Source organism: Prunus dulcis, chromosome 1 (assembly GCF_902201215.1).
Source record: "Prunus dulcis chromosome 1, ALMONDv2, whole genome shotgun sequence".
Taxonomy (NCBI): Eukaryota; Viridiplantae; Streptophyta; class Magnoliopsida; order Rosales; family Rosaceae; genus Prunus; species Prunus dulcis.
The window spans coordinates 10,216,581-10,284,041 of record NC_047650.1 but is presented as its reverse complement, the minus strand read 5'-3'; the positions used below and the strand labels follow the sequence as shown (position 1 = coordinate 10,284,041).

General features: G+C 37.9%; 12 protein-coding genes across 17 annotated transcripts; 6 read left to right on the top strand and 6 right to left on the bottom strand.

The window, feature by feature from the left end:
* Positions 1-10,924: 10,924 nt before the first annotated feature.
* LOC117612451 (uncharacterized protein At2g29880-like) lies at positions 10,925-11,697 on the bottom strand. Its single transcript, XM_034341168.1, has 2 exons — positions 11,338-11,697; positions 10,925-11,242 (listed from the first exon to the last, which is right to left on the bottom strand). The coding sequence occupies exons 1-2, from the start codon at positions 11,695-11,697 to the stop codon at positions 10,925-10,927; spliced, it is 678 nt and encodes a 225-aa protein (XP_034197059.1).
* Positions 11,698-13,293: 1,596 nt separating this feature from the next.
* On the top strand, positions 13,294-15,019 carry LOC117613437 (multiple organellar RNA editing factor 3, mitochondrial). The gene is made up of 4 exons (XM_034342043.1): positions 13,294-13,793; positions 13,871-13,968; positions 14,444-14,509; positions 14,618-15,019. Exons 1-4 carry the CDS (start codon positions 13,426-13,428, stop codon positions 14,878-14,880), a joined length of 795 nt encoding a protein of 264 aa, XP_034197934.1. The 5' UTR covers positions 13,294-13,425; the 3' UTR covers positions 14,881-15,019.
* A 1,016-nt stretch (positions 15,020-16,035) lies between these two features.
* On the top strand, positions 16,036-19,036 carry LOC117622500 (ATP-dependent RNA helicase glh-4). Its single transcript, XM_034353193.1, has 2 exons — positions 16,036-17,689; positions 18,437-19,036. Exons 1-2 carry the CDS (start codon positions 16,376-16,378, stop codon positions 18,608-18,610), a joined length of 1,488 nt encoding a protein of 495 aa, XP_034209084.1. The 5' UTR covers positions 16,036-16,375; the 3' UTR covers positions 18,611-19,036.
* Positions 19,037-21,327: 2,291 nt separating this feature from the next.
* Positions 21,328-23,439, top strand: LOC117622509 (ethylene-responsive transcription factor RAP2-3). The gene is made up of 2 exons (XM_034353205.1): positions 21,328-21,667; positions 22,467-23,439. The coding sequence occupies exons 1-2, from the start codon at positions 21,448-21,450 to the stop codon at positions 23,105-23,107; spliced, it is 861 nt and encodes a 286-aa protein (XP_034209096.1). The 5' UTR covers positions 21,328-21,447; the 3' UTR covers positions 23,108-23,439.
* Positions 23,440-27,482: 4,043 nt separating this feature from the next.
* Positions 27,483-28,452, bottom strand: LOC117626117. The gene has a single exon (XM_034357770.1). The coding sequence runs from the start codon at positions 28,272-28,274 to the stop codon at positions 27,666-27,668; it is 609 nt and encodes a 202-aa protein (XP_034213661.1). The 5' UTR covers positions 28,275-28,452; the 3' UTR covers positions 27,483-27,665.
* A 772-nt stretch (positions 28,453-29,224) lies between these two features.
* On the top strand, positions 29,225-31,493 carry LOC117626105 (60S ribosomal protein L19-2). Its single transcript, XM_034357762.1, has 5 exons — positions 29,225-29,440; positions 30,228-30,350; positions 30,518-30,831; positions 31,085-31,131; positions 31,212-31,493. Exons 1-5 carry the CDS (start codon positions 29,329-29,331, stop codon positions 31,237-31,239), a joined length of 624 nt encoding a protein of 207 aa, XP_034213653.1. The 5' UTR covers positions 29,225-29,328; the 3' UTR covers positions 31,240-31,493.
* An 862-nt stretch (positions 31,494-32,355) lies between these two features.
* On the top strand, positions 32,356-41,107 carry LOC117634834 (phospholipase D zeta 1). 6 transcript variants are annotated; one of them, XM_034369090.1, is made up of 20 exons: positions 32,357-32,896; positions 33,373-33,474; positions 33,612-33,727; positions 33,833-33,974; positions 34,281-34,451; positions 34,785-34,958; positions 35,479-35,721; positions 35,818-35,934; positions 36,087-36,226; positions 36,329-36,478; positions 36,711-36,867; positions 36,947-37,468; positions 37,838-37,948; positions 38,544-38,690; positions 38,807-39,004; positions 39,134-39,235; positions 39,998-40,129; positions 40,267-40,332; positions 40,479-40,540; positions 40,634-41,107. In XM_034369090.1, the coding sequence occupies exons 1-20, from the start codon at positions 32,672-32,674 to the stop codon at positions 40,881-40,883; spliced, it is 3,327 nt and encodes a 1,108-aa protein (XP_034224981.1). In that variant the 5' UTR covers positions 32,357-32,671; the 3' UTR covers positions 40,884-41,107. The 6 variants fall into 6 exon arrangements, with proteins under 6 accessions (XP_034224988.1, XP_034224996.1, XP_034225013.1 ...); XM_034369097.1 differs by lacking the exon at positions 37,838-37,948 and having other exon boundaries at positions 32,356-32,896; XM_034369105.1 differs by lacking the exon at positions 38,544-38,690 and having other exon boundaries at positions 32,356-32,896.
* Positions 41,108-42,209: 1,102 nt separating this feature from the next.
* LOC117613851 lies at positions 42,210-45,136 on the bottom strand. Its single transcript, XM_034342449.1, has 8 exons — positions 44,719-45,136; positions 44,487-44,617; positions 44,230-44,307; positions 44,057-44,101; positions 43,915-43,959; positions 43,758-43,809; positions 43,423-43,519; positions 42,210-42,537 (listed from the first exon to the last, which is right to left on the bottom strand). Exons 1-8 carry the CDS (start codon positions 45,038-45,040, stop codon positions 42,372-42,374), a joined length of 936 nt encoding a protein of 311 aa, XP_034198340.1. The 5' UTR covers positions 45,041-45,136; the 3' UTR covers positions 42,210-42,371.
* A 334-nt stretch (positions 45,137-45,470) lies between these two features.
* LOC117614590 (probable protein phosphatase 2C 34) lies at positions 45,471-47,651 on the bottom strand. Its single transcript, XM_034343456.1, has 6 exons — positions 47,451-47,651; positions 47,046-47,298; positions 46,636-46,944; positions 46,263-46,380; positions 45,941-46,164; positions 45,471-45,819 (listed from the first exon to the last, which is right to left on the bottom strand). The coding sequence occupies exons 2-6, from the start codon at positions 47,289-47,291 to the stop codon at positions 45,610-45,612; spliced, it is 1,107 nt and encodes a 368-aa protein (XP_034199347.1). The 5' UTR covers positions 47,292-47,298; positions 47,451-47,651; the 3' UTR covers positions 45,471-45,609.
* An 890-nt stretch (positions 47,652-48,541) lies between these two features.
* LOC117614453 lies at positions 48,542-52,437 on the bottom strand. The gene is made up of 7 exons (XM_034343269.1): positions 51,883-52,437; positions 51,569-51,766; positions 50,642-50,914; positions 50,297-50,399; positions 49,955-50,073; positions 49,652-49,828; positions 48,542-49,326 (listed from the first exon to the last, which is right to left on the bottom strand). Exons 1-7 carry the CDS (start codon positions 52,180-52,182, stop codon positions 48,592-48,594), a joined length of 1,905 nt encoding a protein of 634 aa, XP_034199160.1. The 5' UTR covers positions 52,183-52,437; the 3' UTR covers positions 48,542-48,591.
* Positions 52,438-56,917: 4,480 nt separating this feature from the next.
* On the top strand, positions 56,918-58,773 carry LOC117615295. The gene is made up of 4 exons (XM_034344355.1): positions 56,918-57,236; positions 57,363-57,414; positions 57,503-57,570; positions 58,163-58,773. Exons 1-4 carry the CDS (start codon positions 57,090-57,092, stop codon positions 58,709-58,711), a joined length of 816 nt encoding a protein of 271 aa, XP_034200246.1. The 5' UTR covers positions 56,918-57,089; the 3' UTR covers positions 58,712-58,773.
* A 218-nt stretch (positions 58,774-58,991) lies between these two features.
* On the bottom strand, positions 58,992-63,536 carry LOC117636416 (pumilio homolog 24). The gene is made up of 17 exons (XM_034370904.1): positions 63,182-63,536; positions 62,991-63,044; positions 62,526-62,587; positions 62,340-62,421; positions 62,124-62,247; positions 61,917-62,000; positions 61,671-61,785; positions 61,353-61,503; positions 61,116-61,229; positions 60,937-61,008; positions 60,728-60,778; positions 60,551-60,601; positions 60,325-60,432; positions 60,040-60,231; positions 59,839-59,913; positions 59,469-59,728; positions 58,992-59,362 (listed from the first exon to the last, which is right to left on the bottom strand). The coding sequence occupies exons 1-17, from the start codon at positions 63,416-63,418 to the stop codon at positions 59,224-59,226; spliced, it is 1,971 nt and encodes a 656-aa protein (XP_034226795.1). The 5' UTR covers positions 63,419-63,536; the 3' UTR covers positions 58,992-59,223.
* Positions 63,537-67,461: the final 3,925 nt, after the last annotated feature.

The window sequence follows — 67,461 nt, the reverse complement described above, 5'->3', positions numbered from 1 at the left end:
TCATCAAATACTAGCAATCAGACAACGAAAGTACGTAGCCGCGGTGGGAAGATAACATCTAATTACTACACACATGCCTTTATTATATGCACAACTCACGACAAAATTAATTAATTAGTTGCACATACATGATAATACTAACCAATTCGATCACCAAGCTGAACACTTGCCAAGTCTTCGGCCTTAAGAATCAGAACTTCAACTTCACCGATGGCCCAAAAACTAGACGGAGAGGTGGGCAATTCGGCAGAAACGCCGGTAGATTTAGATCGCACCCAACGTTGTATAAGCTCATCTCCACTGTGATTTGGACGTTCTCCTTCTCTAAGGTAATGTTTCGAGCTCTCCTTTGTTACTGACACAACTCCGCTGATGATGAAGAACATCATTTCCATTTGTTTATCCTTCATAATAATGTACTCATCTTTATACGTTTTTTCAGTAAGATGCTTGCATACTTCTTTCAACACTTCCTCATTCATAGTCTTAAGGATTTCCACCTAGGATATTATTGGAGACCATATTTATTTAAGGCAAAGGAGAAATTAGAATAATGATTAAAATATATAGGATATATATATATAGGTCAGGTTCTCTNATGAACCTTAAATTTTTGCTCAAAATTGAGGACATGTGAGAAAGAATACAAGAAATAAGTCTCTAGGTTGTCCAAAAAAAAACACAACATAGCTTCCAAAAAGCACAAGGAGAAGAGAGTGGACTATGAAATGGACTAGTCACGCATGTCTAAATTTGAGGTGGCATCAAAAGACCAACAACCTCATAGACACAGCTAAGAACAAAAGAGAGCAAATAAATCGAGATAAGGCTTAGGAAGGCAACATTGATGTATGAAAATGATAAAAACAACCAGCAAGAATGTTGCCAAAACACATGCATCTCAAAGAAACTCCCCCAACAAAATAAATTAGCCAACAATCCAAAACTCATATAGCACAACAGACTCGTAAGGATTTCAAGATTATATTAGGCTAAATCATTGAATGTGGGAACACAACTTATTAAGATAGGGTCATAGACCAAGTGGCATCATCCAAACACGACCACACATAAACACAGTACCAGTGTTGAAACATAAGGTGTAAATGAGACAAGGAGAAGACAAGTGAACCTTTGTGTTTTTTGTCATAACCAATGGTCTTGGTTCTTAGAGAGTGAAAATTAATTTCACCAAAAGTCACAAGATCCCTATTAAGCAGACGACTAGTCAACCACAATCAGCATGAGCATATGTTGACTAGTGAACTCAAGCAATATCATAACAAGCAGCAATTTTAGTATCGACCCTGAAGAAGACATGATTTTGAATTTAAAAACACAAACATGAACTAGCAAATATATCAAGTGATCAACGATGTATTAGCTACTATAGCCTAGTCCAAGTCTTCAAGCACAGTAAGTAAGAGAGAGAGAGAAGATAACCACATGTGCAAACAAAACAATTGCAACTAACTCTGATAGATAGAATATGAATTAGATTTCATGCTCAGAGATAAGGCAAGATGGATAGAGGAGGTTCAGAGCCAAAAGAAAAACACAAGAGATGAAGAAATATCACTCTTGGAGAGACAAGTATATAATGAACCTTCAAGACAAACTCAAAGCATAGACTCAACCTATTTGATTTTCATCACTCAATCTGGCCATTTATTATGTTTGTTATTTGCACATCCCAGACTTAAGTGCATGAGTGGCCCAATTTTGCTGCTCTTGCTCTAGATTCTTCAATCATATCACCTTATACCTTCCTAGAGTCGTGACTACATTGGTCACACTTCCCTTTTTCTTTTTTTTCTTTTTTTTTTCTTAAAATTTATAAACAAATTGCCTAAGAGAGTGAGATAAGATAGGAGATTATAACAATGATTGTCCACAATGGATCACAACACTTGTCTCACCAAGAGGACATAAAAACACCAAAAAATTTCATCTAATGGCTCCAAACTAGAAGGGGGGAATTATGCACAAATCAGGCAAAGCATAAAATGATTCAAACTTCACACCATCAGAGATCAGAAGAAATAGATGTTTTTGACATTTGCACACCAAGTAAACAAAAATTTATATTTGACTAGTCAACTAAAACGAAGATGACTAGTCAACAGTTCTGCAATGTGCTGAAGATAAGGAACAAACAAGCTAATCAATCAATTGAGCAAAGGCCAATGGACTACCTAAGTGTGACATGTTTCTGAAAGTCCAAGGCCTTGGTGAGTATATCTGCTAGCTGTTTCTTAGAGGGAACAAATTCCAAAGATAGAATTTTGTCTTCCACAAGATCTCTAATAAAATGGTGCCTAATGTATATATGCTTAGTCCTAGAGTGTTGAACAGGATTTTAGAAATATCTATACCACTCATGTTGTCACAATAGATTAGAAAGCATGATTGAGCAAAACCATAGTCTTCCAACATTTGTCTCATCCAAAGGAGTTGAGTGCAGCAACTCCCAGCTGCAACATACTCTGCTTCAGCAATGGATAAAGAGATAGATTTTTGTTTTTTGCTATGCCAAGCAACAAGGTTGTTGCTTACATAAAAGACCCTCCCGGAAGTGCTTTTCCTACCGTCACTACAACCTGCCCAATCAGCATCACTATACCCAACAAGATTGACACAAGTGTCATAAGTATACAACAACCCAAACTCAAAAGTTCTACTCACATATTTTATGATTCTTTTGACAACAAACAAATGAGACTCTCTGGGATCACTTTGGAACCTAGCACAAAACTCCTACATTATAGGAAATGTCAGGTCTACTTGCAGTCAAGTAGAGAAGGCTTCCTATCTTGCTTCTATAGAGAGTTTTAAACAGGGACAGATGAGCTGAGATTCTGAGGTTGATTATGACAAGTTGACAGGTCAACTGGAGCAGAATTGTCAAGAGTTGACTGGTCAACCAATTTGCTAAAGGTTGACAGGTCAACCACTAGATCCAGACCTGGAGATTCTCCCTCAAGAATAGAAGATAAAAGACCATCCTCATCTAATGTCATCTCAGTAGAGGCAGCAAAGACATCAATATTGACATGATGGTTCCGGTCCTATAATTATATACTCATTGGCTCGGCTTGAAGTGGAATACCCAAGAAAAATTCCTTTGTCACTTTTAGAGTCAAACTTAGCAAGGTGTTCCCAATCTCTTAAGATAAAACATGTGCTACCAAAGACTCTAAAATAAGACACATTGGGTTTCTTACCTTTCCAAAGCACATAGGGAGTTTGTTTGGCACCATACCTCAAAAACTCCCTGTTTGAGATGTAAACCAAAAAAATGTTTAGCAAAATTTTTGCTATTGAGCATCACCCTAGCCATCTCAACAAGAACTCTTTTTTTTTTTTTTTCTCCACAACACCATTTTGCTGAGGTGTAATAGGTGCAAAGAACTCATGCTTAATTCTCATCACCTCACAAAATTTCAGAAGCTGAGAATTCTCAAACTCATAACCATGATTTGTTCTAATTCTAACAAGAGGCAGATGACTAGTCATCTTAACTTTTTGAAAAAGATGGTAGACAGATTTAAACCTTTGAAAGGTTTTTGATTTTTCAAGCAAGAGAGAGACCTAAATAAACCCAAAGAAGTCATCTACAATGGATAGGATGTATTCCTTGCCACCAAGGGAAAATGTTTGGACAAGACCAACAAGATAAATGTGAACAAGTTCAAAAGAACATGAAATTTTGTTGATCACCCAAGATTCAAAGCACTGTGAGAGAGATGATTGAAAGATATGCATGCAATGACCACATTTAAAAATAATAAAACAAAAGAACAAGGTGCAAATGCATGACAATGTATCTAGACTCCATGAAGCACACACAAATAAGAGAATGGTCTAGATACATAAAATAAAGAAACTAGTCACCAACATGAGGAAGAACATGGTCTTCCTTCTTGATCCAAACTTGCTTCACTTTTGAGACTTTATGAGGCAAAGAGATCACCTTAGGAATTTTGAAAACTTTATAAAGAAGATCATTCACTTGAGTTTGAAGTGAGTCATCATTTACTTTCTTGAAATGAACAAAAGGCTTTTGCTCAAAATTCCTAAAATCAAAAAACTTTGGTCTAATGTGTCCTAATGTGCCACAATGATGGCATATAGGAATGAACCTTTTTGGTTGTAGGAAACCAAATTTTGCAAGTGAAGAATGTTTATCTCTTGTACAAACCACAGACATTACAGTCGCATACCCCTTAAAAGATGACACATGAGTCTTAAACTCACTTTCTTTGGAAACTTGAGACTCAATCCTAAGGATATGACACCTAGGTCGAATGTGTCCTTTCACACCACAATGGTGGCAGGTAGGCACAAATTTGGATTGTGGAAGAGACAGCTTTTCCTTAGAAACAATATTCATGGAATCAAAACCCAAGTTGAGACCATGAACAAATTTTGGAGCTTCTTGAGTTGACACATCTTTGACAAAGATTGTCTCAAATGATGAAGGTGTAGAAAACTCATTTATATATCCTAAACCTCTTTTATCACCGAACAATTTTCCAAAATTGAGCATTTTATCAATCTTTCCAGCACCAATGGTTAAACCTTGAATCTTTTCTTTTTCCAACTTAAGTTCATGATCCAATCTTATATTGTCAAATTGTAAAGCATCAAAAGATTCAGATTGTTTAACCATATTGTTTTCAAGTGATTTTATCATCTCAAACAAGTTTTGAACCTCAATGTCTTTCTCAAATAACATGCATTGCAAATCAGAATTTTCAACCACAAACTTATCATGCACGACTACATTTTCATGCTCAACTAATGACTTTTCAAACTCAAATAAAATCAGTCTATGAAGAAACAAGGATTTGTCATTTTCAAGTACATTCAACTTCTTAATCAAATCAGAATTTTATTTTTCAAGAGTGCTAACTTTATGATACAATTCATACATGTCAACTTCATTCTCATACAAGCTATCACTCAACTTCTTTTTGGCCATTTTGAGAGTTTCATTCAGTTCATCAAGTTCCTTGACCTTTTCTTCCATCATGAGATTACGTTCTTTGAAATTACAGGTTTCATTGAAAAGCATATCATACTTTTCACATAGTTTCATGTATGACTGGTCATCTTGTTCCTTGTATGACTGGTCATCTTGTTCTCTATATGACTGGTCATCTTGCATATCATCTCTAGACACAGATTCTTCCTTAACTACATGAACTCTAGCAAGGCTAGAGTTATGAACAGAACCAACAAGGGCAAAATTATTTGCCTCTTCATAAGATGAAGTGATATAGTTATTGGAATCATCACTACCATTATCACTCCATTGTGCACTAATTGACTCTTCTCTCCCATTAAACTTTATCTTGTGGTTATTTGCACATTCCACATCAATGTGACCAGCACCACCACATAGATAGCACTTTACAAGACCTTTCAAACTTTTGTCCTCCCTAAAGCCATAAGAGTCCAAAACATTCATCTCCTTAAAAACATTGTCTTGAGACACATATTTAGACGAACTAGGGAGATTCCGACAATTCCTAGTGACTTTGGTTTTATCTTTGACAACCCTTCTATAATTCTTAACAAACAAGGCAAGCTCATCATGAATGCAGGGAGCAATTTGATCCATTTTTATGTTTGCACACCTAATACCAACTAGCACCCAAAGGATCTCTCTATTTATGTTAAGAGCTGGTGCTCTGATACCAATTGAAATTGGTACTTAGGTGACGAGGGGTAAATTTAAAAGATATTCAATCAAAAACGCAACAACCTTCACACACTCTAGACCTTGACCAAATACTCTTATGACTAGTCAACTGTTAGATATGAATTATACCAAACAATAACATACACAGAGCATACCAAGATGTACCTGCAGGCCTAGAGAATTACTAGTGACAACCTAGGCACTCAGAAGGACCCATCAATCTAGGCATCCCCTGTGCAAACAACAACTATGGTGAAAGTGTGAAGACAATCATAATCAAGTAAACACCAAACAGCAGATACTAATGACTAGTCAACTATAAGGACACAAATCCAGAATTTATACAATGACTAGTCAACCACAATTCATATGATGACTAGTCAACCACCAAGAACACAAACCCAGAAATTCATACGATGACTAGTCAACCACCAAGAACACAAACCCAGAAATTCATACGATGACTAGTCAACCACCAAGAACAAAAACCCAGAAAAATTACAGAGATGCAATCAGAAATTGTTCACCCAGAAACCCACCATTGGGAAAAACTGGGGGTCATCAACCGACCAGGCAATCCACTAAGTAAAAAAAGATTCTTACAAAGGAACACAAGCAAGCTCAAGCAAAACCTAGATCTATTTAGGAAGATGAGCAATACCTCCTTTGTGCAATCTTCTTCTCCAACTTAGCAAAGCTTGAAGCTCAGTTCTTCATGGCAATGGCAGCTCCTTCTCCAGCTCTTTCATCCCATGGCACTAGCTTGCAAGCTCTAACTCATACAAAAATGAAATTTGGATTCATGGAGAAAATGACCAATTTCTTCAAGAAACCATACTCTTGAAGAAATCAATCTTGAATCTGACCTAGATGAATATGATAGAGTGTTTGATCTAGCAAGATGAAGTTTTCATATTTCAAATGCATTTTTCAAAAAGAAACAATTTGGAAAACTCAAAGATGAAAAATATGAAGGTTACTCTTGAGGAAGAAGAAGCAAAAGTTTGCTATGAAACTTTCCAAAACTTCTCCCCCAAAAGTGACGGCTGCCCAAAGAAGAATTCTTTGGTATTTACACACAAAAGTTTCCTAGGTCAGAATCCCATGTGGCAGCAGAGAGAGAGAAAAAGGAATAGGACAAAAAAGTTGGTTATCAAGCTGGAGAGCAAGGATGACTAGTCATCCAAGAAACAGATGACTAGTCATCATTTTATGAAAACAGTTTAATGCAATGTTATGCAATGCACAATTTACCTTTGTCAATTTGCATGAACCTCCATATGAAAGATGTTGGTTAAGAACACCTAGAGAAGCTATTCTCAATCTAAACTTGAGCTTGACAAATTACAATAGAAATCCTATTACAAAGTTGTCAAGGGAAGCCAAAAGAAAAACCCAAAATGCATACATTAACACTTAGTGCCATATAGAATTCCATTTTGCGTATTATCTCAAAAACAAAAGCAACATGGTGGTTAAGGCGTTGGATGAGTGAAATTGCAAGGGTTTGAATTTCCTTTGCGTGTGTGCTTTATTTTTTGATTTATTTTTCCTTTTTTGCATTACATTGATATTTTTGATATTTTCGATATTATAACGATATTATAGCGATATTTTGACAAAATATTGCTGAAGTGTGAGCGAAATTATGGACATCGATATTTTCTGATATTATTGATATTTATACAATATGTGTATGGATACGTTCCGAAATATCGTGATCTGAAAAAACAATAATATCCTCGATATTTCGTCGATATTATCGATATTTTGGACTATTGTCTCGATAAATTCCTGAAACACACTACGTGTATCATTAAAGGGAAACCACCAACAAGAAGCTCCATTTGTACGATTAAACCAGCGCCCACACCCACCAAGTCACACCAAACAGCAACGCGATCCACCCCACTCCTGACCATACAACCCGAGCAATAATCCCATCCCAGCAAAATCACAAAGAATAAACAAAAATACAGAACCACACATGGTGGCCCAACCCTTGCAATACAATCTGGAGAATCACCCAACCTTTGCAATATTCTGGTATAACTATTAACCCACAAAAAATTGGAAGAATAATGATTATTAGGGGTGGGCACGGTTCAGTTTGGACTGGTTTTTGCTTCAAATTAGAACCAATCCGGTACTATTCATCCGATTTGGTTCGGTTCGATTTTAATAAAAAAAATTTCAAAAACTGTCCAGTTCTGTTTGAATCTGTTCCGGTTTCGGTTCGGTTTTGAACCATATTATATAAATTATTATTTTAAATTATTTTTTAATACAATTCTCAAATGAAATATTATTATTTTACTTGAAAATTAACAAATTATTCAATTTTATATAAAATATAAATATTAAAGTTAGAAAAGAGAGATATTTTGAAATTGAACTTGGATAAATATTAGTTTTTTTTTTTAGTGAAATTAAAAATATAGCATTAAATATAAATATATATTGAATTTATTTTTTTTAATTTGACTGGTTCGGTTCGGCCCGGTCCGATTTTTGAAGACATGGAACTAGATCCGAAACCGGTTCGATTCGATTTTTGACCGGTTGTTGACTTTTTAATCAACTCAGTTTTTTTCGGGTTTGGTTCGGTACGGTTCGGCTCGAATTTTCGGTTCGCCTGTTTGAGTACCCACCCCTAATAATTACCATGATTGGCCATTGGTTTGCTAATTACTAAGCAAACCTAGGCGTCGAGGGGGATGCCACTCTTGATCAAAATCTTGGCGACGTGGTAGTGGAGGCGAGTGAGGATTGAATCAACGTTGAGTGCTGAGCTTGCCGACGGAGAGATTGGGGGTTTGGCATTTCTGGGATAGCGAAACGGTGTCACAAAGGGTCTGAGAGACGGAGATGAGATGGAGGGAGAGAGGGTGGGAGACCGAGGTTGGGAAGTAGGAGTCGGCGAGATGGGGTGGGGAATAGGGGGTGCTTGGCATGGAGGAGGCTAGGTTTTTTAAAGGTTTTTTTCTTCTAATTTTATATATATATATATATATATATATATTTTGGATTGGTTAGTAAGTAGGTCCCACAGTTGACACATCATCAGTTAACGTCTAACCAAACGATCAATTTAATAGCTTAGGAGGGTGTATTCTATTAGGATTCTAGAGCGTTCAAAAAGATTTTGTTTAAGTACCAGCTTTCATAGAACTTGATGGAACTTTATAATTAATATAGAACTTGATAGACTTTCAGAAGACTTCTGTATAATTTTTTTAATAAACTTTCTTAAGCTTTCATACAACTTGATAGGCTTTTATTCCAGACTTATGTAGACAGTATATTTCATTTTATCCCCATCCTTGTCATTTAAAGAAAGAAACTTGAATTTTTTCAATCAAATTTGTTTTTGTTACCCAAAGCAAAAACCAAAAGTACTTGTTTGCAATGGAAGAACATATGCACAGTTCAAAATGAAAAGAATAATCCAAGAATGCTGTGTCAATGCACAGTACTTTTTGTATGCACAGTACCTATTTGACCATGAATGATGTGTCAAATATGCACAGTACTTTTCGTATGCACAGTACCTATTTGCGCAGTACTTTCAATGTTGTCAACGTATATAGTAACATTGATGTATATAAAAAAGATGAAATAAAAAACCAAATTCATAACATATTTTCCTTTAACAATATGAAATAAAATTATGTTTAACGAAAAGCAAATTCATACATTCTATACCTTTCTCGGAAATGCTCTGGATCGTCATTGAATACATGATGTATATAATACATCCCTTCATAGTAATTGGTCGCCGAGTTAATGGACGTTCAATTTCTTCACTATGCATCATAATCTCATTCAATGCATGAGCTACTGCTTGAATCGCCATTAATAAATTCCAAATTGTTTCATAAATTTCTTCATCCTCCTCAATTTCTTGCCTCTCAATTTCTTCTACCTCCATTATTTATATATATATATATATATATATATATATTGATACCGCCTAAACAAAATGATAAAAAAAAATTACAAACATAATTAATAATTAAGTCACAACCAGAATTAATAAACAAATTACAAACATAATTAATAATAAAGTCACAAACATAATTAATAAACATATTACAAACAGTGTTTGTACCATATCTGACCCCCTCCCCCCCACTCACGACATGACACGTGGAATGTAAACAAAGCTGAGACCAGCTCAGTGACCCATGCCGAAGGGTCAATCGGCATATTCTACCGAGTCATACGTGGTCGTCAAGTCGGTAAGTGTCATCGATCGACACACCCACACCAACCTTCAGCATATGATGCCGAGCACCGAGTCAGCACATCCGGTCGGTTCTGACAGATAACCTCGAAACTACCTCTAGAACCTGCCAGGGCATGTGTCAACCGCCGAAGACACTCCCACGAGTCCCACATCGAAATTAAGTACTAAGAGCATCACAAATGCTCTCTATAAATAGAGCCCCTTGGCCCAGCCAAGAGGTAAGACTGTTTACTTGACTTGTGCTTTCGCTGTGTCAAAAGAACTGCTCTTAGTCACTAACTTTGGCATCGAAGGGTCTTTGGCCGGCGCCACACTGATGTCCCAGACCTCACCTGCCGTTTCTTTCTCCGGGCCGAATCCAGCACTACGCCTTAAGGAAGGGCGCTACGGACCGAAGGCTCCTCAGGTCCAAACTCCCCACTCCACCTGTAAGTTAGCTCTACTTCTATCTGTTTAGTTTTAGCACAAACAAACATAATTCATAAAAGCAAAACAAGTTGATGAATTCATCATCAACTATTTAATAACCAATATAGTATTTAAACATAAACAACAATGTTTGATAAACAAAACAAATAGTCCAAATATCATCCTAAAAACGATACCAAAAACCAGACATTCCAAACAAACTAGTCGTTCTCAAAAACTCTCAAAAAACCCACTCATTCCAAATTGTAGGATATCCAATTTGAGCGTTCCTCATGAGACATTTTCAAAAATGCATCCTTTTTTGTGTTAGTATTCAACAAAGAGAGCGCTTTGTAACGAGCACGTTCATCCAAATTTGGGGTCTCCTTAATGGCATCCCACATATAACTTTGCTGCTCTCTTTCTTTTTCCCTTTTTGCCAATAGGTTATGGACTCCCCGGAAGTCAGTGGCAATTGAATCAATGCTAAGGCTAATTCTTCTAATGGCTTGCTGGGTGGTCTCATTTGAGATAGCATTCCCTTCCAAATATGTTCTATTTCATTTTCTCTGGCTTGAGCTTTCTGAGGGACCTTCACAATTAGTGGCATGAAAGAGGAAGGATGAAGAAGAATGTCCGAGTGATGGATCTTGGTGTGGTGGTTCATTATGATTTGGTATAAAAGCCTGACTTTCATCATCAAAGACAAAGTCCTCTATTCCAACATGTCTATCTTCCGCCCTAAAAGTTCTTGCATCAATATCATCACCCAATCCTAATGAGTTTCTTCCAATAGCAGTTGCATTCCCAATTACAATTTGCAGATCCTCATAGTCCTCACAAGTTTTTGTTTGAATACTTGTGTCTTTTGGGTGGGACTATAACAAAAACAATAATTAAAAAATAATTATTTAACAGATTATGTATTCAAGTTACCAAACGGAATTATTTAAAGAAAATTTAATAACCTAACCTTAAAGCAGTCTTTCCAAACTTCTTTAGGAGTAGTGAATTTCTTTGTGGTTGGATCCCACCCAAACCCAGAGCTGTGACGGAGAAGCTGTGAATATTTTTGGTATTCTCTTTTAAAGTACTTCAGCCGACTCTGGTATTGAGAATAGGTTTTGTGACACCTAAGTTTTTCATTAATCTTGGAGAGTATTTTGATTTCTACAGTTGCCTTGCTTAGCATTCCTTTAGCATCACGCCATCCACTGCTTGCAGCATCAACCATGAGTTGCAACAACATTCTACTCCCTTCCACAGTCCAAGCATTATAATCTTGTTTGCTCTTCCCTTTTCCATTTACTTGTTGTGTATTTTTAGACTCCATTTGAGTGTAGCTATGAATTTTATCATGTCAATCACAAAATACAGCATTAAAAATATACAAAAAATGTACGTCATCAACCATAGATTAAACATGACACATCTTGTGTTGAATGGAAAAAGGACGCAGTAGGAATTTACAGATTTGGCGTCCGAACTTTGATTAGGGTGTATGATACCTTTCTGAAAATAGAACAACGCCACGAGTCAAACTAATTGCTTTGCTATGACATATGGTGGATTTTGGGATTTTGAGGTCGTTTAGGCTTCCAAAACAGCATTTAAAAGTTGAAATTTTTGGATTTTCGTTTTTTTAATGTTCATTTATATTTGTCTCAGTTTTTTGTTCGATTATAGAAAGGTTGTCAATTATTTCAAATCTCTATCTAGTCGTATGTAGATATTTCAAAAGAAAAAATAGTAAACAAGCATAAACCCTAGTAAACAAGCATAAACCCTAGTAACAAGCATAAACCTAATAACAAGAAAAACACGGTGAAGAAAAAATCATGGAAAAAGAAAACCCAACAAGGTATTGATCAAAGAAAAAATAGGGAGCATACCTCCACAGATGGATGAAGGAAGCTATTCGTCTTTGCAGAGAGAAAAGCTAGGGCAACAGAAAAACGTCTGATGAAATACTTGGGAGGGAGGTTGGATTTATTTTGGTCTTTGTTATTTATAACTCTTCCTAATTGAATACACCCATATTTGAATGGGCTTTTTAAAAGTTCATATAAGTCCGAATTGAATACACCCAGTGTCACATCCCGGGATCGGCTCCTCCGTAGTACGATATTGTCCGCTTTGGGCCCCCCTCTCTGCCCTCACGGTTTTGTTTTTGGGAACTCACGAGCAACTTCCCAGTGGGTCACCCATCCTGGGATTGCTCTAGCCCTAACTCACTTAACTTTCGGAGTTCCCATGAAGTTTGTATAAATCCAAATTGAATACACCCAGATTTTTAAAATCTTTTTAAACGCTTTATAATCCTAATTGAATACACCCCCCTTAAATTTGTCAGATTTGAAAAAATTGGGACGTAAATTAATGAAATTGAAACCTTATGATCTATATTGAGAATAACCCCAAACCATCAGAGGTCTTTTGTCGTTAGCCCTTAAGGCTCCGTTTGGTTTATGGGAAAGGAGGCTTGGGAAATGGGAATTCAACTGTTTTCCCTTGTTTGGTAGGTCCATGCATGGAAAATGGTTGTCTGGCACATGAGAAAGTATGGGGGAAAGTGAAGCCCTCCTCTTAATTTGAGTGTTTTCCCTCATAATGGGAAAGTTTGGGAAAATGAGTCAACATTCAATGCATAATTTTCATGACTATTTTGTCCTTATGAATAATTTATAATTACAACGTATCATTAAATGCGTCTTTTTTATTTGATTTAATATGTGTATAATTGGAAATTTATACAAACTTTTGTTTTTCATTCTTACTCAAAACAAACATGGGAAATGAAACAAAGTGAAATCTCCCGGTTACTTTTCCGACATTACTAAACTTGAGAAAGGAATCTTTCATTCCCATTCATTGGAAAATGATTTCCTTTTAAATCTATTCCGTGAACCAAACAGGACCTAAGGGTTTGAGGTGCAAAAGCTTAACGAAACGACGCCGTTTTCCCTTGAAGAACTTTAGAAATGAGAATCAGTGTCACTCACGAAATCATCTGAGTGTCGACAGTTTCACAAGGTCAAGAGAGCGACAGAGAAATTGCGAAATGGCATACGCGGCCGCCCGGCGCACATTAGCCTCAGCCCTCAGCCGAACCCTCGCTTCAACTCATACCTGCTCAAAATCCATCTCTTCTCGCTCTCGCTTCGCTGTGGCTCTTCTCAACAAACAGCAAACCCAGCTCCTACCCGACCTGGTGAACATCACGTACCGGTCCAAGCATTCAGGGCAGGGTTACTCGCCCCTGAACGACGCGACTCCAAACTGGAGTAACCGGCCGCCCAAGGAGACCATCCTCCTCGATGGCTGCGACTACGAGCACTGGCTCATTGTCATGGAGTACGACGACCCCAAGCCCACCGAGGAGGAGATGATCAATTCCTACGTCAAAACCCTAGCCACCGTTCTCGGAAGGTACCAACTTGACCCATTTCCTTAATTCGGGTTTTTCCCCTTTTTTTCTGTTGGATTTTGATGGCTTTGGGTTTTAGTGAGGAGGAGGCGAAGAAGAAGATATACTCTGTTTCTACCACGACATATACTGGATTTGGTGCTTTGATTTCTGAAGAGCTTTCTCTGAAGGTCAAAGGTAATCGTTTCTGGGTTCTGGATTTTGGGGTTTAAGGTTTGGATTTTCAAGCTTGGCTTGCTATGAATTTTAGGTATTTCTTGTGTTAAGTGACTAAGGGTCAAGGTTTAAGGAGCATTTTTCTTCTTATGAAGTCCGGTTATTTCGTCCGAAAAGGCTTTTTTTTATTTTTTTTATTTTATGGATTATGGTTGTTTGTTTGAATTTCATTGAGAGTATGGGTTTAAGAGTTAAAGTATAGTTCTCTTTATGAATTATGGCTTTCTGATTGAATCACAATTAGATACTAAGGGTTTAGGATTTAAGAGGTTGAAGAGTTGCTTTTGACATGTATTGGCTTCAACTCTGTAACTTTCGGTTGAATATGATGGTTTTCCCGCTTGTTTTTTGTTTGATGGTTTTCCAGCTCCTGTTGGTTCCAATTTTTGCGTTGATATACAATTTGATGTGTTATTCTATTGTTCCTCCTAAATAGGGTTGCCTGGTGTTCTCTGGGTTTTGCCGGATTCATATCTCGATGTTCCCAACAAAGATTATGGAGGTGGGTAGAGTGCGAAACTTAAACTCATTTATAAATTATCAATTTTTACCTTGCTAATTGTTATTGTATTTGTTTTGTTTAATTTATCTTTCTCTGCACCACTTCTAGGCGATCTATATATCGATGGGAAAGTCATCCCAAGACCACAGTATAGGTACAATGAAAGGCAACAGCAAACTAGAAACAGGCCTCGCCCACGATATGATAGGCGCCGGGAGACAATGCAGGTTGAAAGGAGAGAGCCAATGCAAGGACAGAGCTTGGGCCAGGACAGGAGAGAGCCTGTGCAGCAAACAACACAAAGTTCCACTCAAGGTGGAGGGACAGGTTCCACCAGGAACCAAGGAGAGTTTAATAGGGGCAATGTTTAAGGATTCAAAATATAGTTGCAAATTCTCAGAACTCCCTATAATATTTCTTATGATGAATGACAACTTGGCATTTTCTATGTTTCACGACAAACTTATGGAGTAAGAAATGTGAATATCTGTGTTGTTCCATTTTGGGATTTCTTTCTTTGAACACTATCTGGTATTTGGCTCATGTTTATTTATGTTGAGTTTATGCACTCAAGATCAGCGAGTATTAGAATGAATTTTTACTCTACAATTATCTATTGAGTCTATCTGGTATTTGGCTCATGTTTGTTTAAGTCAATCTGTATGTTGCCTTCTTTACATACATTTTAGATATTGAAATACATATGTTCGTCGTATTCTCTTGTCCAGCGGGCTTTGGGACTTTGTCATGGAAAAGGTACTTCAGCTGTATGAAACGGAGATAGCACTGTTTTGCTATCCTTGGCCAATCACGGTATGCCAAGTGGAAAAATAATCACGCGTGGCATGCTGTGATTGGCCGAGGAAGCAAAATAGTGATATCCCCGTTTGATATAAGTGCTTCTCCAACATGAGGCGTGATGGATCGTAGGTGTTGAAGAAAAGGCATCTTCTTCCTCATGCTGTGTACGGAATTTCCAAACTGGTGGGTTGTTTGAGTATGAGATGAGAAGTTTCCATCTCATGTCAGTTGAAAGAAGTGGAAGTATGTGCATTTTGTTCCTTGCGGTTGGTAGATGTGAGAAACTACTGCTTCTTTCATTACCTAGTAGGTGAAATTTCAGTGCAGTGAAAGATCCCAATTTCCGTGCAAAGATGTATATGTAAATGATGCTAGGTTTTGCTCCTGTGTAGGACTTCGAAATATGGCACAAAATGATGTGTTCGTGGGTTATGAGCTTCAAATCAAAGTTTCGATGTCTAGCTTTAGCTCGAAAACAAGGCTAATCAATCAGGGACAAGACTTGCCCCAAACTTGTTCAATCCTCACTCAAATGCCAATGTGCAACTAAGACAAGATTAACCGCATACGTTTACATATTTTGATCCACAACAAAACATTGGAACAATAACCTCTGCAATTTTGAAAATTAAATCACATATAATGTTTGATATTGCATATAATAACCCACCAAAAACGTTGTAGCAAATAGAAGGTGGTTCAATTGGTTAGCTAGATTCAAAAAACAGCCATGTAAGTTGCAAATTGGTAGGAAAACAAAATAACCTTCCTCATTTCAGGCTTCAGCAGTTAAAGCTCACCCAAAATAGAAAGGTGACAAATTGGCACCAAAAAGAAAATGAAAACAATATTCTAGTTCTTCCTCACCCCGCTCCACTGTATTATTTTGTCGCTAGCTTCCGAGTCAATTTGGCACAAAACAAACCCCTCTGTCTCTCTCGCTCTCTCTGCCTCTGCCTCTGGAATCTACAGATCTCAAAAACCTCTGCTTCTCTCAGGTACGCATCGGATCTCATTTCCTTTGATCCAAAAATTACAAAAAGTAAAGAACTTTAATCGCAAACCATGAATTCCAACTTCGACTTCGATCTGGGTCTCGGATCGAGCCGACCCAAATCGCTCAACGACCAGAAGAACAAAACCTCTTCCTTTTCCTCCACCGCGACGGGGCAATCCAGACCCGCCTGGCAACCCCAGACCAACAAAACCACCTCCTGGACTCACCAGCCCGCTCCGGCCCAGACGGTCCGACCCGGATTAACCAACGGCCCAACTTCCATGGTCGGCGATATCTTCGGCAAGAGTTGGGGATCCGCAGCTCCTTCGGTTTCTAGCACCCCGATTGCGGTCGTCAATAAAAACCCAAATTTGTTCGGAGATTTGGTCAGCTCTGCAATGGGTGGTAAGATCAATAGTAATAGCAACGTTCCTTTAAAGAACGCAACCCCAGCTTCGAATAAGAGCTCGTTTTCCATGGGAAACGTGGCCGATTCGTTGCCCAAAACCACCCCTGCCACTGGTAATGGTTCGGTGAAAAGTGGTGGTGCAAATTATGGTGCTTCTGGGAATTTTGGGAGTTTTTCTACTGGGTTTAATACTAGTAATACGATTAACAATAGTGTTAATGGTAATAGTAATAAGAGTCCAAACATCGGAGGTCCTTCGCTGCGAAATATGGGCAGTTCCGGTGTTGGTGGAATTGGCAGTGGATTGAGCTCTAAGAAAGACCCATTTGGTTCTTTGGTTGATCTCGCATCAAAACCATCGGCTACTATAAATTCATCGAGTAAAAGTAACAATAAAAGTAGTGTTCCCGGTGATGATGCTTTTGGAGATTTTCAGAATGCTCCAAAGCCAAGCACCACCACTGCTACATTTGCGTCTAGTGGCTTCTCCTCGAATGATAACAGTTTTGTGGGGTCAAACTCGGGTTCTGGCTTTGGGGATTTTGGGATTTCACCGAACCCGAACCCTGTTCAGTCTACTAGTAGTGATCCCTTCGACACTTTATTTGTCCCATCATCGGGTTCAGCTGGAGGTGCTGCAACAGCAAATAATGGAGTTGGAGTGCAGCAATCCTCTGACATTGATGACTGGGGGACAGAGTTTGGAGGAGGACATGATGTGGGTGGTTCGACAACTGAGCTTGAGGGTCTTCCACCTCCTCCTGCTGGGGTGTCAGCTTCAGCAGCAAAGAACAAAGGAATGGATAATTACAAGCAAGGGCAGTATCCTGATGCTATTAAGTGGCTTTCTTGGGCTGTAGTTCTTCTTGAGAAATCAGCTGATAGCTCTGCTGTTGCAGAGGTCTTGTCAAGCAGGGCTTCATGTTACAAAGAAGTAGGAGAGTATAAAAAAGCCGTGGCAGACTGCACAAAGGTATCTTGATTGCTTTTCTTTTTAATCTGTTTAGATATCTTAAAATTTTCCTTTACATTCTACAATTTATGCACATTTCAAGTTTTCAATTTATGCGATTAAAAAATTTCGTTGTTAATGCCGTTGGCCTAAAGTTGTAAGAGCTGCACATCTGTATAAGCTACTTGAATAATCTGTCTATTTTTAATTAGCAATTAGATCCAACAGAGGTAGGGCAAGGAAATGTTTGCAGAAAAGGAATATTTGTTAAATACTTGCTCATAGCCTTATCTCAATTTTGCATGTGGTGGGATATGGTGAAGAGCAGATCCTAGTTGAACTCCTCTTGAAAGTCAAAAGAAAAGGGAGAATTAGCACAACAAGTTTACGTAATAGTCATCCCTACTTAGAGACCAACTAAAAGTCAGACTTGCTATTTTGGCCTTGTTGGTGCCACCCTCCCACCCTGTTCTTCACCTGTTTCTTTCAGATTAAAATACCATTTTCCTTTTCTCTAGCCTTTTTTTTATTGAACATGGTAGATTGATGTAGTAAAAGAAATGTTTTCAAACGGTCCCAATCAGTTCAGCAGTGCATGTAGATGTATGGCTCATTGGCTCTGCTAGACACAGTGCACAAATTCATTTTTTACAATTACTTTTTCCGCTTATCAAGGCTGTTGATCAGTTTAAACTTGATGAGATTATGTTTTCCTTCTCCTTTATTTCTCCCTAGAAGAGAGTTCATAGATATGTTCATCCTCTGCAGGTTCTAGAACAAGATGATGCAAACATATCTGTTCTCGTACAGCGTGCGCTCTTGTATGAAAGTATGGAAAAGTACAGACTTGGGGCAGAGGATCTGAGGACAGTTCTGAAGTTTGATCCTAGTAACAGGGTTGCAAGAAGCACCATTCACCGCTTGACACAAATGGCAGACTAGAGGATTTTTGAAATTTGATAATACTAGTTCATTCATTTGGGTTGATTGATGCCCTCTCCCCCCCCCTTGTTACCATGATAGATTTCTGGGGAATTATAATATTTTACTTGATACTTGTCCTTCCCGATAGTTTCACGTGTATGCTGGTGTATTCCGTTTCTTCTGTTGCTTGTGACTGGAATTTGGAAATGGTTCTTTGTTACTTACTTGAGAGTGGTGTTGGAATTGAAAGATTGAATTGCAATGTACCTTGTCTTCCAAATGTGAGGGAGGCACTCGTGCTATTATTTGTTTGTTGATCTGGTGAATCCTGTTATCATTTGGTTTTTTTCTTTTCTTTTCTTTTTCTTTTCTTTCTCAGAATCATGGGCATGCTTGGCACTCTAAATCAAGCGTCCAAATAGACGTCAGCATAGATTCTGCTTCTGTTGAGTGGTACTTTAATTTGTTGCAGAACCATGTTGCAATCTTTTTTCTCTTTTTGGTCAAAATTGTTGCAATCTTATTTATGGGATAATGCGTAATTTTAGTTGTACTTTCCTGAGAGTAGAAAAGTCGGTAGGTACTCAGAAGCGGATGAATAATGCCGTTTTGCAACTTGCATGCATATATACATATAAATATGTGCAACTAGTTCCTTAGATTGATCAAAATCATGAGGATTGAAGAAGCTTGATTGAACTGACTTGTACGATTGTCGTCACATACATGAATTTGAATATATATATATATATATATATATATATATATATATATAAAGCCATGCTCATGGTTTAGTGTTTAGCCTGCATATGTACAAGGGAATTGTTTAAAAAATAAAAGAAAATAATGTGAAAAGATTGCAGCCCTGATTTGAAGATCAACCACCACCACACCCAGTTGGGAAGAAAGAAAAAGGACCATTCTTTCAAATCCTTTTGTCTTGTTTGATGCAGTTATGTTATGATCATGATTTTCCCAATTTCAAAGCCACTCTGAGCATAAACAAAGAGACATTTAAGTTTCTACCGGTAGCCAAACGTCATAAAGAAATGGTATAAATATCATTCAATTGAAACGTCAGACTAAGGACTTCATCTACCCCTCTCTACCCCTCTTGGTTAAAAAAAATATCTTCTCTTCTGGGTTGTCTTCAATTGATTGGCCTCATTAAATTGTGTACCAGCAAGTATATGCAATAAAATAATTGATGATAATGGAAGCCTAAAAGAGGGTGACATGTGAGTGAGGTTTTTTTTTTTTTTTTTTTATAGGGTTTTTGTTGTTGTTAGGGAATACTATTTGCTTCTTTAATGGTACAGAGATACTCTTCCTTCTTGCGAATAACAGTTTAATACATATGCAAAAATAATTCACCAAAAATACACACACAAAAAAGCAAGGAGTATTACACTATTATCAACATGAATGTAGAAACTCCTACTTACCTGATAAGGAGAGAAGTATTTTTCTTGTTAGGGAGGGGTAAAGAAACAGAAAGCGTTACTTTGCAACTTAGCTGCTTCCTAAAAGCCTGCCATGTTATGCCCTTCTGGCTTTGGATGACGAAATTCTATCCTCCATGAATAATATCTTCTGCTGTGCCACAGATATAAATTGCCAGCTTAACCTTGGGCCTGGTGGTCCATGCTTTGCCTTTCCTAGGCAATTAAGCCCATCCCTATTCCCTTGGGCTCCAGCTCCACATTATTGGCTTACCCCACTCTTTTGTAACGCATTATATCATATCAAGGAGGCAATAATGAGTAAAAGACCCGCTAGTGTAGTGGTTTGGAGTATTTACTCCATCAGGTAAGGTCCTGTATTCAAATTCTAGCATCCGTGTTGTGTGTGTGAGTTTAATATGCTATCGCTCCTTTCAATAGGAAATGTTTCCACAAAAAAAAAAAAAAAGAGGCTATAATGAAAGGTTATAATGAGTAAGAATTTTATAGTGAAGAAGCAGAAGCGGAAACATTACCCTACTATCAATATTGTGGGTCGTACACATGATATGATAGATAACGCTAGATACACTTCTCCAGAAACTTCTTGCACTCCTTTAAAAGGGTGCCTAAAGACAACAAGATAGCACAAACAAATAGGACTCCACCATTAGACAACCATCTTTTGCCAAAAGTCTAAAAAAGCTTCTTCTTTCTTTTACGAGTTGAAAATCTTTAAAAACTTGTGGACTTCATGTAGCCAAAACACAAATACAAACACACATACAAGCAACCCCAAAAATTCCTAACTCCAAGATTGTAATTAGCACAAACCTTAGGGTCATTTACCAACAGTGTCACTCCAAAAGACAAAAGCGCAAGCGCGAGGCCTTCAGCTCAACCGTTAAATTTTGGAACCAACTCTGACGCTCGCGTTACACTTCTTCACAGACCGAGCTAAACTAAAGTAACAGTTCTTTTACCGTCGTGTGTGACTGTCGAACTTAAAATCCACCACGTCATCAATCTCTCAGTCCAACTTGCTCCCCAGCGGACCCTCACCCCAAATCGTACGGTCACCATCAATTCACCCCTAACCTTTATCCTGTAGACCCACGCATCTCCCCAGTCCCTCTTTTGATTCCTTCACTTTTTCCTACCGGGCCTTTGCCCTTTTTGCATCAAACATTTCTGCACCGTCCGATCACAGGCCCCACCCAAAAAAAGAAGGCCCACTAAAAAAGCCTTACTGTGGTTTTGTCTTCACGTGAAAAAGTTTGCTTGTAACCGACGGTTGTCTATAAATGGAGAGCCGAAGAGCGACCACTCTTTTTGTGTGTGTGTTGTTTATGTCATGCGAAGCCTCTTTTTTGTGTTGAAGTTACTCCTCCTGCAAGTGGCAATATCAACAACATGTGTGGTGGTGCTATCATTTCCGACTTCATCTCCGCCAAGCGCGGCCGGACGCTGACGGCGGAGGACCTCTGGTCCGAGTTCGACACCATCTCTGACCTCCTTGGCTTAGACCACTCCTCCTCCTCCAACAACAACAACAAGAAGAACAAGGACCAGTTTGAGCATCAGCAGAACAACAAGAGCATCGTTCAGAAGCCCAAAATACCTCTCTCTAAAGGTATCTATAGGCATTTTCCTTCTTGGTCTTATCTAAAAAGGCTCTGCTTGCATTTTTTTTAAATAAAAAAAATCTTGAAATTAGTCTGCTGGTTGCTGAGTTGTTGGTTTTCGTTTTCTATGCTTCTGCATGATGTTTTTATTTATTTATCTGGGAGCTCTTTGGATTTAGATTTTCACAAGATTTTCTCTAGTGAGTTTTTTTTTTTTTTTTTTTTCTCTTTTAAAAATAAAACTTGGGCTCTTTGTTTTTGTTTTATTTATTTTTCTTCTCTTCTTCCGTTGAACTTGAAGCTGGTAGTTGCACTTGTAATAATTAGGAAAGGTAAGTTATTGATTTTGACCGAAGTCAGATTTTGCAATTAATTACTTACATACAAGTAAGGTGTTTGATAAAGAATTAAAGAGCATCAATTACTAAATTGTAGGAAGAATTACAACAACAAAATTCTAGCTAGTTAGTTGTGTTTATTAAACATAAAATAAAACCTGTGCTGGTTTCTTCTTCCGTATGCGGTTGAGAGAGTAGGCTAGTTAGGTAGTCTAACGTCAAAACGCCCGTTTGGTATAGTGATACTCGCCTAATCTTTACGACTTAGCCTGATTTTTGATACTTGTATCTTTCATAATTATCAATAAAATCCCATCGCCTTTGTGTAAATATATATATATATATATATATATGTGCCAAGAATAAGATCATAAAAGTTATATTATATTCCATATATGATATGATATATCATGTTCTCTACAAGAATAATTTTGTGATCATGGAAACCGTGATTGCTGTGATGCAATAGGAGCAGGGACAAGCGAGAAGCCCAAGAAGACGAGCCCAGGTGCAGGTGCAGGTGCACAGAAGGAGGAGGAGGTGGGCAAGGCTAGTGATAAGACTAAGAGAGTGAGGAAAAACGTGTACAGAGGAATAAGGCAGAGGCCGTGGGGCAAATGGGCAGCAGAGATTCGTGATCCGCAGAAAGGCGTCCGGGTGTGGCTAGGCACTTACAACACAGCTGAGGAAGCCGCCAGAGCCTACGACGACGCCGCCAGGCGCATCCGAGGCGGCAAAGCCAAGCTCAACTTTCCGGAATTACCGCCTTCTTCAGTTCCAGCTCCTGCAACACCGCCTTTGAAGAAGCGGTGCGTTGTTGGTCCAGCCGAGTCGACTCAGTCGAGTTTGGAGAGCAGTGGAAATTATTGTAACTATGATCCGTTTGAGGGTGGCGAGATTTATGGAAAGAAGGAGGTGGGTGGTGAGTATGAGCTGAAGGAGCAGATATCGAGCTTGGAATCGTTCCTGGGTCTGGATGAGGAGGAGCCGAGTGAGGTGAATGGAAGGGGTGGTGGTGAGTCGAACAACTCGTTGGACCTGTGGATGCTAGGTGACCTGGTGACACATCATCATCAGCAGCAGCAGCAGCAGGGTCAGCGGCTGTATTAAAGGAACAAAGCTGTAGTGGCTAAGCTCTCTCCATATAATTATAATATTATATGTGTAGGGGTTTACATTGCGTGTGGAAGAGACTCTGTGTGTTTGAGTCTTTGACTGTGACTGTGACTGCGACTGCGTGTGTTTGTTTGTTTGAGAGCGAGAGAGCGAGAGAGCGAGCGTATGTAATGTATTATGTATGTGAGCTGCTTTGGTATTTATGTATTTTTAATATATATATATATATATAGCAAGTAACTACTTTGGTAAATTATTTGTGAGAGTTGAGTTTATATTATGAATAAGAATAAAGAAGCGTATGTGTTTGCATGCGTATCACATCATCGTTCTTGTTGCCGGGCGTCTGCGTTTGTTTGGCAAATTAAGCTTTGGTTGTGCTCCCATCCCATGTCGGTTCATGCATCTGAATCTGATGCCTGCCTGCCTCCTGCCTAGGTATAATTATAATAATTTGCAGTTTCTTATTATTATTATTATTATTCTATGCCAGAACAATTATAGGATATGCATGAGTGAAATAAATATATATAATGTATGGCATCAGAATTAAGATGGGGGGGTATGTATCTAAATTTTTGTCTTATTTGTTGGACCTAGCTAAGTTGGAATATATATATATATATATGCATAAACAATAGTATTGAGATGATCAATTATGGTAATCCTTTGATCATATCGAAGGAGTTTCGTACTTTGTCAACAATTTATAATGAAAATGAAACCGACCTAGGAGATGCTTAAAGCTAATTAATAAAACTGTCTCCACACATCACATAGCTTAGGGAAGAGGAAAACAGGAGGGAAAACTAGACTAGGATTTCAACAGAAAATCAAATATTTTAATATTTTACTCATGTTTACCTCTTTATATTTTTCCAATATAAATTATCAAGATTCGCGTGCGCACACAGTGTCGTACCATATAATGGATAGCTGTGCTCAAAAATGGGATGTATTATCTGTTTTTTTAAATTTTTTTTAAAAAAAATATGAAAAAGTATGAATTTATCATATTATTCTTATAATAATTTTAATTCTTAATGTTTACATTAATAAATGACATTTTTAAATATTTTTAATGTTTTATTTTTTTTTATCTTTTATTATATATATATATATATATAAAAGAAAAGAAGGAATGGTGACAGTCTTTTGTCACTTCATGCGACTCTCTCTCTCTCTCTCTCTCTCTCTCTCTCTCTGACTCTCAGATAGGAAGGGGCTCATGCATGCCGCTAATGTATGAAAAATGTTTGGAAAGTGGCCCCTGCCCTGCTCGGTCTGCCGTTGATGGTGTTCTATCTCAAACATTTGTAACGTATCTTCTTCTTTCCATTCTGATTCTTAGGACCTCATGCCAAACAGAAAATATGAAAGTAAATTTAGGGTTTAGCTACAAAAAAAATTCACTTTTGAAAAAAGTCAAAGCTTTTTCAAAAAAGATAGAAAAACCTCACAACTTTCAAATCAAATACATGCAAATATAGATGATTTTTTAAAAAATCTAAAAATAAATAAGGGCAATTTTGTCAAAATTTCTCTCTCATTTGAGTTTTTCAAATGAAAAAAGTAAAGTATCAGGAATTTAAAAAATATGAGGAAGAAAGAATTGAAATCAGATCAACTACTTGTCCTAGTTTATCCAATTCTTAATTTTGAGGATATAGTTTACAAATTTTAAGATGACACGTATTTTTCGGTTCCCTGTGTTAATAAAAGTGGTGAAGTCATGAATTGAAATAATTATCTTTCTTCTGTGTGTGTTTCTGTCCCTTAGGCAGTAGACGCGTTTGTCTACCATTTTGATTTCACAGATTTAAAGACAAATTTGTTGGTTGGTTTATAACGAATAACGTTTACCCGGAGTGGGGGAGTGGGAGAGAATTAGCAGTATCCCCATCGTTCCCAATTTTGAAACAGGATGAAGAAGCTATTGGCTGCACTTCCATTCCATGCCTGTTGCAATCAGATCAGAGTAACCAAGTTGGACACGCGATCCACTAAAGTTGAAACACAAACTCAAGAAAATACTCAGTTCCTTCTCTCTAGAATCTCCAGCCCCCAGAACAAAGTTAAAAGTAAAAAATAAAAACACAAACGGTAGGTGAGAAAAAGGAAATGTCAATTAGTCAATGATTCCTCTTTCCCAAGCATCAAGGCAATTACCTTTTTCTTCCCCTTCATCTTTTAGATTCAATGAAGGGTTAAAAATGAACAAGGATCATTGAGCAAATTTACTAGCAAACCATGTACAGTAGCATCATATTTACCCATCATGGAGAGAGGGGTAGAAAAACATAAGGTCACATGTAAGAAAAACGTTGTGTCAACCGTAAAGAAAACTTAAGCTGACAATTGCTTCCACATAAAGAAAACTTAGAAAAAGGGCCAATTAGTCTCACTGATACTATCAAATTTGATTGCGAATATAAGAATTTGGTACGACTCACGGCATGTACAAGGAAGGAATGCATAAAAAATATTGCAAGGTCAATTCATGTAAGCAGGTTGGTGAGCACTTGGACAAAACATCTGAATTATGTGAACACCGAAGAAAAGATGCATGAACCAAAGAAAACCGCACGTCATTCAAATCTATGTGGGGGCCTTAAGCTAGGAGTCTAGGACAGTTGAAAAACATATTATATGTACCTTAACCACCATACTTCTTCCTTAGTCTTCGGCTAATCAAATACAATCATTATAAGAACTGTTGTCCTGCAAACTAAAATGCTGCAAAACAAATATTTTATGTTTATGTTTATGTCAGCTGACTCAGCCTCACCTTCTATAAAAAAAAAAAAAAAAAATCATCATTCAGTTCACTACCAAAAGATTTAGATAACACCAATGAAATTAAAATCGTCACTAGAGTTCAAGTTGTCTGTTAATTAATAATGAGTTGAATCAATTAGGGCCCTAATGATGTCACTTCAGAAAACATTATATCTGTATATGCATCCTTATCCATATAGAACCAAATTGCAAAATTGAAATGAGAATAAATCTTCACAAGTCTCTTAACAGAAACAGCAGATAAATAATTCATGATATAGCTGAGCCACCAAACACATCACACTCTATGAATAAATGGATGCTCAAAAAGTATAAGCAACAGTTGCAGAAGATAGCATTGCAGCAGCAGGTAGTGATATACAAAATGATCACAACAAACTTCCTATGCAGCAATATAAAAATAAAACACAACAAAGTGTCTTTTGTGGATACATGTCTTTTGTGGATACATTCAGTGTATGCATTTCTGAATTATCAAATATTTAGTGCATCCATTTTGTAATGCTTTTTATTTGGACTGGCCTTCTAAAAATATTTTTAAAGAAAGTTTTCTTTTCTTAAACAAAAAGATCAAATCAGCCAGACATTTCCTTGAGGAAAGCTCCAATGACAAAGCCAACCATCACTAGAACAAGAAAAGGGACCAAACAACGAAATAAAGACGAGAAACTAATGGGGCATCAACTTGCCTCCCCTTAACCCCTCCCCGATTGGCTTTAAGTATCCACCAACACATAGTGAAATCAATGACAACAGCTTCTTCTACCATGCCGTACCAATGATTGAAACCAACAACCAACACTTAAGATCTTGCTTCCAAAGTTCATGATAGAACCAAACTACTCATTAGATTTCTTTATTTACTTCCATACCGTACAGATTGACTCAAATAAGTTCTAAGCCCAATTCAGCTCTTATTACATGGATTTTTCTTCACCGCACAATCCTACCCTCTACCTTTTCACTAAAAGAAACTTGTATAAGATTCTGTGATGCTATTCTTTTCCAAATTTCCATCAGTCTCAAACCCAGCAACCACACAAAGAAATGATCATTCTAATTATCGGTACCCACATCTTAAATCAGATTAGAAGGGCAATTCACTTCAATACTACACAGTACACACTGTTCAAATTCATATGAAACCAGCTATTTAAACCAATCCATTAAAAAATATAGCCGCCTCATAGTGCGTATGAGACTTAAGATACCAATAGTACAAAATTACTTTTGTCAAAACTTCCATATTCAACTTTGAGAAAACAGGTCCCAGTGGTGGACTATCATATACAAAAGCATCACCAATACTAGACCTAACTTTTCCATAAACAAAGTAACTTCTTATATCTCCACCTTTCGATCAGGGTCTACACATCAGTTTTTTTATCCTAAAAAGTCACACTTAGAAATCCTTACATTCAATGTTTTCCTGGCAAATCTGCCGAAATTATCATCCCGATCCTTGTACATTATATAACTCAGTGTTCTTCCTCCTATTTTGTACAAAGAACTTCATTTTGTAACCCTAAAAATTGGCATTAGCTCATACTTGCACAACCATATATAGATGTAATTCAAAGCAAAATGCATTATTAACATAATCAAACCATCTATTTTTAAAAATTATGCCAATATATATACAAAATATATACAAATTTGAGCATCAAATGTAAACCCAACCAACACATAAATTAAAACCAGATTTGTATCCCCTTTTTGATACGTTAAGCATTGAGAACGAAACGGTACCGCATCAGCAGACCGAAGTCAATCTCATCGGCACCTTCGCTCTCTCCGCATCGCCCAACCCATCCGCCACGATACGAATAACCCTCTTGAAGGCGAAGTGCACGCAATTCGAAAGCGCAATCCAACACATCACCTCGTACACGAAATCAAACGCAGGATCCGACGGCGAAGAAGACGACGACTCATCCCAATTATGCCCTCCAAATCTATCGAAATTCCAACCCCCACCACCACCTCCGCTTCCGCCCCAGCCTCCGTTGAAAAACGGACCGTCTCCGCCGAAAAACCCACCGTCCTCTTCTCCGCCGTCGTTCAAATCGTCGCCGCTCGACGATCTCCGTCTGGTGCGACGCTTTTTGCGAAGGAGGGTTCGGGTGGCGGTTTTGTGAGAATTGGGCCTGACACGCGGCGGAGCGACAGCGTCGACGGGAAAAATAACGGCGGAGATCTGGGGGACTCCATTGGACGGCGAGGATTGATCTGGATGAGAGTCGGTGATTGAGATTTGGTTGTTGGAGGTGAGGTCATGGTGACGAATTAGGAACTTGGCGAACCCTAGGCCCTGTGCGGTGGTGGCGACTGTAACGGTGTCGTATAGGAGAGAGACGTCCATCACCGCTGGGTTCAATTTTCCGAGTAGAGTGAATTTGACTAATTTGGCTGGGGATTTGGAGTCTAAAGGGGTGTGATTTTTGGTTGGGAAATTTTCCGGGAAAGTGCGGGAAAATAAGGAGGGTGAAAGGGAAAAGATGAAAATTGTCAAATTTGAGGAATACCAGACGGAATTGGAGACAGCTGTGTATAGGCCACGTGTTATTCGTCGGGCGGTGGCTACTGTACTATATTGACGTGTCGAAGTCAAATAGAATCGGCCTCCAAGTTGGATTGGGCTTCAACATCTTCTACTGCACCCGTATGAGGACTCGACAAAAGCCCGAACATATTGGACAGGTTCTGAGGTTGCTCGTATTGTACAAGAATTCTATAATGAGAGCTTATATGACTCTTAAGTGAGGTCGTATCTCTTAATTATTGGATCAAATTGATTAGTTATCGAATCAAATTGATTAGTTATCGAATCAAATTAGTTAGTCATATCCAACAGTTAAGAGATAGGACCTCACCTAAAAGTCGTAGATAAGACCCTCACTATAACATGACTCCGTATCGTATTGTACTTAACGGTGTTGCCAACAAAGATGTTAGATGTAAGATTTTCGTAAGTCCAGTCATGTCTTGAACATGATCATGCGAAAGGCCCTTAAGGGGATTAGGAAGTGCCGTAGAGTTGGCAAGTTCTCTTTTTTGGAGAATATGAATTTGTAGTCTCTTACAAGTTTGGGTATGAATTTGAAACGACACTCAAAGTTCGGGGATTTTATGTAGTTGGATCCAAAAATCTAAAAGTGGGCTAGGACTTGGCGAATTGGTGGCCACTATCTTGGGATTCAGGGAACCTATTCCGCGTAATAATATTGGGCTTTACGCAACCTTGTAATGCGTCGAGCTTAGTCCACATTTCTCAACTCGTCAAGTCGTAAGCTACTCACAAACTAATTCAGCCACTGAAAAAACCCTAACCTTATATACCCATCCCCGACCTCAATAGGAGCCTCCAAGTTGTCTCTTTCCCGTAAAACCCTAGGTGGTGCTCCAGAAGAGCAGCAATGGTGTCGCTCAAGCTCCAGAAGCGGCTTTCCGCTAGCGTCCTCAAGTGTGGCCGAGGGAAGGTCTGGCTCGACCCCAATGAGGTCAACGAAATCTCCATGGCCAACTCCAGTACGTAACTCTCTGTCATTTTCAGGGTTTTATCCAGTTCGTTTCAAATCAAGTTCTTTGTCTTTTGGGTTTGGATCTGAATCAGTTGGAATTTTAGAAATATTATGTGGACCAGTGTGGAATATAAGATTTGGATTGGGTTTTATGTTTAATTGAATTTCTGTGAGAGCATTTCTGTCATAATCATGGCGTTTAGTTCATGTCGATGGTCATTTTCGCTATAGGATGTGTTATTAGTAAAGACCAATTGTCTATCAATCATCATAAACGATTCAAGTATATACTGTACATTGTCGTTTTTAGAGATGGCCGCTTCAAATTTGATATACGCTTACGTGTCATTTGCTGTACAAGTATGTGTGCAGTTGGCCTGCTCTCAATTCAGATTCTTAATATTGTCAGTCAGTTAACTTTTAGCTTAAACTGTTCAGCTGGTTTCTGTGGTTGGGACTTCTATTGTTTTCTCTTTTCTTTGGGTTTATCAAGATGTATTTTAGTGGCACCATAATGTTTGTTACATTTTGCTTTTATGTTCCAAAAACACCGCATTTTACCTTCTCTATGTTGGAAGGTTGAATCGTAAAGGGAGTCATGAGATCACTGGATAATTTTGAGTCTTGGCTGCAATGGTTCTGCTATATTAGCAATTACCCTTTCCCCGCATAGTTTATACGATGCAAACTGTGCTTTATCTTTTTTGTGTTTTTTCCCTCCATTTCAGACTAGTTTATCTTTCTCCTGGGTTTTATTTTGACTTTGATGTATAAATAATAATATCCAATTTCAGGGCAAAACATTAGGAAACTGGTAAAGGATGGTTTCATCATCAGGAAACCAACAAAGATCCACTCGCGTTCTCGTGCTCGGAGAATGAAGGAGGCTAAGAGGAAGGGTCGTCACTCTGGACATGGTATGTGTTTCATGTTGAAATGATGCACGTCTTGTTTCATTTCTTTTTGGCATTTTACTGTTATCGTTCCTTCCATGAACTGTCTTAGTTCATTTGGGTTTCTTTTGTGAATCCTACTACTTAAAGGACATAGTAAAGATTTCAATGTGTTTACTAATTTTTTCCAGGTAAGCGTAAGGGTACCAGGGAGGCAAGGCTGCCCACCAAAATCCTCTGGATGAGGAGAATGCGAGTTTTGAGGCGCTTACTCCGTAAGTACCGTGAGTCCAAGAAAATTGACAAGCACATGTACCATGACATGTACATGAAGGTGAAAGGTAATGTCTTTAAGAACAAGCGTGTGCTGATGGAGAGTATTCACAAATCAAAGGCCGAGAAGGCAAGAGAAAAGACTCTTTCTGACCAGTTTGAAGCCAAGCGTGCTAAAAACAAGGCTAGCAGAGAGAGAAAGTTGGCTCGGCGTGAGGAAAGATTGGCACAAGTAAGTTTAGACATTAATAAAATCTCTTCAAATGTCTTTTTTTTTTCTTACGCGTCTCTCATGTTTGGGTGTTAATTAGGCGGAAAGAAAGAATATAAATTCAACAGAGTTTGGTTGTTTTGGTTTGGAACATTGTAACACAGTGTAGATGGATAGGAATATTATCTGCTAGTTATTTCCAAGTTTTATTTGTTATGCATGTTGTAACACAGCTTTTGGCCTTTAATTTTGTGGTGGTGTCTGGATGTTGCAGGGACCTGGAGAGAGAGCTGCACCAACACCTGCACCCCAACAGGCTGAGTAAGTTTACTTGAAATTTTGTTGTGTACATTTACTGTTTGGACAAAAGGCTCATGAAAGTTTCCTGTTCGATTCTGTAGGGGAGGCGCGAAGAAAGCAAAGAAGTGAGACTTTTGATAGACCTTTCCTTTGAGCACTGAAGAACAACATCTCTAGACATTAATGCTCTTAAGTTTAATTCTATATAGAAGTTATATTCTGTGTTATTTATATTTAATGTGTTATTTTTTGTTTTTTGTGGCAAATTTTGCAATCTAAAACCATTGAACTTAGTGAGTTGCAGCAGTACCATTTTCTTAAACGTTGAATGATGTGTTTATGACATTGGTGAATATATCAGTCAATGCAGTTGAAATGTTAAAGATTATAACAACTAGATCAGACCATGCCCATACCCGTACATGGATGAAAGTAGAGCTTTAACATGATGGTCCCTTTGTTGTGAGAATCCATTTTGGAGCTTCTGGGCACGAGCGAATCGAAATCTTCTTTTCTTTTTGGAAAGGCTTATGGAAATGCCTTTTTCTTTTGCAGCTCTGTAAAAATGCATGTTGCTCTCTCATTCCAGAATATTATGTTCTGTTAATCGTTAGATTGAGAATCTTCTTCCCAACCAAGAGTGAACGGGTCTTTTTCGTGCCTACGTTAGTTCCTCGGTTACTGAGAAAGGAAACAACAGTCGAATTAAGCAATTAATCCCCAGTTGAAGTACCTCTCTCAATTATTAGCATGTGATTTTTGAAGACAAAGCAAGACTGTTTCTTGAGAAAGACTTCCATAAAGTGAGAAGGAATATCACTATTTTGCTATTCCCGACTAATAAAGCTATGATACTCTCGATAACATTTTCACGTGACATAACATTATTGGTCGGGAATAATAAAACAACGTTATCTTCTTCTATTTATGGTTGTCATTCTTTTGAAGACAAAAAGAGCTCAATTGTGGATATGACATAACTACTACGGTTGTCATTTTTCAAAATTGAAGGTTGCTTTAGATCGCATCAACCAAGGAATGACAAGAAGCAAGCACAAGACCATTCTAGTAGCCCCAAGAAGTTGACCAACATATTTTGAATTTAAGACTGTTAGATGGATATAAATCCCAAATCATTACCGACTTTAATTAAATGTCGAATTTAATCAGGACACAAACACAATTTGTTTGGGACATGACGTATTTAGTTGGAAGAAAGTTTATAAAACATGCTCTCATCCGTCAGGTTCTTGAAACGCGGACTACCGAGAAAGTTAAGAAAAAAATGCTCTCCACGTCGTGTTCTCTTTTAAACTTACAAAACCACAGGCGAAATCGAAGTTTCCACTTTCAGGTTTTTAGCCGTTTCACGTTGTTGCTTTTGTGGTGCAGTGAACCAACCAAAGGTCCAAAACTCACCAATTCCGTCTCCCACTCTCTCTCCTCTGATATTTTTATATTACATTTTTAATTTTTCAAATAATAATAATACAATTATACAAAGTGGATCAAATTTATTTATTTTCGATCAATCTCTCGAAGTGATCGAAAGCCGAGAGCAATGGAATCGGAGCAGTTGATATCGGGGAGTGGGTCCCGCTACGTCCAAATGCGATCCGATACCGCGACGTCGCCGTCGTCGTTTCTGTGCCGCCTGTCGTCGTTCGAGCCGGCTCGGATTTTCGAAGAGTTGCCGAGCGCCACCATCGTCTCCGTCTCTCGTCCCGACGCCGGTGATTTCAGCCCCATGCTTCTCTCATACACCATCGAGTTCCAATACAAGCAGGCGAGCACCGATCTCTCTCTTCATGCTTTTCACTCATTCTCTGTTTCTCTTCGCCTGAGATCGCCTGCATGCTGCTTCAATTTCAGTTTTCTATCGGAATTATGTGTTTGGATGCCGACAAAACTTGGATAAGAGGAAACCAAGTTCAATATCAGGATGTTAAAAAGAAAATTGAAAATAACTTTTAACTTATCTAGAAGTTTTTCATTCTATTTCTATTTTCTTTCCCAAATTGATAGGAGCATTGTTAGATAGTATACATGTTGAGTGCTGATTATTTCCAAATTGGGTCAGGCCTTTCGAATTTTCTCTTTTCTATCAAGTTCAGCAGTTCTAGCTTTTTACTTTTATGTTTTTTTTGTTGGCAATGTTGTTTGTGATTATGACTCTGCAATGCTATTACTTTTTCATATTATGATGATGATGATGATGATGATGATGATGTACTAATTGTGTGTGTTATTTTACTCGACTAGTTTAAGTGGCGGTTATTGAAGAAACCTTCACATGTATTCTATTTGCATTTTGCATTGAAGAAACGGGCTTTTTTTGAGGAAATTCACGAGAAGCAAGAACAGGTCTGTCTTTTAGATTTTATCATCTGAGTTTACAAGCGCATGCCAGTTTGTATTTTCACTCTTCTATGCCCTTTGGCAGTTAGCTGCTTACTTGGGAATGTTTGGGATTTAATATCGTTTGCAACATTATATTAAAGGTTAAAGAATGGCTTCAAAATCTAGGAATAGGAGATCACACTGAAGTGGTACAAGATGATGAGGACGCCGATGATGAGACTGTTCCCCTGCATAACGAAGAAAGTGCTAAAAACAGGTTACTACTTGTAAAGCCATGTGTTTAAGAACAATTTGCCCCATGAAGTATTTCCCTTTTTGTTGAATTATTGTCATAAATCTTATAGTTGCATCTTTTGCTCAGAGATGTTCCATCTAGCGCTGCTCTGCCAATCATCCGGCCAGCGCTCGGTAGGCAGCAATCTATGTCAGATAGATCAAAGGTTGCCATGCAAGGATATCTGAATCACTTTCTAGGAAACATGGACATTGTGAACTCTCGAGAGGTGTGCTTGGTGCTTGTTCTTTCTAAAGATCAATCATATGTGTCGATCTAAATAACTATTTTGAATTGAAATTATCCATAGTCAATGGCATTATTTATCAGATATATCGTCTTTTTGTCATAATAATCATTAAACCTTTGGAGTTCCAGGACATATCCCTGAATCATCTTATAGTGATGACTTTTGAAAGTTCACTGCTTTTAACTTTTTGCAATTTGCTAATTTCAATTTATTTTCAACACACCTGTATTGATTATTGTATCATAATTCCTTACGTGCCTTACCCTCAATAATTATGTATTGCAGGTGTGCAAATTCTTGGAGGTCTCTATGTTATCATTTTCTCCAGAATATGGACCTAAACTAAAAGAAGACTATGTGATGGTGAAGCATCTACCAAAAATTCCAAGGGATGAAGCTTTCAGGAAATGTTGTGCATGTCGTTGGTTCAGTTGTTGTAATGACAATTGGCAAAAGGTAATGAAGTCCTCCTTTTGATAAGTTCGCTTTATATTATATTGGTTAAAAAGTTATGGACTTGTCAATCATCTTAGTGATCTGCCTGTGAAAGTTAGATCCGTGAGTTCTTAGATATTCTGAAGTTGATTCCTGAAGAAATCTAGGTTATTTGTTGGTGGGAAACCAAATTTAGGCTGAAATCTCCGACAGAAGATTCTATATTTGGACAATTGGTATACAAGATTAGAGTATCATATGCATAACCTTCTCATCCTTTTTAACTATTTCTGAATTAAGGCATGTTTTATCACCTGTTGTCTTTGGCATTACCCTCGAACTGATTCTGTGCAGGTTTGGGCTGTATTAAAACCAGGATTCTTGGCCTTGCTGGCAGATCCTTTTGATACCCAACCTTTAGATATAATTGTATTTGATGTACTACCAGCCTCGGATGGGAATGGGGATGGCCGGCTATCACTAGCGAAAGAAATAAAAGAGCGGAATCCCCTACGCCATGCATTTAAGGTTAGCAGCACTGAGGCCTTTTCTTTTGTCCTGGTTTATCTGTGGTGCTCTAGATTTTTTTTATTTCTTTCTTTCTAGATTATAACTGCAGTTCATGTATTTTTTTTTCTTGATTTTGAGTGAAGAATAAATGATTCTATCATATGGTTGCATATTGCTTTTCCCCTAAATGTAGGGGGGTTTAGATATTGTGGTTTATGTTATTTGGGTGTGCATTCTCTAGTAGGATGAAGCTGTGTGCTTTATGGTAAAAACTTAGAATATTACACTAGGCAGAGCTTTGACTTCTGGAATATAAGTCTTTGCTGTTTGCTTTCTTATCCCTGTGCTGATAGATACTGACCTTATATTTACTTCATAATAAAGAACATACACCAGTTTCTGGTGGCTGACGAATTTCTTTGTTTTTAAAAAGATCTTTCCATCACTCTTATTGTGTTGTATTTAGTTTGTGGGCGGCACTATCCATCTAATTAAATCTCCATACAATCTTCTGATGAATAATGTGAAATTTTGAAAGGTGGCTTGTGGTAACCGGAGCATTAATTTGAGAGTGAAGAGTAGTTCTAAAGTTAAAGATTGGGTTGCTTCCATCAATGATGCTGGACTCAGGCCTCCTGAGGGCTGGTGTCATCCTCACCGTTTTGGCTCTTTTGCGCCTCCGAGAGGCTTGACTGAAGATGGTAGTCGGGCTCAATGGTTCATAGACGGTCGGGCAGCATTTGAAGCAATTGCTTCTGCTATTGAGGATGCAAAATCAGAGGTATGTTCCTTTCAGTTTACTGGGTACATTTCAGTTGTATTTCACAATTATTACCGTTACATTTTCTTCTGTGTGATGATTGAAAGTTCCATGCAGATATTTATTTGTGGCTGGTGGGTGTGTCCAGAATTGTACCTGCGGCGCCCTTTTCATGCTCATGCTTCTTCTAAACTTGATTCTTTACTGGAAGCAAAAGCTAAGGAAGGGGTTCAGGTATACCTCACTTTCATGCAATCTGTAACCTTAATTCTTGACATGTTCTTCATTTATGACCATTGACTTAAACACAGTTCACTAAAATGAGATTTTGTTGTTGTTTCTAATTTTTTGACACTGAAACATGTCTTGGGTCAATGTTCCTGCAGATTTACATTCTTCTCTATAAGGAGGTAGCTCTTGCTCTGAAAATAAACAGTGTTTATAGCAAGAGGAAACTTATTGGGATTCATGAGAATGTGAGGGTATTACGTTACCCTGACCACTTTTCCAGTGGTGTTTACTTATGGTATGCACTGTACTTGCAAAGTAATGTGGGGATTTTGTTTTCTTAGTAAAGTGTTACGTGTATTTTTTTCTGCTTCTGATATTAAATGTTGGTTACATATAGGTCCCACCATGAAAAACTTGTCATTGTTGATTATCAGATTTGCTTTCTTGGAGGACTGGATTTATGCTTTGGTCGTTATGATACTGCTGAGCATAAAGTGGGTGATTGCCCTCCTTTGGTATGGCCTGGAAAGGACTATTACAACCCGAGGTGAGCTTCTTGACTACGCGAGGATTATCCAGTGACAACTATCCGAAGAAAATGATCAAACATGATTCCTGTACTCTATTCATTTATCTATATTATTTTTACGTGGCATTATTTATTTATGGGTTTGAATTGATATGCTTAGTTCTGCTGTCAATTGTATTTTACTTGGCTCTAGATCTTTTCTGAAATGATTTCATGGTTGTGAAATATGGTTTTGTAACAATCTTGTTAGGGAATCTGAACCAAATTCGTGGGAAGATACAATGAAAGATGAGCTGGATCGTGGAAAATATCCTCGTATGCCTTGGCATGACGTTCACTGTGCCCTTTGGGGACCCCCCTGCCGTGACGTGGCTAGACATTTTGTTCAGCGCTGGAACTATGCAAAGGTTGATATTCTGCCAAGATGGCATGATTTTGGTTTATAAATAAGAAGATAGTGTTCTAAGTGAATATGCTTTCTTTCAGAGAAATAAAGCTCCAAACGAACAAGCAATTCCACTACTTATGCCCCAGCACCACATGGTCATTCCTCATTACATGGGAAGAAGCCAAGAGATGGAGATTGAAAGTAAGAATGCTAACCATCATAGAAGGCAGGATTCCTATTCGTCAATATCATCCTGCCAAGATATCCCACTTCTTATACCCCAAGAAGCTGATGGGCTGGATTCTCCAAAGGAAGACCCAAACCTAAATGGGATGGACTCTCCTGATCTCCTTGAACAGCCAAGCAGGGTTAGCAACAATCTTGCTTTCCCTTTCCGAAAGTCAAAAATTCTACCAGTAGGTCATGATACGCCAATGAGAGGCTTTGTAGATGACCTTGATTCTTTGGCTCGACATGGAAAAATGGGTTCAGATGAGGTGGCACAGCCTGGCATGAAAAACATGGACCCAGAATGGTGGGAAACACAAGAGCGGGGCAACAAGGGTGGTTTCACAGATGAATCGGGACAAGTTGGTCCTTGTAGTTCATGTCGATGTCAGGTGGACCAAAACTCTTTTGTCTTTTGAAATTAAGTATTATTGCAAATATTTGATTTCTGACTTGCCTTTTAGTATCTGATTTGTCATCTGCTTTTTTATATGGTATTGTGTAGTGATATCTCTCCGCCTTAAGTGTCAGTTGAAGTATCCTTATAGAAGAACCTACTCCTTAGAACAATGTCTTTAGAATTTTCAATATAATTAACTTTCAAGGGGCTGTGTACTCTATAAACCTCTGAGGAGGTGATATTCAGAAATGTCAGGGGGTATGACATTTAATGTGTAGTAAATGTTTATCTGTTTACTTTCTGTTTGGTTGTGATAGTGGACCTTGCATCCTGTATTGTGCTAATAACATTTCACTTCTAGGTTATTAGAAGTGTCAGTCAGTGGTCAGCAGGAACAAGCCAAGTTGAAGAGAGCATTCACAATGCTTATTGCTCTCTTATCGATAAAGCAGAGCACTTTATTTACATTGAGGTACAAAATAGGTTTCTCATACCTAATGTATTTCAATGTTTTTATGTAAGCATATCTTGTGCGTAAACTTACGGTTACACTTATGGATATATTATATGTGCCAGGAAACATGTGCTCAAAATAAAGAGCATTTTGGAACTCTGTTCACAATTTGAGAAGCATTAATGCTGCTTAATATGAATTTGCAAGTAGTTATATACACAATTTCTTGTCAATTTGTCATCATTTACGCTACAGTTCTCTTAATTTTTCCGAGTCTAAAGGGAAACAGTCCATGATGGCTGTTCTAATGCATGTTGTATTCATTACAGCCTTTTATTAAGGATGGAACTTGAAACAATGTGGCATTATCAATGTTTATGAGCCAAACAGCTGCCATGGAAACTTTATATTGATTGCCATCTCAATAGTGACTATAGGTGTCAATTACTTGAACATATTAGTATAAAAAAATTATGTAACCGTGAACAAAATGATCATATTTCTGATCTTTCTGGTTTGCTGATGATCTGACTTCTTTTTATTATTTGTCAAGGGACCTTTACTGTTGATTATTTTCCTGACTTATTCTTAATTTTTGGCAACTTCTTCCCAGAATCAATTCTTCATATCAGGTCTTTCAGGAGATGAAATAATACGGAATCGTGTGCTAGAAGCATTATTTCGACGTATTATGCGAGCATACAATGATAAAAAGTGTTTTAGAGTTATAATTGTCATACCACTCATACCTGGCTTCCAGGTTCCAGTTCTTCTCAAAATCTATCACATTTGGAAATTGTCCATGCACCGACCAAAAAAAAAAAAAAAAACTATTTTTGTCCATGTATTCCTTGTGCTGATTTTGTAGTTTAACAGGGGGGCCTGGATGATGCTGGTGCAGCATCTGTCAGAGCTGTTATGCATTGGCAATATCGAACTATTTGCAGAGGACAATTTTCAATATTGCAAAATCTTATTGAAATTCTTGGTCCAAAGACACATGATTACATTTCTTTCTATGGCCTTAGATCTTATGGTAAACTCTTTGATGGCGGTCCTGTGGCCTGCAGTCAGGTATTTCCCTAGCACCAGTGTACCTTATGTCTGCCTACATGCATCTCTTTCCAATCTTAAGATATTGTTCATATGTTTGTCAAGATTGTAGCTTTTTTCTCGTCATTATATATTTTTTTGGCGCTGCAGGTCTATGTGCATAGTAAAATCATGATTGTCGATGATTGTACAACTTTAATTGGATCAGCTAACATCAATGATAGGAGTTTGCTTGGCTCAAGAGATTCTGAGGTATCTCTCCTGCTCTGGTTTCTCCTGCTTTATCTTAATTTTCATTTGGTGGTGTTTCCAAACCTTAAAGTTGGAGAGCATATCTGCTTTATATCATATTGAGGTTATGAAAGGCCGGAGTGCATTAAATGACTTGATAATGCATTTATACTGAATAAAATGCAACATAATGTGAACTGAGTATATTAGCAAATAATTGGAAATGTAGAATCTAAGTTTTGTTGATAATTTAAATTTCTTGTATCTGTTTCTAGATTTATTACCATTTTGGTCAAATGAGCAATTGTTCTTTTGTTTTTTTTTCCAGCCAGTGTGTTAAGGTTTTTATTCATATTTGAAAGGGAGATAGGAGTATAAATAATGCCCTATGGTTTGCATTGAAAAATTAGATAACTTGCCAAACTATGAAATAGCCAATGAGATGTGTAGATCAGTGAATAGTTCCCATATTACCAATTGGAGGCACATGAACTCCTTGTAATTATGATGTTATTGCTCGAACTTCCTAGGCTATGCATGTGTTGGATTATGAACCTTGTGAAAGTAGTCAAGTTATCCTTGTAACTTCGATCAATTTTGCTGTTAAAGTAACTTCCTTACCTTTCTCCTCCTTTTTTGGTCGAATCTTGCATTTTACTATCTCATATACATACGATTTCAGTATGGTGTGGCTCCTGCGTAAAAATCACTTTTGTTATGCTCCTGTTCTACATGCGTGGTTACATGGTAGCTTCCATTAACTGACATTATTCTGTATTTTAGATTGGTTTACTTATTGAAGATAAAGAGATGATTAATTCGCATATGGGAGGAAAGCCATGGAAGGCTGGAAAGTTTTCATTAAGTCTTCGCTTGTCACTGTGGTCTGAACACCTTGGTATTCGAGCTGGAGAGGTTAGTAAATCTAGTTGTGCTGTTTCGGTTTTCTTTATTGTTGATTTTTAATTCTGGCGTTTTATGAATTAGTCATACATTAAACAGCTGTAGTCACTTAGCTAATTGTCTTTGTACATCTTTTATTTTGTTCTCAGATGAATCAAATAATTGACCCAGTTGTTGATTCAACTTACAAGGATATCTGGATGGCAACTGCAAAGGTGAGAAAAACTAGGAGAAAAATATCTTAATGAGCGGATTTATATTTGTTGAAGGATGTCAAGTGAAAGCGTCGATTTTGCTGAATATATATTGTGCTCTTTATCTGCAAGTAAATAGTAACATATATTGTTTTTTGGGTGGACAGGCAAATACCACAATCTACCAAGATGTCTTTTCTTGCATACCAAATGATTTTATTCATTCCAGGTATATGCATTTCTAGTCTTTAGCTAATCCTTCTGTGTTCTTACTGTGCTAACAAGTTGTTTGCCTCATCTTGGCATGATTGACCTCGCGCAGAGCTGCATTCAGACAAAACATAGCCTACTGGAAGGATAAAATCGGACACACAACAATCGACTTAGGAATCGCTCCTGAGAGGATAGAATCATATCAGAATGGAGATATGAAGAAAGCAGATCCCATGGAGAGGTTAGGATCTGTGAAGGGTCATCTTGTATCGTTCCCCTTGGATTTCATGTTAAAAGAAGACTTAAGACCTGTGTTCAATGAGAGCGAGTATTATGCGTCTCCTCAAGTATTTCATTGAACACGATTTTGAAGTAACTCATTCAAGCTCATCTTTGGCTGCCATCAATTTCGGATTTTAGTTTTTGCACATATTTTTATGAAAGGAAAATATACGTCCAATGAATTTGTAGATTAATGTTATAGAGAAAGAGAAGAGAGGGCGCAAGCTCTACATTACAACTTTTTAAACAATGTATTAGAAACAAGAGTTGAATAAAATTAATTTATTCTTGTCATTGGTTACGACACTTGCTCAGAATTTCTCAGTTGGACGAGGCTGCACTTTGGGAAATTATCTTCTCATGACATGTTTACTTTATCTGATTTTTTGTTTTGAGGGTGTCTGATTATGAATTTTAACCCGTGTTAGTAAACAGACAAAAATTAATGGTGATTTTTCTTAAGAGGTTGATTTGATCCGTAGTTTTGAGGGGATATATTTGATTACGGATATTAACGGAAAATAAGGAATTGTAAGTAAACCTGCCATTAATTTCAAATCAAGCAAACTAATCAGTATTTCTTCAACATTTTCTCCCTCATTCCACTTGTTGCTTGAAACTCATATTCGACATCCAATCATTCAAAATTGTCCTTGGGTTGATATAATTTTGAGATTTAATTTTATCCGGGGTATTCAAAAAAGCAAATGAAATTGAAAGAAATGATATGAAAAGTTTCAGGAACAAGAGAGAATTGGAGCCCCACCGTGGGAGGCGAGGCTTTCAAAAATTGACGTGCACGTCCACCGAAGTAGGGTGGAACTAGCACGTACGAAAAGCGTGTTCGAAATAATAGGTGTTGGCACGACCCGCCGTCTCTATACGATCATTGACGAGTCATCCTTCACCCCTGACAGGACAGGTTAACTTATATGGTTCCCGCTTCTCTTTACTTATAGGCAGAGCCATACACTTCACTAACTAAAACGTCGATGTGGGACAAATTGTTCACAAATTTATAAATCTCTTGCAGCCTACTGCTCCCAAAATACTTCGAAACCGAAAGTGTTAAGGGTTGCGACTGTCCTAAACACACATAATTATTTAGTAACTACAAATTTTTGTTAGGTCCCTTGGTTTATTGATTTTGTTCACAAATAATGAGGAAAAGTAGATATGTACGTACCAGCACGAGGGCTGTATGTATAATGCATGTGAGGAAATTCCTACGGTTTTTATTTTTATTTTTGAATTCATGTATGGTTTGCCTTGACTACTTTGATACATTGATTCATAGTTGCCGCAATCTTTTGTTGCCTCGTCTCAAGCCATAGTTGCCTTGATATATGGTTTGTTAAATTTATGGTTGTCTCGGCATATTGATTTTGTTCACAACTAAGGAGGAAAAATAATAGGAGGGGCAGTGAGATAAATTTTATAGAATACAACACAACCATAGGAACACACGAGGTGAACTCAATATCATTAAATCCCTTCTGCATCTTTGAAATACAAATTACTGCTTTTGACAAATCAATGTAACAAGGCTTTCTAAACATATGGCCTTAACCACCATACCGGGTCTTGAGGGACTCTGGAGGCTCTTCTTCCATGATGCCTGAACCTGTTGTAGCAAGGTACAAGCGGATGGTCGTTTTATGGTCTCCAAGGAAAGTGTGATCCAAGAAGTTGTTGTATGCTACCTCGCTCAGATTCTTTGCTGCTAAGACACTACAAATGGATGTTTGATCATCCACTTTAGTTCATAATTCATATGAGGAGTAGTTGGAATGGAAGTATGTCATGTAAGAATAAATCTCTAGCAGCAAATCAACATCACATAGGATTACAGCTTGTACAAAACAAAACATAACAATAACTTACGTACAGCAGAAGAAGACATTGTCAACTTAAGAACAAGTGAGCCTTCTACTCTCAACAAAACAATATGCCCTCTGGCTATTGATTAGGGTTTAGCTGCTATATAGAACGTGTATTTGAGAGAGCAGGGACAAAACTCATATACTAGTGTAGTTAGCCATCCTTATCTGACCTATTACAGATAAGAAGGAACTCGTAATCACTGTAAATTCAGCAAATGATTACTAGTATTAGGACTATGCTGTCCTAGTTTTAGTTTAATACCACGTCTGCTAGACAACATACTCACACAATAATAAGGTTCTAACATGTCAAATAAGTTTGTTTTGTTCTCTCATCTTAGAGCAAAAAAAGAAAAACAAATCCAAAAAGGACAAAGCAGCTTGTTTAAAGAAGCACTGGCAAAGCCATTAACCTACCCATGCAAGATTAGACCTGTGGTCTATGATCAAACTCAAATGATGAGACGAAGGAGAAAAGCCAAAGCAAACATATATTGACTAATCAGATTCATCATTAGTCCTCTAATACATTCAAGTACAATTAAGTTGGTCTATGAGTTAATTTTTTCTACTGATAAGATGTGGGTTACAATTCAAGAGCTTGTTCTTTTGGCCTGACAGACCAGGATCATTCATTTCTTTCAAGCTCACTGCCAGTTGGTAAGCTCACTGCTAGTTGGGGATCATTTACATCTTTTTGGTAGCAAATAGTATATCAAAAGTGAGGACTCACCAATGCCGAAGGTAAGTGCGACAAGGTAGGATATCATCTCGCCAGATCTTATCAATGCCATATCGTCCAAATAGCTGAAAATACATCTCCTTACTTCCTGAAATCCAGCAAGAAAAAACCAGCAGCATACATTAACATCAAACCCCATCCTTATCTAATGGAAAATTATGGAATTGGATGGGGTAGCACAATTGTTTAGCTAAAACCAATCATGAATGGCATTTCTTTGTATCTAACATTGCTATCAGAAACTACGAGTTAACTACACTAATGTTTCTGTTTACTATCTATCTTAATTGGGAAACTGTTAAAATTAAAAAGTAGCGAAGATCTACCTTTGCATCTAACTCTGAAGAACTCTTCATCACTATAACGAGCACAAAGTACCTGCATTCGTTCACCCCAATAACTAAACTAAACTGAAAAAGTACAGGGGAAAAAAGCCTAATAAGGTGAAGCTATTGGCATCACATATTCACATTTTCCACTCACCGCTCGATTATCAAATGGCTTCCCATCAGGTGTTTCAGGCAGAACCTGCAAGACAAACAAATAACTCCAAATGAAAATACAAATCGTTTTTTTAAAATAAAAAATTAAGAACTTGATGGTAGGCAACAATCTAGGAACTTACAGCTAGGAATCGAAATTCAGGTTCCCTCTTGATAAAAGCTGGAATCTGAAGTTGTTAAATCAGCACACGAGTTGCGAATTAGCTCTCATCGAATTAACTAGTTTCCTTCTACCTGGTTTTCAAAGATTCAATATTTAACAGGCACTGAAACACACATAACATTAACTTTATACCTCTGATTTTGTAATCTCAAACACTGTTACTATAAGGCTTTCACCTTCACAAGGCTCTACACTCAAGCTTGCAATCTCCTGCCCCATTCATAAAATTAACAACAAAATTCAGATTTTAGAATTTACATAACAAATTGTTTTCCCAAACTTGTAAACGAACCAAACACAAAAATTGATAGTTTTGAATCGTTGAAGAATATGCGAACAACAAAAGCATAAACATTTCATAAATTTTTCTTTCAGTTTCTTTGATTGACCTTGGTTTCAGGCTTGGCAATGCCGCGCTCGAAGAAAATGGGAGCCATGTGAGCATACACTCGACGAAAGCCGTTCAACAGCGCAACTCTGAAGTTGATCAGGTCCGGAAATGTACTCCTCGCGCTTCTCTCTGCCTCCCAAACACACCGCACCAGTTAACAAGTCAGCGTACGACAACAAGCACATCAAAACGGTGACGGTGATGGTGTAGGTGATTGAATTTGTACGTACCGGAGAGGAGGGAACCGAAGCCACAGATAGAGATGTAACCGTCGGGTGAGAGAATGGTTTCGAAATCCGACTCCTCGTTGAGTTCCATCGGTGGCGGCTGGGCCGCTGGAGAGCTTGATCGGCCGGAGTCTGACATAGTGATCGGAGACTGTCGCCGGCGATGGGACCGGTGGAATGGAATGAGCGTTGAGCTGTGCAGGGTTGGGTTTGGGGTTGGGAAGGTGAGGAGGGAGTTGGAGAGAGGTTGGCGTAGAGGGCACGCGCCGCGCGCGAGTGAGTGAGGAGATGGATGGAACGAGAGACGGAGAGCAGTGGTTGTCATGAGGAAGAAGACGCGCGCAGAGGCAGGGACAGACTTCTATTTTTGAGGGTGCCATCGGAACATGGAAAATCATGTCGTTTATTGATAATTATGTCGTTTTTATGTAAACGACAGTAACATAAAAACTCTCATACATAAAACTCGAGGTTAATATAATGTAAATATTTATTTTGAAAATGTTTGTTTTTAATTTTCGCTATCAATAAAACTCTTATACATCTATCTTAACTAAATATAAAGGGTTTAACGTGTTTTAAGAATACATAAAAGTATAATGCTATGACGATCGGATGTTGTATTCTCATAATTCTTAAAATACGTATCAATATAAAAGGGCCCTAAACATGCTGGGACTAAAATATCACCTCGATTGTTTTGGGTGCATGATTCTTTAATTTATGCTTCTTTCGATATTTGATCTAAGAATTGGTTAGATAGAATCATGTTGGGCTTTCTTGTTATATGGTTGACAGCATTCCAAATCAACGAGGGCATACATTTATATATACACATCTCCCATAGTAAACTAAGGCAACAATAATAGGCATCTACCCAGATTTTTTTACACATTAATTTTGTGAGATCATAAGGTTGGCATGTTGTGAGGATGAAGCGTGAAAGAAGAGGCAAATAGCTGAGATGTCATCCATGGCGATGCCTCGTTTCTTAGACTTCCATGCAAGAGTGGCACATCCCACAAGCCTTTTAGCTGCTTTTTTCCTATCTGGAGTGGAGGAAACTATCTGTACAGCTTCTTCGTTGGAGATAACATCCCATACCTGATGAAGCAAAGCAAAGTCATTGAAGATTTGTTCAATGGAGTTGCTTTACCGTGCACATCTGCAATTTTTCTTGATACAATTTGGAACAAAGTTGGAAAATAAAATGAAATGTGCTTACCCCGTCTGTTGCTAGAATGACAAACTGGTCTCTGCTGGTGATATGCCTTTGACTGACAGCAGGCACTGAGATAAGCCCAAAATCCTTAACACAATAGTCACCAAAGGCTCTTGATATTGCCAGTCCTGGTGTCTTACCATTTGGCATCCAGACCCTGTAAGTCCCTGGTTCATCATGTAAGCAAAATACTTGTCCATTGGATCTTGTTATTCGTTCTGCCTCCTCTGTAACAGGAAAGAGTCCCCAAAGAGCCCCAAAATATTTAAGTACAAGGTACACATTTTGTATATCAAGGAGACAGAGACAGAGTGAGAAAACCAACGAGGTATATTGGGTTTAAAGTCCACTGTAAGCTGAAGAGGTACCAAACTCCCATCTTCTGAAATGGAGGCCAAGACAGCCCGCGAGTCACCGACATTTGCGACGATGAGATGTTCGCCCTGGAGATCATTGATGAGGAGATTTTTAAGGGTACTTGTCATGCAATTGCTACACTCTAGCTAACACTACCAGTCCAAGATTCTGGATATTGAAATCAAAGATCTGGATCCTATGGTTTAGGGTTTGATTGGCACCCATTGGATCAACATAATTAGCAGAAAAAAGGTTTTCTGGTAGCATATTTACTTGCCACACAAGGAAGGAAAGTAAGTAAACTATGCTACTCAAAATATATGACAATTTCTTCTGATTACCTGCTTAACAATTGTTGATGCTGTAGCGCCACTTCGATAAGAATCCATTTTAGAAGAATGCTTAAGCTCCTGGTCAATGGCAGCATACGTTTTAAGAAAGGATTGCTTCCATATATCAAACCGATGGAGGTTTCTATCCATCTCCATTTCGAAGTCGAGGTTCAGTGATGCTAAAGTGAGAGTCTCTTGCCAATTGCACAACAAAGAAGCAGGCATTGATTCCTTGACCCTTTTGCTAACATGGTGGCCCCATTGGCCATGCCCATCAAATATCCCACAAAAGATCATGTCCTCTTGGCATCCAAATTCCTACCAACCCAGCTTATGAAAATAAGGAAAATATATAGCATATGTTTTGAAACAAGCATATTTGCAACAAACAGAAAAACATTCTCAAACTGTGGACTTACCTCCCAAATGATTAAGCAATCTTGATTGATCCCTTTCTGGCCTCTCTTGGAGCAAACAGAGGAAAAATTGTTAGACTTATCAGACATAACAATGCCAGAAGAAGAACTCAAAACCAGCTCATTCTTTTTCGCTTCCTTTTCCAATGCTTCTGCAGTTTTCCTTGCAACATCTTCATGACAATTCTTCATTTTCTTGAGCGATCTGGTTCTTGCCAGCCCTTCAAGAAGAGATGGAAAGAGCACCATAGCCCCCCTACAGTCCCAAATCATTACACACTTCAAAAGATAAGTACCTATTCAATTGGTATAACTTATATCAGCTAGCTAAGCCAAGCCTTAACATATATGTACATTTCTCTTTTTCCTTATAATATCAAAGAGCTAGAGAGAACCAGTAAGCAAAACCTGGTGTGATTTCAGTCCGGCACTGATTCGCGACGAAACAATCAAACAAACGTTTGGTCTTGCTTATACTCCATTTTCATCTCCTTCTCCTTCTTCTGTTTGCAAGCTCAAGTATGGCTACGCAAAAGTATGCTTTGAGTGTGAAATGACTATCATCTGCCGTTAACTTAGCCATCCTGTGATGTAGGCGTCATGGCCCTTTTTGACGTTCTTGTGAGAGAGTTACATCAACGTATTCATATATATATATATGCCGTGCCCACTTTGGCCATGCTTTTAGTTTAAGATATCATCAAATGGTATACGTGTGTTAAGTGGATTTGGAAGCACTAATTGGATTTATCATTGCTAATCAGAATATTCTACTTAAAGTCGGTCTTAAACACTAAACAAATGGAAAAAGACCTGTTCGGCGTAATTAAAAAGAATTAATCATGAGGGAGGGGGAGATTAGATTGTGATTAGATTAGCATATCTTGGAGAGTATTTAAGAGAGTTTTTATTACAAAGTTGTGATTGCCAAAGTTTGTTAAACAAAAGAAGATTAGGTGTGGAACGAAATGCTCCATCCAATGAGGATTAGGGAAGGGATTAAAAAAGTCATTACTTGGTCCAATGAGATCATACACCAAACCAAACACAAGGCTATGACTCTGAGTGAGCCACTTGTTTTGAGGGACCAAGTATGTCAAAATCACAGGTCAAACGACTTGCATGATTGTGAGCCTCAAATATATGTTATGCAGGAGGGACCATGCATTTTCTGGTTACTTTTTCATGAGAAGTCTTTAAAAAAATGGTATTGTTTGAGATGTAAATTATACCAATTGTGTTCTATATATTTCATACTGATTGTGATCTTATCCTCCAACATAAGGGAAAGATAATGGTGGGGATGAGTTTTATAAAGCTCAAGCCAGATGTTCAAGTTGCGAAAATTGTGGTTGCTGTTTCTTTTCGTACCAAATAAGTTTCCAAGTGGGCTTTAAGCCAAGCATGCGGAAGCTTGGACTCAACTGAAAATGGCTTATTTCTAAAGTGCTTTTTGTCTTTTGAAAAAAGTTACGGGAAGAGAAGCAAAAGTCGACTACTGATAGGCAACGCAACATAAATATATTTTCTATTAATTTAAATTTTTTTTTCACACGATACAACTACTGGATTCATCATTTTCCAGTTCCCTGATCAACAATTCCATCATTTTCTTATACATAGGCATGTAGTGATCATTAATCATCGTCCTAGAAAGTCGGAGCTTACTATACAGTTCTCTAGGTGTCTCGTATATACCCACATGTTCTTCAATAGGTCCATCATGATCTAAATTAATAGAATCAGACGAAGGGGCAGAAATAATGTGCATGATTCTGCCAGGGGGATAGAACCGGTGGCTCTCTGAAACATCTAACGAAGAGATGGCCGTATTGCTTTCTGCAACATCAACCAGCATGTTTTCTTCATCGGTTATTTCTCTCACTGCAGCAGCTTCTTCCTCCTGGGCCTCGACATTGAAGTCATTCTCCTGCCTCGTAAGCTCCTTCGCCAGTTCATACCACAACTCACCTTCAGTGATGTCTCCAACAGTAGATGTAGTAGTATTTTCATTCACTGGCAAAAGCTGCTCCTCTTCATCGGTATCGTCATGACCGGATCTGCCACTAAAACTAGATTCCAAGTTATTCTGCATTGGATCTATGGTCACTCTTTCAGTCTGAGATTCAGAATCCTTGTCACATACGACAGAAGCTTCAGGCAAATCATCTGCTTTAGAATTCAATAATGGACCCACATTCCGGCGCCGTGCACCCATGCAAGACCATGATGATATAGATGAATGAGTTCTGACAACAACATTCTGTGCACGCTTCATCACAACCTACAAGTTACCGAGCAGAAGCAAAGCCTGTCATAACATATATAAAGTAGGAGCCATACACACACAAATGATGCTTGATGCTAATATACTTGATGATGTTTCCATAACCGTCTAATTACTAAACAAGTAGACCAGTATAGTGTAGTTCAACCAAATGAGTCAATATTAGCACCAATTCACTAACAGTTCTACATAAAGACATTGTACAAATTACTACACCATAACATAAAGAAACCAGTGAATTAGATTTCTCATTTGACCACAAGTCAGCAAGAGTGGACCTGATTAACAGTCAGTCATCAAATAAAAGAAAAATTAGATTTACCTGTGTGCTGCTAGATACTGGCCGCAATAGTGCACCAGCACCAGCAACCCTTGCTTTTGCACTAGCTATAGATGGTAGACGAGAACCCAGAGCAGAAGCAGAGCGATAAACAACATTCAAAACTCTAGTGCGTTCAACCTGATCCCGCAAATCATTTAACCAAGATGAAGCTGTGACCTGATGATGGCATATTCTAATAAGAATTCTGAAAATGTCTAATAGATGAGAATTGAACTACATTATTCATGAGCAGCAAGAATAAATGCTATATGCATCCATTTCAATGTGGAGAAAATACAGTACCTCACACCGGAGATCATCAACAGAAGCTGCTGAGAAAGTAGGCACCAGGTCAGAGCCATTGATGATAGTAGTGATGAAGTGCTTGCCAGATTCTGCCAACTCCCACGTTATACAGGCAGCTGCAAAACAAAAATTACAGTACAAGCACTTGAGCATTTTCTACTAAAGCACCCACAGGAAAGACCTCAGAATGACCTTCATGCATAGAATGGCCCAATCAGTTCTTCAGAAATAACAAGTCACATTTGACACCTTATATCTATGTAATTTATTAGCGCATTTCCATGAACAAATGATTATGGAATGCTAGAACCACTAACAAAAGAAATTCAGATGACATGCCTGGGGCAAATGTAACGCAAGTGCTTGAAGAGAACTCTTTCCGCTCTCGAAGAATATATGTTAACAATGCAGCTGTACCACCACCCAGTGAATGCCCAATAACCTGATATGCAGATTTCAACATTACAAAGAATAATAGCACAGATAAATCATCCTAGTATTATGAAATTCTGTACATTTTATTAATTTTAAAACTAAAACTAATCAACATCAATTTTGATGGTAAATTAGTAGTTTTAAAACATGCATAAGCAGGAAAAGCGACACAGTTTTTGATCAATTTTGAAATGGCAAATTAGTAGACAAAGTGGCATGCATTTTTTAAATTACAGAAACGGCATCTACCTTTATTTTGTAGTCAGGATATTCACCAAGAGCCTTGAGCAAGCAAGGAGTACTGATCATAGAAATCCAACGGGCTGCAGCAACCATCCCACAGTGGGCATATCCTAGGACTAAGTTGCTTATTCCACCATCATGCAAAACCGAATGGTGGAATGGGGCCACTGCTCCAGTAGCAGCAGTTAGTGTATCTTTGATGCTATGCGTTCCACGTATTAATAGAAGGAAGCATTTTGAGTTTTTATCGCGAATAACTGTGAATGCAGGCTTCAGAAGCTGCAAGCATAGTAGTGCTAATTAAGAGACGAATCAATCACAAATTTTAAAGCAAATAACGAAACCAAAGGATGCTTTATCACAAAAGCATAGAGTTGTGAGGAAGATTATATGCCAACATGAATATCAAGTAACTCAAAACACAGTGGTCGATAGAAATAACTTGTAGCACATATTTCACTTCTCATAAATTGTCCATTAACATAAATGTTCACCTTTCCCGAGTTTTTATCAGCATCACTCTATTAACATAGATTTCCATCTCTCATTTCCACATAAATTTTGATTCTTGAAGGTGTTTCCCTTTTTTTTTATTATGAGATAAGGGGGATAAATCCCCAAAAGAAGGAGTTTCCTTTTAGTTTCCCTACGAAGTAGAAAACTTTGGTTGTTTGGGCATGTGGGCAGCTCTTGTTTGGATCCATGGATTTTTTTAGTATACGATTTTTAGATTTCTAGAATCCATGGATTTGCTTTATGTATCATTACCTACACTACAAATACTAATACTTAAAGAGTTCCTTGTCATTATTTAGTTTAGACTCAATAAAGGAATGTTATCCCTCCACATCAAGCTGAGAACTGAGAAAGGCAATTTCTAATAAAAACATGAACAAATGTAGTTACAGAGTGTAAAGGTAAGAGCTTACGAACCCCAGCCTTGGGCTTCTGAAGAAGTACATCTTCCTGAGAGAAACCCCCGGACTCTAAAAACACCAGAAACGGTTTCTTTGAAAAAAGCATACAAAGCGTCAACAACTTCAAGTAATAATGCAACTCCTCAATAATTCCAGACCCTTTGAGCTGCACACTATCACTACCAGCATATACACTCGCAACTTGTAAATTACCCTGCAAGTTAACCAAAACCAGGGACCTGACATGTAAATAACCAAACTTTCGGAAGCATTGGCCCCAAAGAAGTGAAATTTGCAGAAAGAGACCCCGAATTTGAGCGAATTACTCACCTGCCTACGCATGAGGTAGTTAATGCCGAAGGCCAAATCGCCGATCGGCCACTTGCCGAGTGTTTCAGAGTAAGTGAACCGGAGCGTATCGGACAAGGTGTTCAGCGACTCGAGCCACGTGGCGGGCGCTTGCGCCGGTCGCCGAGAGAGCCTCTTCCTCGCCGATCTCATCTTCGAGAGATTTCCACTCCGATCGCTGTCGTCGTCGTCGATGTCAACTTGCGACGCCAACCTCCGATTAAACACGTAGTAGATAAGTACGGCGGCTCCGGCGGCGGTCGCCATTGTCCCCGCCGCCATAGTATCGAACGGTCGAGATTGAAAGCTCAGAAGAACGACAGCACACCAGCACTAGCAAATTAACTCTGGAGAAACTAAAACTCGTTAGAAATCAGATGAATTAAACTGAAATGTTTGAGATTTATGATGCTTAATTTGATTGAAGGAGAAATCAGGGCTTCGCAGAAGAATCGAATATGGAGAATATGGATTTGGGCCTCTGGCGTCTGAGGGAGGTAGCTACAGAGAAAGACCACTACAGAGAATGTGCGCGAATAAAGAAAGAACCGCGACATTTGAAATTACGCGAATAGCCCCCCAAGATGCAATAATTGACGTCGGACATAACGGTATGATGTCCAAACGTAACTTTTTCGTTTTAAGGAAGGGTAATTTGGTCGCGATAATTTTTTACGTGTTGAACAAATTGGAAGGGCGCGCACGTTAGGGATAATTTGTGGGTTTTGTATTTGTTTGGGAAAAGGTGGTAGATGTGACAAAAGAAGTGCGTGTGGGGTAAGTTGGGTTGGTAGGCCCCGTGTATTGGATAGAAGAGCTGGCTTCAACCCAGCTCAACTAAAGTGTATATCTTTTATATAGATAATAATTGGGTAGGCTCCGCAGGTGAGTGTTGATTTATTGGGGTGACAAGGCCCAAATTATGCTGAGTTTGGTCACCAAATTTGATCCTACTCATACTCAGGGTCGACATTAATCCTGCCGATTCAAATAATCCCACCCATTCAAATTATGATGGTTGATTTGGTTTAGTTTTGATCAAGAAAAAATTTAATTGGTTTAAAATTTTAACTGAATCGTAATTATTTGGTTTAGTTTGGTTTTAAGCTTTTGTAAACCGACTTAAATCAAATTAGACCTTCTACTTGTATATTTATTTATTTATTATTTTATTTTACACGTTTAACCCTCTCATTTGAAGTTTGATAGAACTTTGAAGTTATTGATATTTGAATTGTAACTATATTAGTTATTAAAATTTGGAGTTCTATAGCATGCTGAATTTTATGATGGTTTGATACGCCTATAAAATGAAACAATATGTATCATATTATGATTTTTTTTATTTTTTTGTAATTGGGCTAAAATAATTTGAAAAAATGCAAAAGGAAAAAGAATTGAGCTTAGGCCAAATCTGCCGAACCAAACCATTTTAAATTGGTTTAGTTTGGTTCAATTTCTTTCATGGTTTTTATCAAAATCAAACCAAACCAAATCATTCTATTGTAATTAGTTCGGCTTTAGTTTTAAGATGAAACAAATCCATTCTAGATCGTTCCCGCGTCTACTCATGATGCATCGCAAAAAATGCTTTATGTTAATGTATCTTAGGCTTTGGTGTAAATCTTTTAATTGCATGTTGCTAAAGTCGACTTTTAATGGGTGATGAGACGTGGGAGAGCAGTCATAAATTTATCACACGTGCGTGGAGGGTACTTAGAGCACGTCCAGCGCGCATAGGAAACCAGGTGAAAGGCCCCCTGGGCGAGCCCGAGATGGCTCCAGCGCAAGGCCCGCAGCTCGGTTTCGTGGTGGGTCCCACAAGCCCGATCAAGCCCAAGGGCAAGTCTTGCCCGGGCTGAAGCCCGAGTTTGGTGACGTCACTTCCGAAGGCTCCAACGGGAATATGCCACGTGGCGCGTCCCGGACCCTCCAATGCAATTTTTTCCAGAAATCTGACGGCCTTGCTTTTTTTGGCTTAAAAAATTGCAAAAAAAATCGAAAAAAATTCAAATTTTTTTTAAAAAAATACCAAAAAATTCTGGATATTTTCCCTATAAATACCTAACAATTTTATTCACTTTCCACACCAAATCTTCATACAAACTCATCTTCTTCCAATATTTTTCACTTTCCACACCAAATTTCAATTGTATGATGAATGAGTAGGTATTTCAATTGTATGATGAGTGGGATGTGAATTTTATAACAAATATGGACACGTGGCAACCGAAAATTTTATCCGAAAATTTTATTTGAAAATTTTATCCGAAAAATGTTATCTTAAATTTTAAGTGAAAATTTTATAATAAATAGGGACACATGACAACCGAAAATATAATCTAAAAAGCTTATCAAAATTAATGGTTTAAAGTATAAAAAAATAGGAAATAAAGTACAATGAATAGTAATTGCCTTAGACTTGCCCTAGACTTTGCCCTCATGGGTGGAACCACAAATGCCAAGGCTGACACTATTCACATGAATAGTGGCAGCCCTTGCTTGCCCTTGTGGGTGGAGATGCTCTTATGCAACTGTAGTGTTCAAAATCAATTTTTAGGCCCAAACCCATTTGGGTTACTTGTTTGGAAATTGGATCACAAGGAAGACCAAAAAGAAACTGCATTGAGCAACATAAATGCATCAGAGTTAGACCAAAACAAACAGCTACCTAAGCTTTGATTATCCAACCCATTTTCAGCATTCCGTAAATTTGGCATTGAATTTTGGGTGCAAACGGGTTTCAGTTGACTTTAATGTAATACGAACATTATAAAATGTGAAACTTCTAATCCAATTGGAATTTTCTCTAAATAAAAACAAGGCATGCCATAAAACAAAGCCTACATCCCATTGTTATTCACAAAGAGCCTCGCCAATCTCAAAACAAAAGCACCTAGCCCAAGGCTTTGGAAATGGCAGATGGCAAAAGGTTAAATTCCAAAGCCAAGATTGCTCAAATTAAGAAAGATTCTAGGAGGGTGGAAACTATTGGCACTGGGGACTGACAACAACAACTAGGGCACTTTTCCAAAAGTTGCCTTGTGTTCTGGGGTCCATCATATGATCATCATAACCCTACAATTCCTAACCTTTGTTAACAAATTGCCTCAAAAGGGTAAAACCCTTGAGGGAGGAGGGATGGCGAGTTAACTTTACTTGCCAACATTATAGCAATTATCAGTTATTGATGCATGTAAAATTCGACATTAAACTTACAGTTAACAATTATTTATATATTAATTACAGTCTCGATCTTTTGAACTACATGAGTAAAAGAGATTGTGGTCACCCACCGTTGGATATTAATCCAATGGTTCAAAAAAGTTTCTTAAAAGGAATGTAAAAGTGAGTGAACCGTTGAATTTACATCCAACGGTGAGTGACCACAAATCTCTTAGACCCCTATAGTCCAAAAAATCAGAACTAATATTAGTTAACAATCATCCATACACATGTAAAGAAATATCCGTTAACCTTTTTCGATTTTACACCATAACAAACTATGTATGTGTTAGGTTGAACCAATACATGGTCAACATGGATAGGCATAGGCCTAGCTTTTCTATCAAAATCAAAACAAAAGAAAATCCAAAGTAAAATCTAGGGAAAATAGTACAAACTTAGAGGGCTCTTTTGACCTACTTTTGATTGCCAAATTTATGCCAAAATTTCAACTGGGCATTATATGCGGCAGTCCACATAGTTTTGCAACTACGAACCACCCTTTTCACGTGTAAGTTTTTATTAGATTCAATCAATATTTGCATGGTTCCTATTGAGAAATAGGTTTCGCTACCTACCTAATAAAGAGAAATAATTCATTCACTCTGAGCCGTTCTTCATCTTGAGTTTTAACTTTATTTGCCAGTTCATACAAAAATTTTTGTAACCGTGATAATATTGTTTTGCTATTTTTGATCAATAATGCAATGACACGCAGAAAAATTATTATGCATGTCATTGCCCTATTGATCGAGAATAACAAAAAAATTTATTCCCGTTGCATAAAAGTCTCTCCAGTAGCTGTTGCCATCTACAACATTCAATCTTGTGGACCATCCATTTATAGCCCTTTTGGTTGGATGGCAATTAGTTAATTCATTTGACACAGACAGTTGTACCGTAGAGTATAGAGACCTCATTGCTAACTTTTTTTTCTTCCAAGATACCAACAGAATTCATTTCATGATAGCCAGGATATTCACCTACCATTTTGCACTATCTTAAAGTCTTGTTTGGGAAACGTTTGGTGGTGAGATTGTTGTAACAATTATACCATATTGCTGATAATTACATATAGTATGGATGGGATTATACCAAATATACCATTTTATTTTGTTAAATACATGAACAATAATATTGGAACCTAAATTCACTAACTAACAGTATATCATTACTTTCTTAGTTTAAGATAAGCTCTATATATTTCGTCCACACACCAAAAAAAAAAAAAAAAAAAAAAAAAAAAAAAAAAAGATAAAAGATAAGCTCTATATATAGTGAATTTGTATTTATAATATACAACTCAATTTTTAGGATGGTATACCAGTCAAATCGAAAAAATAATAAAAACCAAGACACTGATATATCAGACATTGACAAAGATGAGTCGCTTGAAAATCCATAGGGTGATCCCACAAGCCCCCATTGCCTTTTTCATTTAAAATTTAAACCTTAGGCGTACATGAACTTAGTCAAATTCGTTTGAGCGGATGTGATCTCTACTTTGCATCTAACTTTGAGAATCTCTCTTCGTAGTGTAGAATAGATCAAAAATTTGAACCTCAATACTAAGCTAAGAAAAAAATAAAATTAAAACTGAAGGACTATAATGCCTGGCTAGGCCTACTCAAATTCTACCACGTGGCAAGATTAACGGATGACCTCTTCTCATTCCCTCTTCCCACCAAGGGGCACCAACTGATCCACTTTCAAAAATCACACCCGCAAACTTTGCTCTTTTTTCTTAACCGCTCCACCTTGCCATCACTCTCTCTCTCTCTCTCTCTCTCTCTCTCTCTCTCTCTCTCTTAAAACCAAAAAAATTACACTAGAACACACATGCAGAAGAAAAACCACACATTGCCTTTGAATCTTTGAAACCCCCTCATTCAAAGTTTCAAACATTTTCTCATTCTTTTCCATTTCCGCCTTCCATTTTTTCTCTGTTTTCTCAGTGAGAAAAAATGGGACATGACTCTGATTTCAAATCCCAGTTGGTGACAGAGATTTGCTCCATTTCCACACGCTCCATTGCCTGCTCTCATAGGCATGGCTGCAGCAACAGCCCAGCTAAATCATCATCTTTCATCGATTGGTATCGTCTTCTTCGAGTACGTTTTCTTGGACCATCTTGATTAAAAACGTAACCCATTTGTGGGATTCTTATTATTTTTCTCTTTCTTTCTCTTGTTAATTAATTTCAAGATTAATGTTTATGCGTTTCTGGGAATGAATAGGTGCAAGAAAATGCTGGCAGGGATGTTATAAGAAAGAGGTACCATGAACTTGGTAGGTTTGGCTAAAAGATTTAACATTTCATATTCCTTAATTGGTGGTGGTGGTGATTGTGGTTAATTAGGCTTATTCTTTTGTGCAGCTTTGCAACTTCATCCAGATAAGAACAAGCATCCCAAGGCTGAGATTGCCTTCAAACTTGTCTCCGAGGTTAGAATTGCATTCAACCAATCCAAGTTCCACCCTTTTGGTAGTTTTTGGTTGAGCTCTATTTTTTCTCTTGGCCACAAGTTGACAGTGGTCAATGGGAAAGAAAATTGAAATTTCATGGAGTTTGGTAGGGTTGGTTGTTTACCACAACCATGTCCTCCCAAAACATATTGAAGACAAAATTTCAGGTGCAGGTCTGTCCAGTCCAGTACAATGATATAAAGTTTTGTGGTAAAAAAAAATATATGCCTCACCTTAATTAGGTTACATGGACTTTGGTGGTGAGTCCCATGTGAAAGGCTGACAGAACATATTGGACCCAAAAGCATATTCATGTTTAGGGTGTGAGTGCATTGAATTGCAATACACTCACATTATGATTAATCTATTTAGGATATTGGCCAACTAGGTATTGCCCAATGGCAAAACCCCTCTGACTTGTAGAGCAATGGTCTTAGGGTCGAATTTCCATGACATCATGGCAGGCAGTGTGTGAGAAAAACCCCCTTCCCGTTCCTTAACTTCGGTGAGAAAAAAAAAAAAATCTATTTAGGATACTGGGTTCACTCAAATTTATGATTTTTTATTGCAGGCATATTCATGTCTCTCTGATAATGCAAAAAGAAGAGCTTTTGACTTAGAGAGATGGAGGAAGTTCTGCTTTGAGTGTGGTACAATCCCCTACTCCACCCACAAAACTTCAAGCAATGCCAATGCTTCAGAACACAAGGCTTGTAATCCCACAAGCTCGTCAAGGTCTTGCAAAGTTGTCAAGGGTCTGAAAGATATCAGAAACAGGTTTAGGGAGGAGGCAAGAGTTATAGAAAACTGTTTGAGGGCCAATGCAGCTGCAGCACCAAGAAGAGAATCCTCACTCTTCAGCCCACCTGCTGCTTATGACGTGTTTCAGAGCAGGTCCAGCAGAGAGTCCCCCATCTTCAATCCATCTGACCACAAGGTTCAAGGCTATCCTCATCTCCGGACTCGAATTCACAGTAAACCTCAGAACTTTTGGCACCTGCGAACGGGGCATCAAGTACTGAATTATGAACCCGGTAGAGCTACGTATGATTCTCCGGTGTTCGAGGTCAGATCAGATAGGGCATTTTTTAAGAGCAGATCTACTTGTGTCCGTTCATAACTTTAGAGAAAATGATTGTTTCATTCATTAATTGAAAAACAGTGAAAAGTCATTTCCTTTTAGGCTCCTCCAACTCTTTTTTCCTGCATTGCTCTGTTGCCAGATTATTGATTTCAACTGAGTTGGTAGGAAATCTTTTGCATATTTTCCAAGGTCATGGACTTCCTGAGAATTAGTCGGTAAGAATTAATCGTCTATGTTTCATTTTGATTTCAATAGCACAAAGATAATCGATAACTTTAACACAAAAAACATAAACAAAAGTAGCACACCCAAATGCGTCGAACGCACAGAATCTTGTTAATCAAATTCAAATTTTATAATAGTTTGGGACTGTACCAACCACATTACAACAATATAATAAGAAAAAGACTACACTCGTACAAAATTGTAAGTTCACTTTTAACTGCATTTAGTCGAAAGAGTTATGCCGGTTATGACAGAGAGTTGGTGTCCCTTTGTTATTTAGCAAGCGATCACCACGCCATTTCTGTCCTTTGAGAGCAATTTCCTCATTCTTTTGCTCCACTGGCTACTTTTGTCTCGGGGATTTTGAGAATACCACCATCTATCAGCGGTTGCAACTCTTTCTTTGCTAGTTTATGTACCTTAGGGTCTGAAGATTCTAAGAATGCAACAATTACCTTGCCGCTGCAATCACAGAAAAAAAAGAGACTTAAATACGAAAGAAAGAATCACATGCACTTTTATGCTTATTCACATGCATCATACTTGGAAATAAGACAAAGAGGCTGACCTGTGACCGTGGGCCCACAATTCACATTTTCCTTTCAGTGCTTTGTTCCATAAGGTGGAAGCAAAGGTGGGGCAGTCCAAGATTAGTTTTCTAATGGTCCGACTGGAATGGAAATTTTCCAAGATGTGTTCCTCTTTTGATTCCTCCGTTGATTCTTCGGATTTAGGCTCTGCTACAAGAGATGCTATAGCTTCATATAATGCATTCAACTTTTCATCCAGAACTGGGTGGAGAATGCCACCATCACCCCCAGTTGCAACCTGTACGTATTAAAAGGTTCCACATTCGAATGGTGTCAAAAATTTGGGCAAACGTTGAAACTTTTCCCATGGTAAAATCTCTGCATTGACAAAATTAGTAAAATAAGTACCTCATATATGACTTCTTTTCCAAAATTTGATCTAAGCAATTCCCCTGCATTTTCAGTGCACACATCAACTAGCCTCTGCAAGGCATACCCCACCAAAGTCAAAGTTTTATTGTGAAAAATGGTTGAGCAGAATTTCAAATCAACTTCACTATAATTAATCTCTGTTTAAATTGGAACCTATTTTGTGTTAAAGCAACAAACCTCAGCCAGCCCACTCTTGACTAACAACTCTTGCCTTCTTATAGAAGGATCCTTCTTTCCACCCTCAACTAAGTGGATGTCATCATCATTCGTATTGGCTTCATCTACTGTCACTTCCAAATCACTACTGGCCTCTTCACCAGATCTGTTATCTTCTGAAGATTTTGTTTCAGATTGGGTGTCTGACTCAACCTGAGAATAGAGAGCAATGGGGTAAGTTCCCATGCATATGAATCACTATCCAAATACATTTCTATCTTCTACGAAAGAGAATATACAATCTACCTTGTTGGATAGAGAAGGGATAGACAAACTGAGAGAAGCCAGGTCATCAGGAGTGAAATATTGTGATTTATTTGGATGTAGTAGGTGCAGTAATGGGCGCCTTCCATTCTGAACAATTGCAAACAGTAAAGCATCTCTTAGGAATCTAAAAAAGTGAAAATAAGGTGAAACAGGACTAAGGTAGATACGGAAATATGTTCTATAAGCAGCAGATCAGAACGACAACCTTATCAAGAACAAGATCCTTCAGATTTTCTTGAAGCTCGTGAATGACAACCTGTAATCAGGAGTATTTGATTTAGAAAGGTTCACCAGAAATTCATATATTGCAACCTCACAAAAAATATATATATAAAGAAAAATTAAAATCCTATCTGCAACAAACATCACCAGAAAAACAAACCTTAGTAATAAGCTTTGTATCATCAACAACTGAAAGAAGGCAAACAAGCACCTGGGAAGCATAGAATTAATTCATTATCAGGTATGCATAATATCAAAATAACCTTTGTGTCATGTATACAAACAACTGAAACAAATGCATAATATCACAAATATTAGCACTGAAATAATGACAATAGAAAACACAAAATAAAATTCCCCAAAGCTTACCATACTTCCAGCTTTGTCAAGAGCTATATCACGTACGTGGGCTTTCATTCCTTTGATTATCTTCTTTCTTTCCTAGAGACAAGTCATAACAATTAAAAGAAAACGTACACCATTAGCCAAAAAACCTATGCATATTTTTTAATGATAAAAATTTGCACACTGATACGATAAGAATCTACCTTTGCACTGCCATGCTTGACACAGAGCATCCCAACCCTAGATCCATCCCTTGTGTGGATCATCCGAACAAGAAGCGGACCTGACAACTGTTTAATTACATCTGTGGCAGAGAACTTCCAAAAAAAAATTTTGATTTTCAGAAAAGTAGACAAAATGACAAGCAAAGGCCTATATTGTTGGCAAGGAATTGAGATTGTTTATAAAATGATAAATTGCATGTAATTTCTCAACCATACCTTCTCAGCTATTGTAAAGTACTCTATCAACACCCTGTGTATTATAGAGTGATCAATTATTCCTTTCTCTAAAATTGGTTGAATCACTGAAGTCATGTGCCGCAAGACTGAAGATTTCTGCAGATCTAACTTTGATATTATATCCAGTAACCTGAAATTTGATCAATATCAGGAGAAAGAATAATATCAAGATAACTTTCATGGGTTGCAGTCCTTGTGGAAGCCATACATATCTAACAATTTGTGAAATTCAAAGTGCAATAAGAATTTGATAGCATTACATTCACGTAAAACTATTATACACAACTTATCCTTTACCTGCCCTCTTTCTTCGAGACCAAGTCCTTAAACAACTGTAGCTCTGTAGAATATAGTTCCACCAAAAGTTCTTGCTTTTGTGTTGCATTTCCCAATTGGTATGCATGCTCGACAACTATAAGAGAATTTAGAGAAGTAGCAACAATGTTATAACTGCTCAAAGTGTGAGAAAGGAAACAAAAATGGTTGGTTGGATATTGCTTGTGAGATATCTCTCCAAGTACTACAGGGAGGCTAATAACATACCTACAGATCCAACCATGTGACGTAGAAGGGAAGCAACATGCCCACGGAGAGACGAGATAAACCCTGCTAACTGTTTTTTGGAGGCTGCCAAAACAAAGAATAGGTAACAACTTAATAATTTATCAGAAAATAATGAAATTCAAACTATAATAGTATTGTAAGGAAGACTACAATTTGTTATATTTCTTCTTCCAATCTGAACCATACCATTGTCTAACATTTTTGTCACCAGATGAACAGCATAAGTGTTGCATGCAAGAGTAAGAAGATGTGGCTGAAGCTCCTCAAATACTGCATCCTTTTCCGCTTGTGAACAGTACTTGACACAAGTCTAAGATAAAAGGAATACATAAATTCAGGCTACTGCAAGAAAACAGAGACTTAAAACTTCAAAACATTATAGGAATGAAGATAAATAATCACCTGCAGAACACGAGAAGAAACATGGGAGCATGCAATTTCAGGAATTTTCCCCTTCATTTTTTCTACCGCTTCACTCACCAACCTTGCCAAAGTTCATAAATAACAAAAATAAGTAAATGAACATTTTAGGCAAAAAGAGACATGGTCAAGGTGGAATTGCAATTTAACTCTTCTCAAACTACATACTTGGATCGCTCTTCTTTAGAAATATTCCGACGACGCATCTTCTCCCACAGATGTGCAAGCTCCTAAAAAGGTTTAAAATAATTAATTAATTAATTAATTTTGCTCATTGCCACAAAAAGCTCATGGTTCGAGCATTTTAAATGGCTCAAGTTAAGGGGTTGTCTTTGCACATATAGCATACCCAACGAGGTCATACAAGTTGTGAACACAAGATGTTTGTTGTGAATACAAAGATTGGTGCACATTTTTGCACGTTATAAGAAAAGGCCAGGTTTCATCTACCAATTCACATTCAGATTATTTTGACGCACGAATATATATATATATATATATATATATATATATTTCTTTTTTCTTTTTTCTTTTTTCTTTTTTCTTTTTCCTCTTAACAATTTGCAAACTGAAATGCTTATCCAAACAAATTTAGAAATAAAAAATAAAAAAATAGAGTGAACAAACGCTTACTTGTTCTAAATTGTAATGACGCTTCCGCTTCTTCTTCCTAGACTCTGCAAGCTCCTGCAACAAAACCCACAAATCAAAATTGTTGATTTATCAGAAAAAGTAAAAAAGCAATAACATTTACTGGCTGTCAATAAAATACAGCATCAAGCACAAAAGCCCAATTTTCTTATTAAATTTTATCAGATATCGACCTTGGCACGGAGGCGACCCTCTCGGTTTGACAGCGGGATTTGCTTCTCATTATCAAGCCCTGGTTCTCGTTGTTTGAAAGGTTTGGAGGGTTTCTTGAAGTCATTGCTTCGAGGATTGGAAGGCTTTGAGTCGAGGAACTTGGGCTTCTTGGAAGTGGAGCTATAGGTCTCGGACTTAGTTCCCGGGATTTGCTTCCTCTTCTTTGGTCCGCTCTTCTCCTGCTTCTTCGCCGCCATTGGAGTATACTAGAGCTCAACTTCTTCGTCTCTGTTAGACCACGCTGTGGTCTTTGTGTGCTTGTGTTTTGTATCGAAGGGTTTTTTCAGGGTTTTGGTGGACATGATTTTCGGGTAGGGGCCAAGACGGGTCAGCTTGAAAAGTAAGGGGTTACCTGTCCTCGCGGCCCAGATCCAGTTACCCATATCGATAAATTGTGAATTCAGTAGAAAATTAAATTAACTATTATACTATCTATATTAATTAAAAAGAATTATCTTCATCAATGAATACCCAAAAAAAAATTCAAATAATAGTTCAAATAATAGACCAATGTAATCCTTGTAGTTTAAACTATTGTTTGTATTTATAAAAATAAACTAAATAAAAAAAGTTTGGGGTGAATAAAAAAGCTCGAATCACTCAACATATTTATTTTCAAAGTTGAAAGAGATTCTAAGTTCGAATCACTCAACATGATTGATAAGAAAAATGTAATAAGTTTAATAGCTAAGAAGGTATTATATATCTCATTTATATGGTTTTATATCCCCTCTCATGTAAATTTAGCTTAACCCTTTCAAAATCATTTTTTCTCAACTACAACCCATCTCTTTATATTTGTTATAATAAAATCTTATTTTTTTTCTAAATAAAACCTGATTATTAGAATCCAACTCGACAAGTTACCTAATCAAGGGTAAAATCGAATTTTTTATATTTTTTAATTCCTAAAATACCCATAACTAAACCGCTATTGCATTTTGTATATTAATGTAGGAATAAATATAGAAATAATTTTATTTAGATTGTAACTATAATGACACACGTTGAATTTGGAAAAATCTCCAAATGGATATAGGAATTAATGTGGTAACTTTTCTTAAATTTAACAATAAATTCAAATTCAACATACCTAATTGGTTTATTTAATAAAATAATTTATTTATTTATGCAGTATACATGATTAATTAACTATTATATTATTGTTTTATAAATATAATAGCGTACATACAATTTTATGTTTAAAAATTAACATACCTATTACTTCTTTTACGAAAAATACCTAGTATGAATCTACTTATTATTCAAATAATATACCCAACTTACGCATTTTGGATATAATTTACCTAATAATTTCCTGTTATGCAATAATATAACTTGTACTTTACCTATTTATGGGTATATTGTAGGCATATTAAAGCCAACACATGTATATTATGAAAATAATTTACCTTACTTATTATATTGTATTGGATAAATACATATATATTGTTACATTCCGGGATCGGCTCCTCCGTAGCATGATATTATCCACTTTGAGTGTAATAACCCAAAACAAAATATCTAAAAAGAAATAAAATATCTAAAAAGTAAGGATAATATCTTCTAGCGAAAAGACAATTTTGCCCTCACATAATTTAATAGAGAAAAAGTTGACTTTTTAATCGAGAAAGAATCTGGGAATTTTGCTTACGCCATTGCGTAGAGCGCGGCGAAACGAATTCGTAGACACGGAGTGGACCCGAATCGGAGCTGTAACGAAGAAGATATGGTCTAATTACCACGAAGGGCAAAATGGTAGTTTGGGAAAAAATCAGATTTTTTATCCCTTCTCTCTCCTCTCCCCCGTCACTTTCTCTCTCTTCTCTCTTTCTCTCCCGTCGCACCCGAGCAGTGCGACTCTTCGCCTTCTACACGACGGCCCGGCCACCACAGGCCGAGCCGATCTCCGGCAAGGGTACCGTCGGCTCCGTCTCCCTCTCTCCGTCAAAACCTGACCGACCTCCACCCTTGGGCCGCCCGGAGCTGATCGGAAAACCATGTTTTCCGACGGATGTTCGTCCGAGTCCACCCGATTTTTCAGCTCGAATTTCTCCTTCGTTTCTCACCAAATCGATCGAGTAAGGTATGGTTTCTCAGCTATTTTTTGTGTTCTAGCTGATGGATGTATGAGTTTCGATTGATTTTAGCTCTGCGATCAATTTTCGACTTGAATTCGGGCCAAAACTTCGGTGGCTGAAAACTACTGTTTGTAGTCACTTTTTGGGGTATGTCCAAGAACAAAAGTGACTCCAAATGGGGTGTTTTACCTAGGATAGGAGTTTGGAGTCTTGGCTCCGAGATTTTTCGGCCACCTGAAATCGCTTAAGACACCCAAATCTGACCGCGCGTGCTGGGACGTGTGGGTGAGGGTAGTGAAGTAATTCTGTGCAGTTTTGTGACCCTCGTGTCGTCACGAGCGCGTAGAATTTCGCGGATCTCGATTCGGAATCCGTTTGAGCTCCGAACGAATTTTCCATATCGCGCGATCCGCTGGTGCAGTGTCGTCAAATCGTCGGATCGCGCTGAATTTCGGATATGTCGGTCTACATGATGTCAGGATCGTGTAGGATTCGACGGATTGCGAATCGGAGTCCCGGATACTCCGAAATTGCGAACCCTGGGGCTAGGGTTTGGATTTTAAGCGATAACGTGATTTTGGCTAATCTGACCGTCCGTTTCGGACCAAACTCGCAGAACATGGTTCGTCCTCTGTAAGGAACCTTCAGAGGAGCCCAGATTGGCCATCGGAGATCATGGACCCACGGGGTCCCGGATCGGCCAATCTGGCAGTTTATCCCTTAGTAAGGCTTCGGGTCTCTTAAGACCGTTCTAACTATCTAAAAAGCTATTGTGGGTATAGGAGTAACTTAAACATTGAGCGCACGTATTTCTAGGAGCCGGGGGCAAGGTATTTAATTTAAATTCTTTTTATTCAGCAGTTTATTGATTTACTATTTATGGATAATCAGGCACCAAAGGTCCGGTCAACCCGCAGCCGGGACCTTCGAAGGGTCAAATTAGCTCGGACCATCTGTGAGTGGACTTTCTTTCATAAACGATTTTCTATGCAAGAGTTATATCTTAAACGATTTTATATGCATGAGTTATATAAATGATTTATGTAAATAAGATTATTAAGTGATTTTTATAATGATTTTATACAAATAAGCTTTTACAAATCAGTTTATATGGGTTAATGTCATTATTTAATCTTGAAGAAGTTTTATGAACTATTCATTTCGAACGTGTTTTGCGCTGTACAATACCTTGATTTACGTGTTGTTTAGTTATTGAAGCTCAGTAATATAAAAAGCAGAGTTTGAGAACTCTATCAGAGGAGACAGCAGTTACATTTCAGTTTCACAAAAAAGGCAGTGAGTTATTAGATTTTTCTAAAAATAGTTTATTTTAGAACCACCATGTACCCACCCTTTACTTGGTGATTACCCAGAGTTGGACCGATGTCTACGGACATCCAGTCCGATTTCAGTTTATGTCAGTGCACTTGACTTTGCCTCACGAGTTACAGGGACGCTCGGACCGTGAGTGCCAGGATTTGCGGCTCGGCAGACTTGGTGTCCCGAGACCTGCCAGGATTGCGGCTCGGCTGACTCTGTGTCCCCGAGACCTGCCAGGATTGCGGATCAGGCTGACTACGGTCCCCTGCATCCTGCCAGAGCGACTCGAGCTGACTTGGTGTCATCGAGGAATCTGCCGGCGGGACAGGCTGATCATAGTCCCCTGATTTCGCCAGTTTGCGGCTCGGGTAGACTGCGTGGCGCCCGAGACCTGCCAGGGGAATTGACGGACATGACAGGGGTACAAATAGGTGGTATTTTCAGAGGATTTGAGTTTTCTTTTATTCAAGTATGACTTTCAGTTATTTTATATTAGTTTCTTAATATTCGTGCATTTATATCCTTACATATTGGTTCAGTTATACAAGCACAGTCATCAGTAGGTTTTTACATGCTTATTTGAATACTCTATATTGAAATATAGACAAACCCTCGATTTAGATATATTCTTATTTCTTTAATGGGGGTTATTATGTTTATAAAAATTGTTTTCAAGAACATTGTTTTTGTCCACTCACATTTTCAACCTGTTTTTCGCCCCAAGGCCGTAGAAGTACGCGGGATCCACCACCGGGCCATTCATAGCTTCCGCGCCTCAAAGTCAGGTAGAGTGTTGTAGAAAATCCTTACAACCCTGAAAAATTTAGAAAATACTCTGA

Excerpts from the sequence above, each read along its gene's own strand:
- LOC117615295 (XM_034344355.1), top strand. The coding sequence starts at position 57,090 with ATGGGACATGACTCTGATTTCAAATCCCAGTTGGTGACAGAGATTTGC. Across the intron at positions 57,415-57,502 it reads AAAGAGGTACCATGAACTTG|CTTTGCAACTTCATCCAGAT; the intron begins GTAGGTTTGGCT and ends TCTTTTGTGCAG. Across the intron at positions 57,571-58,162 it reads CCTTCAAACTTGTCTCCGAG|GCATATTCATGTCTCTCTGA; the intron begins GTTAGAATTGCA and ends TTTTTATTGCAG.
- LOC117636416 (XM_034370904.1), bottom strand. The coding sequence starts at position 63,418 with ATGGCGGCGAAGAAGCAGGAGAAGAGCGGACCAAAGAAGAGGAAGCAA. Across the intron at positions 60,779-60,936 it reads TTGACAAAGCTGGAAGTATG|GTGCTTGTTTGCCTTCTTTC; the intron begins GTAAGCTTTGGG and ends TATGCTTCCCAG. Across the intron at positions 59,914-60,039 it reads TCAAGAGTGGGCTGGCTGAG|AGGCTAGTTGATGTGTGCAC; the intron begins GTTTGTTGCTTT and ends TATGCCTTGCAG.
- LOC117622500 (XM_034353193.1), top strand. The coding sequence starts at position 16,376 with ATGAATTCCAACTTCGACTTCGATCTGGGTCTCGGATCGAGCCGACCC. Across the intron at positions 17,690-18,436 it reads CCGTGGCAGACTGCACAAAG|GTTCTAGAACAAGATGATGC; the intron begins GTATCTTGATTG and ends CATCCTCTGCAG.
- LOC117612451 (XM_034341168.1), bottom strand. The coding sequence starts at position 11,697 with ATGGAGTCTAAAAATACACAACAAGTAAATGGAAAAGGGAAGAGCAAA. Across the intron at positions 11,243-11,337 it reads TTTGGAAAGACTGCTTTAAG|TCCCACCCAAAAGACACAAG; the intron begins GTTAGGTTATTA and ends TTTTTGTTATAG.
- LOC117626117 (XM_034357770.1), bottom strand. The coding sequence starts at position 28,274 with ATGGACGTCTCTCTCCTATACGACACCGTTACAGTCGCCACCACCGCA.
- LOC117634834 (XM_034369090.1), top strand. The coding sequence starts at position 32,672 with ATGGAATCGGAGCAGTTGATATCGGGGAGTGGGTCCCGCTACGTCCAA. Across the intron at positions 37,469-37,837 it reads GTAGTTCATGTCGATGTCAG|GTTATTAGAAGTGTCAGTCA; the intron begins GTGGACCAAAAC and ends TTTCACTTCTAG. Across the intron at positions 40,541-40,633 it reads AATGATTTTATTCATTCCAG|AGCTGCATTCAGACAAAACA; the intron begins GTATATGCATTT and ends GACCTCGCGCAG.
- LOC117614453 (XM_034343269.1), bottom strand. The coding sequence starts at position 52,182 with ATGGCGGCGGGGACAATGGCGACCGCCGCCGGAGCCGCCGTACTTATC. Across the intron at positions 50,915-51,568 it reads TTCAGAAGCCCAAGGCTGGG|CTTCTGAAGCCTGCATTCAC; the intron begins GTTCGTAAGCTC and ends CTATGCTTGCAG. Across the intron at positions 50,400-50,641 it reads ATCCTGACTACAAAATAAAG|GTTATTGGGCATTCACTGGG; the intron begins GTAGATGCCGTT and ends TCTGCATATCAG.
- LOC117622509 (XM_034353205.1), top strand. The coding sequence starts at position 21,448 with ATGTGTGGTGGTGCTATCATTTCCGACTTCATCTCCGCCAAGCGCGGC. Across the intron at positions 21,668-22,466 it reads CAAAATACCTCTCTCTAAAG|GAGCAGGGACAAGCGAGAAG; the intron begins GTATCTATAGGC and ends GTGATGCAATAG.
- LOC117626105 (XM_034357762.1), top strand. The coding sequence starts at position 29,329 with ATGGTGTCGCTCAAGCTCCAGAAGCGGCTTTCCGCTAGCGTCCTCAAG. Across the intron at positions 29,441-30,227 it reads AATCTCCATGGCCAACTCCA|GGCAAAACATTAGGAAACTG; the intron begins GTACGTAACTCT and ends ATCCAATTTCAG. Across the intron at positions 31,132-31,211 it reads CCTGCACCCCAACAGGCTGA|GGGAGGCGCGAAGAAAGCAA; the intron begins GTAAGTTTACTT and ends TCGATTCTGTAG.
- LOC117613851 (XM_034342449.1), bottom strand. The coding sequence starts at position 45,040 with ATGACAACCACTGCTCTCCGTCTCTCGTTCCATCCATCTCCTCACTCA. Across the intron at positions 44,102-44,229 it reads TTGAGATTACAAAATCAGAG|ATTCCAGCTTTTATCAAGAG; the intron begins GTATAAAGTTAA and ends TAACAACTTCAG. Across the intron at positions 42,538-43,422 it reads CGCACTTACCTTCGGCATTG|TGTCTTAGCAGCAAAGAATC; the intron begins GTGAGTCCTCAC and ends ATCCATTTGTAG.
- LOC117613437 (XM_034342043.1), top strand. The coding sequence starts at position 13,426 with ATGGCATACGCGGCCGCCCGGCGCACATTAGCCTCAGCCCTCAGCCGA. Across the intron at positions 13,969-14,443 it reads GCTTTCTCTGAAGGTCAAAG|GGTTGCCTGGTGTTCTCTGG; the intron begins GTAATCGTTTCT and ends CCTCCTAAATAG. Across the intron at positions 14,510-14,617 it reads TCCCAACAAAGATTATGGAG|GCGATCTATATATCGATGGG; the intron begins GTGGGTAGAGTG and ends CACCACTTCTAG.
- LOC117614590 (XM_034343456.1), bottom strand. The coding sequence starts at position 47,291 with ATGGTGCTCTTTCCATCTCTTCTTGAAGGGCTGGCAAGAACCAGATCG. Across the intron at positions 46,381-46,635 it reads CATCAACAATTGTTAAGCAG|GGCGAACATCTCATCGTCGC; the intron begins GTAATCAGAAGA and ends AATGATCTCCAG. Across the intron at positions 45,820-45,940 it reads TCATTCTAGCAACAGACGGG|GTATGGGATGTTATCTCCAA; the intron begins GTAAGCACATTT and ends TTGCTTCATCAG.